General features: G+C 34.7%; 3 protein-coding genes across 3 annotated transcripts; 1 reads left to right on the forward strand and 2 right to left on the reverse strand.

The window, feature by feature from the left end:
* Positions 1 to 560: 560 nt before the first annotated feature.
* LOC117783661 (frequenin-1) lies at positions 561 to 37,276 on the reverse strand. The gene is made up of 8 exons (XM_034621179.1): positions 36,882 to 37,276; positions 13,228 to 13,432; positions 4,123 to 4,147; positions 3,231 to 3,279; positions 1,830 to 1,919; positions 1,693 to 1,771; positions 1,535 to 1,623; positions 561 to 1,031 (listed from the first exon to the last, which is right to left on the reverse strand). Exons 2-8 carry the CDS (start codon positions 13,289 to 13,291, stop codon positions 864 to 866), a joined length of 564 nt encoding a protein of 187 aa, XP_034477070.1. The 5' UTR covers positions 13,292 to 13,432; positions 36,882 to 37,276; the 3' UTR covers positions 561 to 863.
* LOC117783651 lies at positions 34,230 to 35,998 on the forward strand. The gene is made up of 2 exons (XM_034621166.1): positions 34,230 to 34,860; positions 35,560 to 35,998. Exons 1-2 carry the CDS (start codon positions 34,341 to 34,343, stop codon positions 35,667 to 35,669), a joined length of 630 nt encoding a protein of 209 aa, XP_034477057.1. The 5' UTR covers positions 34,230 to 34,340; the 3' UTR covers positions 35,670 to 35,998.
* A 9,464-nt stretch (positions 37,277 to 46,740) lies between the features above and the next one.
* Positions 46,741 to 66,091, reverse strand: LOC117783668 (frequenin-1). Its single transcript, XM_034621193.1, has 8 exons — positions 66,021 to 66,091; positions 58,882 to 59,173; positions 50,521 to 50,545; positions 50,387 to 50,435; positions 49,800 to 49,889; positions 48,052 to 48,130; positions 47,877 to 47,965; positions 46,741 to 47,197 (listed from the first exon to the last, which is right to left on the reverse strand). The coding sequence occupies exons 2-8, from the start codon at positions 58,943 to 58,945 to the stop codon at positions 47,030 to 47,032; spliced, it is 564 nt and encodes a 187-aa protein (XP_034477084.1). The 5' UTR covers positions 58,946 to 59,173; positions 66,021 to 66,091; the 3' UTR covers positions 46,741 to 47,029.
* Between the last annotated feature and the right edge of the window lie 5,998 nt (positions 66,092 to 72,089).

The raw sequence follows: 72,089 nt of genomic DNA on the forward strand, positions 1-72,089 counted from the left end.
AGATTTGCTATTGGCGCAATTTGCCTACAATATTTGCCGTTTATTTATGTAAGTAATTTATTAAAAAAAAAGTTCCAACTATAAATTTTATTTAGTTTTATGCTTTTGGGTGGTTTTCAATTTTCATTTCTATTCTTGTTTATTTTAATTGATTTTGTTTTGTTTTCCTTTTGCAAGCATTTCAATAAAAATGCTTTTACAATAGAACAAATGCCTAATGTATGTATATATATGTATATATATACACATATATATAGGGGTATATATATGTGTATATACATTTATGTTTATGGTTTATACCTATATATGCTTTGTTTATAACCAATATATCTGTATATATATATATATATATACATAGTTGTATATGTAAGTAATTTTAAAAAAGCGTTTCAATTATTTAAATTGGTGTTTTACGATTACGAAATCTGCGTAATATTTCTTAGCGGGTTGCAATATTATATTTAATTATATTTTCTGTATATGGTATTTTATTTTTTTAAATTTGCAATTAGTTGGAATTCAAGTTTTGTTTTTCTGTGTTCAATTGAGTGTTCGATATATTTTTGGCCGCGGTTTTGTGGCTAATAAGCTGCCACCAGGCAAATGGCATATATTACATATATTTATATAAATATATGCGTTTGTGTCTGTGTGTGTGTATTTGTGAGTGGGTACGTGTGTGGAAGTACATACTTTATGCAAATTTTCCTTAACGATATATATATATATATAAACATATATATATATATATATATATTAAACCATATTTGTATTTATTGTGCACGAATTCGTTGACTCTGCTTCTCGACATGGTTCCAACTCTTTGACAATCTCGAATTTCAGCGCAACTATTATTCTTGCGGCTAATCACCACCTAAACTTAACGCCTGAACTATACGTGGATCAGCTTTACTACCCTCACGAAATTCTTCTAAGGTCAAACGATCATCGTGATTCTTATCCATTTGATCAAAGATCTTGTCGACACGCTTCTGTGGTGTGTTCTCATCCTCCGTTTGTGGTTGTTGACCCTGCTCGTAAAATGTATAAAAAATGTTTTAAAACTGGCTTTAATATATGCAATTGTATGTACGAGTATATATAGGAATAAGTAGACAATGTATAAAACATGTGTATATATTTTTTCGATCCTTTTAAACCTTATAGTAGCTATTAGAATGAATTTAAGGACAATCTGATAGAAAGCTTAATTGAACTATGAGCTGCATCTGTTAAAAACGATTTGTAGAGATTATTAGCTCAAAATAAAAATGATGGTGAAACTACAAATTTAAACTAAATGGTTTAAAAGTTAATATTCCATAATCTTTCAATCACTACGTCTAGTCAACGAATAGACTGACTGATTGTCTATTCGTTGACTTATATTCATACAAAAATGAATAGTTAAATGTTGAGTGGTACTCTTAGTACAAAATGCATCTATAAAGCTTTCTAAATACTGTACATGTACTTGTTACTGTAGGTGAAATAACATTTGATACTTAAGCTGCATTTAAAGCCAGATACGTACCACCATCTGGTAAATGGCATCTACAATATTGTACATTTCCTCTCGCGTAATGTAGCCATCATTGTCCACATCGTACAGACGGAAGGCCCCTGTTAAGGAAAGTCAAAATACAATATGAATTTATTATTTATTTATGTATTTATAAAGGTCGAGCTTACAATGTAATTTCTCATCCAGATTGCCACGTGATGTTATGGAAAGTGCCCGAATGAATTCTTCAAATTCAATGGCTCCATCCTGTCGAAAATTATGACATTATAGTGAAGAAAATCTTTAAAATTAATACTATATTTACATTATTTTCATCGAATACACGAAATACCAAGGAGGCAAATTTACTGGGATCTCCATCCGGAAAAAATTGTTTATAAATTTTGATGAATCCCTGTGTTCAATAGCAATAGACAGATATTAGGTAAAAAATTCAGTGGACAGAGATAGAATCCCTGTGTGCAATGAAAATAGAAGCATTTTATTGCATAAAATCAGAAAAGAGAGATAGAATACCTTAATACACATATATGTATATCCAACAATCAGGTATTCACTTATTGGCATTATTACCAAACACCCGAGAATATATCATATCATGTCATATCATAAAAATTAATTTTAAAATACATTCAAATAATATTCTTAAAAAAGTTAAAGGATAATATATCTATGGGTAAAAATAAGTGCACGAGCAGTGAAATTTAAGTAATATTAGTTTAAAATGCGCGATTTGATTATTAATGAATATTTGACTGTAAATATTAAAAAAAATGTACACAATTTTGAATACAAAACAACAATAAGTTCAGTAGTCGACTTTGTCTTGACTAGATTATTTCAAATGAGAACTTATAGTACACTTGAACACTTATAAGATTTAAATGGAATAAAAGATACCCTCTTCCAATACAAAGTCTTTGTCACTGTGGCTGTGTTCTTAAAGATATTATAATACATGTATATTTAAATATGTTGCCTGAACAATTCCTAATAAATTCACATTTTTATGAGAACATATTGGTATCATTGGAAGGACAAACTCAAGGACCTTACTAGATTAACTGGACATGTAATTATTCACGTAATCAAAACCTATTATATTCTCAGTCACAATCTTTAGTTTACAGGGTATAAATAGTAAAAAACAGACGGACGGTATGATGACCATAAGGGATAGCATTAAATAAATACAGTAAACCACATTTGACATACCAGTAAAAAAGAAACAGGCAAATTTTAAATGGCAATGCCAGACAGGGCCAAAAACAAAGCCACAAAACGAAAGTACCATGAATGATGATGACCAATGAGACGATAAGATGAGTTGAGGGTGTGGAAGGCCAAACAAACATAAAACTCAAACATAAAATTACAAGTACATGCTATAAAAAAATAGTATGTAAATAAAAGATGGCTAAATAGTCTTGTTGTTTTGTGTTAAATACTTAAAATAGTCTAGGAAATGTTTAGTATTTGTTGTTGTTCGCTGTTCGCTGTTTACTTTGGTGAGGTTTGTGAAAATGGGAAATGGAAAATGGAAAATGAAAACAAACCGAATTCGTTATGGTTTTTTGGCTTCTGCTAATAGGATTCACTTGCGGTTAGTTAAGAATATGGTAAATGAAAATATCTCAACACGAAATAAATTGAAATGAATTTGCATAAAATCATATAAATAAAGTAAAGCTCAACATATACTTACTTGTTCAGTCAGCAAACCATTCGGGCAGTCTTTGAGAAAACCTTTGTGCCTTTTTTGTCGTAGAGTTTCGTAGAGTGTCAGAAGTCATTCAGAAGTCAAAGATCAAGACAGTTGAGTGAGGTAAACAGAACGAGTCAAACCAAACCAGAGCAAAAAAGAGACAGAGAGAGAGAGAGAGAAAGATATATATGGAGAGAGACAGAGAGAGAGAGGGTTGATTCAAGATTAACATAGATACGAATACGAATACGATTACGAATAATCAAAAGTTGTTGACAAAAAATAATAGATCTATAAATATATAGTATGTACGTGTATATGTTTTGAACTTAAAATATTATTATACACAGAAGTACACACATACATAAGTGGTAGATTTAATTATTAATAATATATATTTATGAATGTATATGAATTCAACCAGAGGTATTTGTGAATATATTTCGCTAGCGAAAATACAGCTGCATATGAATGAGAAAAATATACACAAGGGAGTATTGGTTAATTCATTATAATTATGATTTTAATTATAATTGGATGTCAACATTTTGGTGCATTATTTAATGCTAATTAAATTGTGCAGCTTTGCGTCCAGTGGAATTAAAAGAATTTTAACTTATTTACATGTTGTGGCGGCGCATCGAATCTCGTTGAATGCATTCATTACTCAAAATTATTCAGTTTGAAAGGACACTGAGTTGAAATTAATTTCGAAACGAATGCACACACAGCTCAAAATGCCAGCAAAATAATCACAATTTACACGTACTATAAGTAAAATTTAATTTAATTTCAAGTCATGTGTATAATACAACATTCGAGTATACTCATAAGTGATTCGATAACGATACGAGTAACAATAACAGTTTCAAACATCAAATGCAGTTCTTACCATTGTCGTATCTCCTTTTCGGTAACTGAAAGATAAGAAAACAAAGGGCATTAATGAAAATTTATGCTTGTAACCAAAATATAAACAAGAAGAAGGGGGTATCTAAGACAATTCATAAGTACAATCGCTTGTATATAAATAATAACTCATTTGTATATAGTTGACCACAGCAAACAATTTATTCTCCCCTGACAACTCGATGTAATTTAGCTTAGCCGTTGAGTTATGGCGGCTTAACTTGAATTCAGACTGGTTTAGGCCTTCAACTTGCCGCAAATATTGATGACATGCCATTGACAGGCTTAAGTGTCTAACGCTTCCACCCAAAACACACTCTACGTATACGTAATGGCTATTGTGAAGCGTGTGTGAGAGTGTGTGTAGCTGCATAAAGTGCACATCGTTTAATAAATCATTTAATTTATTACCAGGTAGCTTACACAGTCAAAGAAAGTCACACTCTCTCGTACACACACACACACACACACACACACACACACACACACACACACACACACACACACACACACACAGGCACTCACATCATTCAGCTAGAAATGCTTTAAACTCATGTACTTGCCAAATACATAGTATACTTTAAGGCGCGTGTGGTGCATGCACGTCTGCACTTAGAGGACGAACACAACGCGTCTTCTCTGTGTGCCACTTTACAAATGAAAAACATTAGAAAACAGGAAAAAACGCGACACACACGGCGCACAGTAAATAGAACATAACATCCCCATGGGACCCATAACATAGTTAGTACTTAAAAAGTGAATCATGTATGCAAAATTATATCATCACTTACAGAACTTACATCGAAAACACAATAAGTACTCAAAATGTAGTTTCTTTTTTCTCCTTATGTTTTTTATGAAAATACCAAATGCCAACTCAAGTCCAAAAAGTATTTTTCAATTACATGTAAAACTGTAATTTTGAGCATTTGCGTTGAACGAATCTAGATTTTCTGTAAAATAAATATACGCAGAACAATAATATTTATTGTCCCACACATTAATCTCATTAAAATTCAGTCACAGACCCAAAAATATAAGATATACGAATGTTGAATTCGTAACAAATCCCTTATTTTCCGAAAGTGGAGAATTTTGTCATATTTGTTAGTATAAGTAAATCTTTAAAATCAAATATATACAGAACAATAACAAATACTAAGAAGATTATGAAAAATATTTAAAAGTGGTTTTGGGAACACGACAATTCCAGTGAACTTTATTCTTCTTTATTATTATAATTTCTCTGTCGTTCTCCATCTCTCTCCATCTCTCTCTCTCTCTTTCTCTCTTTCAGTCTGCAATGGTATTAATGACCTAATCCTCAAAAAAGACAAAAAATTTCAGTTCTATCAGATTTAACTGCGTTTACTCAGTTGTGAATGTCTATGAATCATATATGAATCATCGTCGAGCCTGCTTCGAAATTCACATTCTCAATGGAAACCTAGCTATATTATGCGCTGATGAATGCTTTATTTAATATTGCAAAATGTTAAATAGCTAATGGAGAAATGGATTGAATAAACCAACTTAAGTAGTACTTGTTAAAATACGTCTGAGACATAACTCAAACAAAGGAAGCGCGTTTGACAGTAGGATACCCTGTGCTCAGGCTTTGATTGGTTAAGGTATTTAAAAAAAAAAAAAAAGTTTTTTATACTAAAACTTAATTTTCGACCGGTGTTTCCTATGTCAGCTTTATGATGTATTATGATACACTGACCGATTTGAACCAAAAATGGTCAGGATGTATAAGACCTGCTCAAATGCATATGCTGTCAGATTTGCTGAAATATCTCAAAAAACAAACAAGTTTTTTCTTACTTAAAATTGATTTTCGACCGATCGTTCCTATGGCAGCTATATGATGTAGTAGTTCGTTATCAGTGTTTGGTATCAGAAAACCAACATATCAAATTGCAGTCTCTAGCTTTTAAAGTCTTTGAGATCGACGCGTTCCAACAGGCAGACAACGCATCAGACAGACAGAGACAGACGACAGACGACAGACAGACAGCAGACGCACGACAGACGCACAGACGACACGACACAGCACGCAGCACGCACGACGCAGCACAGACAGCACGCACACGCACGCACGCACGCACGCACGCATCGCACGCACGCACGCACGCACGCACGCACGCACGGCGCACGCACGCGCACGCACGCACGCACGCACGCACACGCACGCACGACGCACGCGCACGCATCGCACGCACGACGCACGCACGCACGCACGCAACGGCACGCATCGCACGCACGCACGCACGCACGCACGCGCACGCACGCACGCACGCACGCACGCACGCACGCACGCGCACGCACGCACGCACGCACAGCACGCACGCATCGCGCACGCACAGACAGACAGACAGACAGACAGACAGACAGACAGACAGACAGCAGACAGACAGACAGACAGACAGACAGACAGACAGACAGACAGACAGACAGACAGACAGACAGACAGACAGACAGACAGACAGACAGACAGACAGACAGACAGACAGACAGACAGACAGACAGACAGACAGACAGACAGACAGACAGACAGACAGACAATTATGACTAAATCGAGCTAATCGGGGTCTGCCACGTCACATAATTCACTTTTTCGTGCCATTTTTAATGACCACAGAGTACGCTTAATTGTTTCTAAAGTACATTGGCCATTACTTGTAGTAAGTGGCCCAGGCATAAATTAGATTAGCTTTTAAATTGTATTTAAAGTAAGTTTTGTTAACTGTAAGCCAGTTTTTTCTAAATTAACTGACTTTGTGATTTAGAGTAAAGTTTGTATTAATTGGAAAATGAAATTCATGGACTGTTTGGACTGTAATGGCATTGAGTTCCAGTCGAGGTAACATCCTTTGCGTGTGCTGTTCGCAGCTCGCAACTCGCAATTGGCAAGTAACAACTTACAAGTTACAACTTGGGGCTGAGTCTTCGCACGCAATGCAAGTCAGTCGCAGCCATTGAGCTCAAATTGAAAAGCTCCCCAGTTGCCTGGCATCAAAATATAACTCATTATAAGCCCAGCCCCACAAGCAGCCCTCGACTGCCCTCTTAACCCCCTGTTCCCCTGTCCCATACCCCTTTTAACTCACACCACCAATGAGCCAATGGCGCCCTTTTAAAAGTCTACGCACGCCAACGCGTCGGCTAAGTTAGCTTTGGGGCATGTTGATGTCGACAGCGACGTCGGAGGATTTTTACTGCGGCTGCATGAATAATACATGTGTATGGGCATCTCTCTCTCTCTCTCTCTCTTTCTGTGTGTGTGTGTGTGTTGGTTCAACGCCGCCAGCAGTAAAGCAAATTAGTTCATAGCCAGTCGCATTGAGTGCGCTACTCAAAGATCCCCCCGCTCCTACTCCTGCTCCTGCTCCAACCATACCTGCGGCAACCTAAGTTAGCTCTTCCTGCCTCTACATGCCCCCTGAATCCTTAATGCTGCCATGAAAAAAAAAAAAGGAAAAAAAAATTATTTCGATTTAAATGTTTATTTACACAAGGCGTCATATTTTTTTTTGGTTATTTTTTTTCTTTGCGCGTATCTCTATTTTTCATTTTTTCCTTTTCCGGCAAAAGTTGTTTGTGGCCCGCAGTGTTTATTTAATCATTTTTGGGAATTTCTCTCGCTTTTTTCGCTGCCATCTTTTAGGCGCGAGCGTTAAAAGGCCAACGGGTCGCGTCATTTTGACTTTTGTTTATTTAATTTAATTTTAAACTGATTTAATTTAACGTTTTTTTTTCTTGCAAACACATTCAGCCATACATTTGTGCATGCACACACTGCGGCACACACATCAACGCACACACCTCGTAAGTAACGAGGACTCACCGCCTGGGAGTGGCCACATGCTAATTAATGAATGGCTGCCAAAGGCTTTGCCATCATCCACACATTCATTAAAAAAAATATTTAAAAAAAAATATCACAAAATATAAATGAAAAAAAAAACTCAGCTGAGACTTACATGCGGGCTTATGTGTGTTGGGAAACTTTTTGTAGCTGTGCGTGTATGTGTGAGAGCGAGTGTTCACTTTAAAGCTCATTAAGAATACCCTGTAAGCTAGTTGGGATTAAATATGTAGCAAGCACGCCAGCTCTCTATTGGATCAAACTCGCTATTTATCAGCTCTTAATTGCCATAAGGCAGGTGAAGTGGAAGAATGTCTATGGATAGATTCGCAAAACGACAAGCAAAGCCATCGATATAAGGATTAAGAAAACAGTACATAACAAAGCTGTTGACAGATGTTTATGTAAGTACTTCTAATGTTCAACAGTTTTGGTTTATTCAAAACTTTGAATAATCTTTAAAGCTTATTAATTTTCAGGTTAGTCAAATCAGTTGATATTAAAGTCAATTTAATTGAAGTTTTGTAAAAATTACCCTTATGAAAATTTATTTTATATTGATATTTATTTATTTGTTTATTTAGACAGCCAAAGATTATGAACTGAGTGAGGAAAACCCAAAAAAAAAACTGGAGAGTATAACTGGTAAAAGAAATACCTATTAATAAAAAAATATACAATATCAAAAGGACTGTTGATGGATAAATTAAAAATGTCTCTTTTAAATGAAATTGTAGGAGCACTATGTATTTCATTAAAAATTCCACAACGTGCTCAGATTCTACCACAGCCCACTCCATTCCAACATTGCATTGTTTATTTTGGCAGCATTTAACATTACAATAATTAACTAACCTTAAACAATGGTATGAAAAAATTTAAATTGTCTGAACGAATTTCATTAAATTTCTGTTTAAAGTTCGCCACAATTTTTTTAACATGAAACTAGAAGTAAAAACGTATGAGAAACTAAAGTGAAGCATAGAAAATGTCGGGCAAAGAAGAAGGAGATGAGGCATTTAGAAAGCATTTTATGGCTTTTATAGAATGAACATTGGCATTGATCATATCTGAAATTAGTTAAAAGGGACACACAGAAAGGGACTAAATAGAGAAGAGGACGGAAGCAGTAAAGGGAAAAGCAGGAAAGCAAGCAGGTCGTTATATTGCCGTCAATGTTTCTCAAGTTGCCATTTTCAGGAACAACGAGTGCTGTTGTTTTATTGTTGTGTTTTTGCTGCTCTTTTTGTTGTTGTTGCTCGTCTCGCTGATGTTGTTGTTGCTGTTGTTGTTCGAGAGTTTGCCATTATGCTAAAATATCGCTGGCAGTTAAAGTTGACTCAAAGCACATCATAATTTAACGTCAATTGGCAATTTTCTAATTTTGTTGTTCCTTTTGCTTGTCAATTTCAACCGTCTCCAATCTGCATAGCACTCTACCCCCCTCTCTTCCTATCTACTTGCCACTCTCCCTTCCATTTTGATTGCTCATTGTTGTTGCTTTTGCTTTATCAATTTGCCTGTACACGAGCCAAACATCGCAGACAGGCAAACCAATGCATTGAGCACCAGGCAGCCAAGGGAGTTGCACTGACTGACTGAATGACTAACGGGCAAATCGACTGCAAATATATGGCTCTCAAAAATTGTAAAACTGGAGAGCTTGTGAGCTTGAGAGCTGGATAACTGGATAGCTTGAAAGCGTGCCCAATAGTTGCTCCAATGGCGCCATTAGCAAATTATTTACAACATGTGCAGCATGTTTTTGGACCAGGATTGGGATTTGGATTGAAGCAAGGATAACGACAGCACATCACAGTGTCACTAGTCAACTAAAAACTCAATTCAATTACTTACTCTGTATGTGTATGTGTATGTTTGTGTGTGTGTAAAATTTAACCATGAATTGGACCCCCTTGCAGTGCGAATTTCGAAAAACGCCGTCTTATTGCACGATAAAATTTTTTCAGCTATGTTGTGCCCAAATTTCATCCTCCTACTCCTGAGCGTTTGGGTTCCACAAACATCAGTCAGTCAGTCAGGACAAACAGTTTTATATATATAGATAGTTATTCAATATAGAACAACTGAAAATAGACTGTTTGTTTTGTTTTTAACAATGAATCTCTCTACCAAAATTTTTTTATCATTTTTGCTGTTACCCTTAAGGATATCTCTAACAAATGGATCTGTTTACTAACAGAAGATACTAAGTAGGCAATTGTAATCTAGTCTTAGGTGACCAGATAGAACAAGTGACTTAATACAAACATTTTTTTTTGAATTTCTTAGCTTACTTTGTGAACCGTGAATTGTGAAAATATTTGTTGCGTGTTTTGCGGTAGTCGACCCACTGTGCAGTTGGCGGTGCCAATAATACTGGGGAACTTCAGCGGGTCCAGACGCTTGAGACATCATTGGCAGCAGATGCTCCATTGCGGCGGCAGGGGGTGTGGTGAGGCAGGGGTCGTGGCCTGGCCTGGGTGAGGGTGAGGGTGAGGGTGAGGGGCAAGGGGTGCAGATTGTTGTGTGTGTTTTTACTGCTTTGGTTGCTTGTTGCTTTTACACGTTTGATTTCCACTGTTAAATGCCAAACAAAATGTCACGAGGAGACAAGCTGAGTGCATATTCAAACACACACACACCCACACACACACACACACACACACATAAAGCGAGTAAAACACAACGTGACAATGAGGCAACCCTCGACGAGTTTTGAACACAAACACAAACACAACAAGTGCAATAATAATTTCTACATTGAATTGAATTTTGAGTGCCTCAACTGACTGGATGCCAACGCGTGCAAAATGAACTGGCAGACGACACACAGAGGGCAAAGGACACAGGACACAGGACATAGGATACGGATAGTGGGAAGTGGGAAGCGGGAAACGACAGACCCAAAGGGACTATCACTATTTTCCATATTCTGTGCTATAGTACATAGTATTTATATATATATATATATATATATATATATATATATATATATATATATATATATATATATATATATATATATATATATATATATATATATATGTACATGTATGTGTGTGTGTGTGTGTGTGTATGTGTGTGTTTGCATAGCAAAAAGCATGTGCCAAATGAATGCAGTTCAAATGGCAAGGCAATATGACATTGCGACGGGCAGTCAGCTCAGCTGTGACTCCAGAGTCTGTCTGTAGCTAACTGTATATGTATCTGTATCTGTATCCGTCTCTGGGTCTCGGGCTCTATCTCAGAGTCTGAGGCTGAGTCTGGCTCAGAGACTGGGTCTGGGTCTGGGTCTGGTTATGTGTCTAGTTGCTTGCTGACTGCATTTTAGTTTTATAAGCGATTTGCTTCGACTGTTTGTCGAAGCGTAACACAAACAGACATTGACATAAAAGCTACGCACACAAACAGAGATAGCGCCAGAGAGAGAGAGAGAGAGAGAGATACAGAGAGGAAGAGAAATACAAGTAGTGAAGCGTTGCACCAAAGGGAGCAACAGCGGCAAAAAGTAATCAAATGTTGGGCACATTTCAGCGTGTTTATCCTGTGGTGCACTCTAATGCGTCCTTATTGACTAAGGAAATAACTGGCTAAAACAATCGACTTGTTGTATGCGATCTACTTATACACTTACTTATAATCAACTCAATTTTCCAATATTTCACACAAATGTACTCAATCATTACTTTTTAAGCTGCTTATGAATAAGTTTCATATTTCATTTACACAGATAGGCAATTTTTAGTGTTTCAAAAATCAAGCTTTCAAATGTCGAAATATTTGTTGATTGAGTGATTTATTGATTTAGACTGAATGCGCTTTTAAATGCAATAAATTCAACAAAAATATAATTTATTTACTGTAAATAATATAGCAAGAATTAAAAGTTTTGTTAAATGTCGAATAAACTATTTAATTTTTGCATTTGTTGTGAAATCTCTGACATGTCAGAAACACCACATTTCATTCAGTTGTATTTGAAAAAAATTACTATCAACATCCCTAGAGATTTGTGGATTGTGATTGTCAAATTTTATTTGATAATAAAATATGTCACCTCTGTTTCATTCAGTTCAATAATCAATTCAATTTCAATAGCATTTTTAATTCAACAATTTGATTTAGATATCAAATCAACTGCATTTCACACGATATTTAATTGAGTCCTGTCAATTACTCACACGAAAGAAATTAACTCAATAGTTGAATGCTAATAAACTTCTCAAGTAATATTGGAAAAGACAGAAAGGAGTATATGCCTAGTTTTAAAGCCTAGCAGATGTAGAGTGTAGAGCAGAGTTAGAAGCCAACGATTGAGGCAATGAGTATTGCCAATAACATAACCACTTCGGGCCAGGAGCAATAAAGTATACTCCTAAAGCTCTTAAACTCATGAAGGCTGCACTTGCAATGGAAATGGAAATGGTAATGGAAGTGGAGGATTCATTCATGGTGGAAAAGAGGATGGGGCTACTGCACTCAAGAACTTTTGCCTTGTGCAACTGTTGGTAAGTGTATGTGTATAACAAAAATAGTAGATGAACTATGTATGCGGTCGTATAAACCTATTTGTGCTACAAAGCAAAATGACTCAAAGCTGCCAGCAAATAAAAAAAAAAAAAACCAAAAATAATAACAAGAAAAAAAAAATAGAAAAATATAAATAAAATATGACCTTCTTGCTGACATGTGATTGTGGACAAATAGCAATGACAACCAAAAAAAAAAAAACAAAAAAAAATCAATAAATAAATAAAGATAGTTGCATTTTTGGGAACATAAAATACTTTCAGGTCGTATTTATAAGCAAGAGCAACTGATTTAAGTCAAATAGTAAAAATAAAGTATGTTTGTCAGTTGATGAACTGCCTGTCAAGTGCTTGGATAGCCAAGCGCATAAGGAGGAGGAGGAGCTGAAGGTGGTGGAACGGAAAAAGTTCTAGCACTTAGGATACATGGCAGATATATAGTCGTTTATTATTGTATTTATCTGCTGAAACTTGCGCACGTTTGGTCTGCCAAACTGGCTTTCAAGTGGTTTTTAATGCTCGCCACAATAATTCATATGGAGTTCAAGGCTGGAACGCACTCAACGTGATTTCTGTGCTTAGAAGTGGAGTCACAGAATGAGCAGTAGGAGCAGGAGGAGCAGGAAGCGGAAAAAGAGGTGGCAGGCCTATAAATTAGAATGGTATTATATTTTATACTTACAGTATGTGTCGGTTGTCAGACGATCAATGGTGTCCTGCTTCAATTTGGAGTTCTTCTTGCCCATTGTATTGCCGAGGAGCTATGTGTGTGTGCGTGTGTATGAGTATACAAGTAGCCGCAGGCTCTGTGGGTCAGCAGGAACGAGCAGGAACGTTAACAGGTAATTGAAGGCGCGTGTCTTATCCCAATTCGCCTGTGGTTTGATCTGAAAGAACAAGTGACAAAAGATTTAAGATATGTACATATCAGCAACGAGCCAGGCACATTGTCAAGGCACAACGTCATCCATCATGCAGCAGACACAACCACACACCATGCACCTGTACCATGCCATGGTCAGACCACAGTAAGGCGCAATTTTTCACCCACTATCCCACCATCACACCACCCACCACCCACCACCCGTTGTCCTCTGTCGTCCGCTGCGGGCAACAGAGTCGCTGATGAATAGCAAAAGGTACTTTGATATTTAAGCATGTCAGCGATGGTTTTTGTGTGTTTCTCCCCAAGCCAAAAAAAACGACGACGACGACGACGACAGGGACGGCGACAACATCCAGGGACATCGCACAATGCCGAGACGCTGCCAAAAGGAGCTGCCGTCAGTCACTTACTCTCACAGTCACTCAGTCAGTCAGTCACTCAGTCAGTCAGTCACTCAGTCAGTCATTACGCTATTCCGTCAGCTTTTGTATTTTCACAGAACTTGCCTAGGCTACTATAATATTCTCTTCAAAATTGCAACGCAACGTAAGAGAAATATAAATAAATTTGCTTAAAGAGAACTGACAAAATCTCATGTCAAGTTGAAAAATTGCATTTCCCTTTTACATCCATTATTTTTTTTAAGATATGTTAAGCTGTACCATTTGGACAGTTGACCTCGCTGAACGAGTTATCTAAGCGTCCGAGTCATTGCAGATGAAATTGGAAAAATGTTAGGAATAAATATATTGGCAATTCTCTATTGTCGAAAGTGACATTCGTACGCAACTTAAGTGAAAAAAAAATATGGCCAGGGAATCAAACCGAAACAAATATAGGTTCGGTTTCCGTTCCGGTACGTCCCGAAATAACTATTTCGGTAAAAGGTTCTATTTCAGTTTTTTTCTTTCGGTTCCGGTATCAGTTTCGGTACGTAACAGTACAAGAAATCAATTTTGAAACATTTAAATTTTTTGAACGAATTTGAAAATATTTGAATGCAGAATGTATTTGGAGGCCAAATCATGATCAAAATGACATTCCGCTTGAGAATGGGTTCAGTTTTGATCAAGTTATGACAGTTTGAAGTTGGTCATACTGCGGATCTATCCACTTTACAAGTCCAAATTTTTGTTCAATTTCACATGATTTTTTACAAAAAAATGAAAGCTTTCAGAATCAAGTTTAAAGTGTTGTTTTATACTAATTACGATATAAGGAGTTGATTAAAAGTGAAAACTTGAGATTTAAAATTTTGATTTTTTGAAATTTCAAAGGGGGGACCCTTGGCATCGAAATCAATATCTAGTGAAATCTAGAGAAAAATATTTTTTTAAAAGAATTGAATAATATTTAAATGCAGAGTGAATTAAAATGCCAAATAATGATTAAAATGACATTCCGCTTGAGAATCGGTTCAGTTTTGATCATGTTATGTAAGGTTTGAAGTTGGTCATACTGCGGATCTATCCACTTTACAATTCCAAATTTTTGTTCAATTTCACATGATTTTTTACAAAAAAATGAAAGCTTTCAGAATCAAGTTAAAAGTGTTGTTTTATACTAATTACGATATAAAGAGTTGATTAAAAGTGAAAACTTGAGATTTAAAATTTTGATTTTTTGAAATTTCAAAGGGGGGACCCTTGGCATCGAAATCAATATCTAGTGAAATCTAGAGAAAAATATTTTTTTAAAAGAATTGAATAATATTTAAATGCAGAGTGAATTAAAATGCCAAATAATGATTAAAATGACATTCCGCTTGAGAATCGGTTCAGTTTTGATCATGTTATGACAGTTTGAAGTTGGTCATACTGCGGATCTATCCACTTTACAAGTCCAAATTTTTGTTCAATTTCACATGATTTTTTACAAAAAAATGAAAGCTTTCAGAATCAAGTTTAAAGTGTTGTTTTATACTAATTACGATATTAGGAGTTGATTAAAATTGAAATCTTGAGATATAAAATTTTGAATTTTCGAAATTTCAAAGGGGGGACCCTTAGCATCGAAATCAATATCTAGTGGAATCTAGAGAAAAATATTTTTTTAAAAGAATTTAATAAAATTTAAATGCAGAATGAATTAAAATGCCAAATAATTGTTAAAATGACATTCCGCTCAAAAATCGGTTCAGTTTTGGTCAAGTTATGACAGTTTGAAGTTGCTCATACTGCGGATCTATCCATTTTACAAGTCCAAATTTTTGTTCAATTTCACATGATTTTTTACAAAAAAATGAAAGCTTTCAGAATCAAGTTTAAAGTGTTGTTTTATACTAATTACGATATAAGGAGTTGATTAAAAGTGAAAACTTGAGATATAAAATTTTGAAATTTCAAAATTTCAAAGGGGGGACCCTTAGCATCGAAATCGAATCTTTTGTCTTCTTCCATTCAAATCGATGCACCCTTATGCTCATACCAACTAGTAAAATGCTGAAACAAGAACATAAAAAATGTTTCTGGAAGGAAATTTAACAAGATGTGAGTTTCTGGTCAATTTTAAGTTTCTGACTGCGACTGACATTTCTTTAGAATTTCTTATATGGTTATATACAGGTGTGTTCTACAAATTTATAACAGCAATAAAGCTTTGGGTTCCAATTGTTGGTGTTCTTGAAAAAAGAAACCATTGCTTTTAAATGTTTAAAAAATGTTGAGAGATTTGACAAAATTACATATTTATTACATTGAATTAAAATATCTTCAAATTGAATAAATGTGCAAAAAAAATATGTTCGAAATATTAAATCTCTGACATTTTAGGAACAGCAAAATAGCTGACAAAATGTTATATAATCGAGACTCGAATCAAAGAGCATTTGTCTAACGGTGTTGCTGAATATAGACTGGTATTCTCTGTTGATTACATTCTTTACCTTTGCGGCTTGAGGATGTTGATGACGCTGATGTCGAGGCTGGTATTGAGAGTGAGAATAAAGTGAAGGATGAGGAGAAGTCGACAAGTTTGCCCATAGAGTTTCGTAATTAAAATTTTAATAATTTGTCGAGCAAGATTTGCTATGCGCAAACTTTATGAGTACGTTGTTGCGAAATAGCGTGAGGCTTTAATTGACTTTCAATTGGCAATTGAAACTAAGTAGAACCCCGGAAGATAAGCAAATAAATATACACATACATACTCGTAATAATTAAGTGAAATTTAGTCATGATTCGTACTGGATGCAAGACTATAAAGAGTCAGCGTCAAGGTCAAGCATAATTAGGATAAATCACATTTCAATGAATGACAAATTAGACGAAACTTGCATAATGCAATCAAAGAATCTTCTCACTCATTGTCTAACCATTTGTATACTATTATTTTCTGTCTCTATTTCGTCGTCTGTCACTTTCATATTTCATTTCTCGTTGGACGCTCGCCATTTTACGAGTTGCGGACAAATTTGATGTCCATGTCGGATGTCGGTTGTCGGTGGAATAGTCTGAACAAGAGCAAGAAACGGCTTTTGATGAAATTTTCAGACGCGCACTGTCAACGTGTGGACATAACACGAACACCACACAGCAACGGCAATAGAAATAGCAACAACAACACCAACAGCATCAGCAACAACAACAACCAGAAGGACGACAGCAATTCTCAACGGATGTGGCCCAAAGTTAACTGCCGCCAGGGGGCGTTGCCTGTGGCTCAACTAAAATACTCGTAAAATAAGTTGACTTGTAAACAGCACCAACAACAACGAAATACTATATATACTAAATTATGTATATTGAAAAGCGATAAAATTAATGTTATCGGCATCGATCTAAGTCAATTTCTCTTCAATCCAAATTTAATTTTCTTCTTTCTAGTTTTAAAATAAATAAAATAAAAGAGTACAAAATTTATAGAAGTTGTACAAAATATTTAGCAATTTCTCGCTTAATTTAATTGAAAAAGTAAGGAAAAAAAATTGGTAAGCAAACATTTTTAATAGTGCGATATAGAAAATATTTAAAATTAAATTGATTTTATTTACAGCAAACTCAAATTGTTCTTTAAAATAATCGGAACAATTTAAATATTAATAAGCAAATGTTTTAAGCTTAAAAATATGTTTTTGAATGAATATCTAAATCATAATCATATTGTATAATCAATGCAAAGAACTTGCCATAAATCGAAGAAAAAGTGCATTTCATAATACTTCGTTTCAAGGATCATTAGATATGCATGTCTAATTTACTTTCTGCACTATCCGCGTATACATAAATGTTATATATTTCTATATATGACTGAGATATGTATTTTGCGGCAGTCATCACAGATAAAGCCGGTCGCTGGGTAGGTAAACAAAATGGACAAATGATGCGCAACTGAGAGACGGTCAGGACACATACAAATAAGAATATATCTACAATATATAGAGATTCAACGAAATGGTAGCTGGACTGAAGATGGACTCGGATATGGACTGAGGGGGGGAACGGAGCAGCGTCTGTGATGCAACTGCTAACGAGCTGGCGAAGCATCTCATCTCATCTTCCCTCATCTCCTCTCTTCGTTCTCAACTCATCGTTCACATTGACGACGGAAGTTGTTTGTGCCAAAAGGCACTGACGGGACTTCTGTGTCTGTCAGTCGGGGAAATTGAATGGAAAGAAAATTAAGCATACTTTAAGGCAGCCGTCAGAGCAATTGCAAATTGCAGGTGGACTCTATACCGGAAATTCTATGCCGGCCAGAATCACAAATTCCCCCTCCCTTGACCTTTTGGCAGAAAGACATTTTCAAAGGGGAGGGGGGGACATTACGCGATTTCCGGCTAACTCTAAATGCATTTCAACTTTTGCTGTTATAGTACGTGCGTCAAAATTATATAAAAGGGCCGTTGGCGTCGGCATTTAATTGAATAATTGCCAAACGACTTGTAAACAAGTTGTGCAAGAAGACAAGAATACAAGAACTTTGCCCAACAAGTGCTAATGCCAATTTGTTTTGGCCAGATAGTGAGCTGGAGAGAGACTGGGCCAAACAACGAACAACGTTGACGTGGTTGCTCAACTAATTGCCTTACCATATACATACACTCACACACACTCACACACACTCACACACACACACACAAGTGTACACTACCTGGTTTAGTTGTGGTAAAACTTGATCAAATATCTTAAATGCCAATTCAACATGGCCAAAATCATTTAGACTGTCTAACTGCTTACAAAGTTTGCAATTCGCAGCACAATTAAAAGAAGAAAAAAACTCACCCGAAATGGAAAACATCACAAATCCAAGCTAATGAACATTCGGATTGATAGGCATAAAATAACTAAACTACAAAAAAAAAAAATAACAAATGCTCACTAAAAATCCAACAACTGTCACTGTTAAATACACACAATTGAACAAAAAAAAAAAAAAAAACTCTGGGAAAAACAATCGAAAAGTAAGAACGAAGGTGTTTTTTTCCAGGAAAGATTTAATCTAATTGACTAGAATGCAATGATAATTATCCAAGAATAATTGGCAGATTGACAGCCCAAATTGGCGAATTGGCAATTAAAACTTTCAAATTTGCTGTAAATTTGCTTATTTAGCTGTAATTAATGACATTTTCAGTAATGGTCCAAAAGATCAATATGAAAAGTAGAGAAAAAGAAATACTCGAACATTTAAAGTGCTCAGTAAAAAACGTATAATATGCCAGTCTTTTTGGAATGTAAGCAATTAATATATAAACGTAATGAAATCTTACATTTTGGGAAAATAAATAATAATTAAATGTAAAAAAGTAATGAAATTTAGAATTTAACCTTAACATAAATTTTTTTACGCAATTTTTATTATTTTATTAATGGATATGAATAAATGTTAGTCCTAGTTGGAATTTTTAATAAATTTTTTAAAGTAATTTTTTTTTATTTAACTAAAGACTTTTAAAAAAACGCTTTCAATGTATGTATATGATTCTTATTACTGAAACAATCTAAAGGACAAACTGGGGAAAAAAGGGAAAAAATGAGAAATATAAAAGATAATAATGGAGATTTAATGAAGTGTTTTTCTCAGGGTGCAGGGTATAATATGTTTGAGCATACTCGACTTCTGTGCTGTCATTTGCCTGTCTTAAAAAGTATTGCAAAACAGAGACCAATCACTTCTTCACGAATTTACCTATGCACAAACAACAATCGTACTTAATACCCGTCCCAAACACCTTCTCCTCCCACTCCTCCCACAGCCAAAAGCACTTTTTGGGAGTCTCGTAAAGGGCTTTGGTAAAAGGCTTATAACGCTCGGCCATGGCCAAGAAAGAAGGCAAATGCCGTACTCGTATCCGTGTCTGGTTCTGTTTCGGGTTCGGTTTCGGTATTGGTTTCAGTTTCGGATTCGATTTCAATTGCAGCTTCTGCTGCTTCTTATGCCTCGACCTCTGCCCTTTCTTAGTTGTGTTTTTGATTGCAATTTTTCGCTGTGATTTCACTTTTAAGTTGTTTATTAAATTATTTATACTTCGCCTTGGACGTTTTGAAAATTCGCTGGAATCGTAAATTGCAATTCTTAACTTTGTTGAGAAAGTTTTGCATCTACCACTGATTGTGGCACATTGTCAGAGTGTGTTTTGTGGTGTGTGTGTGTGTGTGTGTTGTGTTGAATTTTGTATTTGTCTCTTGTTGTGGTGATATCAGCTGATTCAGCTAAACAACTCGAAAACTATGTTTTGTGGTAACCACTACATAAAACCCATACAAAATAAAGTCTACGTCAGAGCGAGTATTTTAAAGGCTTTGGCAAAAGTTTGTTCTACTGCCAAAGTTCAAACATTCCATGTGAAATTCCAAAACACATGCCCACAGACAAGCCCATAGATGAAAGCGAAACTCAAACCCGAGACCGAGCCATAGTCCGACATCCTTTTGCAAATACCCAAAGTTCCGCCCCAATAACATGGGCCCCAAATGTTTCAGCACATGTGTTTGGCTATTAACTTGCGCTGTAAATTATGCAAATTCCAGCAACAACAACTGGCTGGAAAAGCAAGGCAAACTCTAGGTTAGCTGCATATATGCTACATATACTATGCTATACACATAAGTTTGGACCAGAATAAGGATGAGGAGCCAGCGAGAGAGAGAAAACAGAGTTGAAAGTTGAAACCCGAATCACACGTGAGCCAACAAAAATTTTACATAACCTCCACTTTCATTCTGATTTGATAATATTCATTCAATTTCGTAAGCCACGCAACAGCAACAACTGAGACAAAGCCAGAAGAAGTGAAAGCAAAGGGTAAAGAGTAAAAGGTTTCGCTACAGCTTCTACACCTTTTCGGTATGAAAAACGAAGAAGAAAGTAAGAAAAAACTGAATATATTATTCACACTTTACGTGTGTGTGTGTGTGTGTGTGTGTGTGTGTGTGTGTGTGTGTGTGTGTTTGGAGTACCCTTTTCTAGCCTGGTCGGACAGTCTATTAGGCTGTCTCTTTACTCTACTCATTCAGCATAACCCCTATCAAATATTCTCTCTCTATCTCTTTCACACTCACACACACACACTCTCTCACTGTCTATCTCTCACACTCTTTATTGCTGCTGCCGTGTCACCCACTCGTTATATTTGGGCAATGTTATTTTGTGTTGTCGTACCTCTCTATTTGACTAAGTAAGTCGTTAAGTTGTCAGACTCGTTTTTCAGTGCGGTCTCCCTACGGTTGTCCGTCTCTCTCTGTCCCTCTGTCCCTGTGTCCTTTTGATTCCATCTCTGTATCTGTATGTGTGTGTTTGTGTTTGGGTGTGTGTATTTTTGTGAATATTTATCCAAGTGTGTGTGGCTTTATCAATAAAGCAGCCGCGGTCTTTGACTGACATCGCCTGACGTCTGCATTTTTTGCTCACACACTCGACTTGACTTGACTTGACTGGACTTGACTGACCAAACTTTTGCACATGTCACCAGAAAAAAATAGGAAAACAACAAGCGTATTGTATGGCATAACCAACAACGACCAACAAGCAACAAACAAACTACAACAATAACAATTGCAATCGCTTGATAAAAATACCTTTTTCGTTAGATGTAATCGAGCAGGACGACGCGCCTAACACACACACACACACAATTACAATTAGAATTGACAATTGACAATAGTAATATATGTTTTGGATGAAAAAATGGTTGTTTTGGAATTAAGAAACACGCTGCATGCTATTTGGATGCTCGCTCTTGACTCCGGCAATCGCTGCACTCGTGTTCCGTACGTGGCACGGTCTGAAAATCAACTGAAAAGCTTCGGTGCGCAATCAACAGTAGGTCGAATGTCCTTGTTGATACCACCGACGAGTACGACAAGCGACGAGGAAGCTCAACACTCACACACACACACACAGACACACACACACACACTCGCAGTGAAGTTGAAGAGTCGAGGCGAGGCGAGTCGGACATGCTCCTGGAGCGAGCTTTCAAACGACTTGCTAAAAAAGCCTGCCTTACCAGGCTCGGGGCACAGCAGCTGCCATCGCAGTCAGCGTCGCAGTCAGCGTCGCAGTCGACGTAGTGGACGTGTTAGCTAAACCAACACTGATATCGCCAGAATAGTTTAAATAAATAAATAAATGCACGTGTTATTTTTACGGCCCAGCCCAAAAGTATGCTATGCAAATTGAAACCTACATCATGGAGTCTGTCACAATTGCCGCCCCGCAGACACGCCCACACGCCCATCATCTGCTTCGCACGGAGAAGATATGAACTCTGGTTCCATAGAGATTCCCCAACATATCAACAGTTTTGAAGCACTTTTTTAATATGTGTGCTTAAATACTCTTTACACATATGTTACGTATTTAATTTTTAAAAATTTGATTACATTTTACAATTGGAAATTTATTTACTTGGAAAGCACTGTTGCATTTCAGACATTATTCTAAAATAATCTCCACAACAAGGCATACACAATTTTTTTAATATAAATCATATTTTTGTATTATTTATTACAGTTAAGCATATTAATTAAACAACAATTTGTAAGGGTTAACTAATGCTTTAAAAGATGGTTTAATTGTGTCGAATAAACATTAGTAAAACAGTGTCAACAATTTGTATTCTCTTTCTGTAAAACTATGTCAAAGTCAATGATATAACAAAATTATTAAGTGAATTAAATAAAAAATAATAATGAGATAAAAGTTCACAATAGTAAAGGGTTTTTAATATATTTTCATATTTTAGGTGATATTTTGTTGCCGTTCCACTTTTATTTCTTCTATCAAAACAATGATATTTATATTTAAATTTGTTGTCATTTTGCATCATCGTTTAACTAACATAAATTTAAAATAATGCTAAAAGTTTTCCATTTATTTTCGTAGAATTAAGTGGAAAGTGTAAGCTGGAATGGGCAATTTCGATTATATGGCAAATAATACATATTTAATAATTGATTTGATATTTACACAAAAACTTAAAAGGCACTTTGAAGTAATACTGCTGATTAGGTATACTAAAAGCAGCCTTTTGCAAAAGTGTCCGACTAAAAAAGGTCGGATTTGATAGCTCGATATGCCCAAGGCTGTAAGCAAATGAAGCAACCTTGGGCAAGATGTGTTCTAATAAATGAGAAGTAGTCCCATCGGGTTAAACAAGAGTGGTTGGAACTTACCAAATGGTAAGTGCAGTCGAATTGCGACCACATTTAGCCAAGTTTTATTCCTGGCTGCTCTGCGAGTGGTTAGCAAGTTTTTATTTTTTCTCTGGGTGGAGATGGGCAACCCCCAATAGTTTCATATGAAAATGTGAAAATGGAAATGAAATTTGTCCGCTCTTTGGATATTTGCGGGCAGCAGTTGGACATTTGCATTGAAATATTATGCACAGCTGTTGTCACCCCTTAGCGTATTGCTTTAATATTCCGTCATTAATTTCAATGCATTTAATTAAGAGTTATTTGAAATTATAACAACCCGCTCTTCAAGCAACGTGCAAGATGAACATTACATTTTAATTATGTTATGCAATTTGTTATCTTCATTAATCATTTTTATTAATTTAACTTTTCTACCTGACCTAAAAAAAAACCGAGTGAAAAATATAAACCAACAGCCCATGCTGCGTATGCGTAATATTATCGCATTTATATGTGCACATGGGTAAGAGAGTGTTTGTAACCGTGTCTCTGTGCATGTGAACGTGTCCTTTTGTCTGGGATGCGAACGCTAAGAAAAGGCACAGGCTTAAAAATATTGCACACAGACTTAGAACACAACCAATTGACATTACGAGCGTTAACTCCCACGCGAGTGAGCAACCCCATCTCCATTCGCATCCCCCTGCTGTCAGTGGAGAGACAGCCGCCCTTCTCACAGCTTTTACGCTCTCTTGCTCTCTTGCTCTCTTGCTCTCTTGCTCTCTTTGCGCTTTACTCACCACAAGCTTTCGTTGAGTGGAGAGCTTTAAGCTCTTGTCCGCAAGCGACATTTTTGGCGCCTGCCCGCAGCTAAAAACACACACAAATCTCGTCTAATCTAATCGCGTCAAATCAGCAACACTCATTCTCATTGTCATTTCCATTCCCATTCCCATTCCCAATCCCATTCTCATTCCCTGGACCCAAACTTGGCTCTGACATTCAATGGTTGTTATTCTTAACCAGGCAGAAAAACATTGGCAATAACAACAGCATTGCGTTGTTCAAGCAGCTGACAAAATATTTATCATACGCAGCGTGGGAAAATTGAGCGCTTATTGACACCGTTGATCGAGTTTCGAAATGACAATCGATTGAAATTTTAATTCACATGACATTGGATCAATTAAAAAAAACAATTTAATTCAGAAACTGGAAATGTAGAATAAAGAAATAATAAAAATCATAATAAAGTCTAATTCAAACTGTAATAACTGTAATTTTATTAAATTAACAATAAGTGTTAGTTTTGAAATGCATTGAACATTTTATGTAGGTAACTTTTAAATACAATTTGCAATTTAAATCTTATTTAAAAATTTGTTAATAAAAGTTTTAATTAGAAAATAATTGTTATTTAGTATTTATTGTTTTAAAACTTACAACAGTTAAGGAAGCTAAGTTTATTTTTAAAAATCTAGTTAAATTTGATCTAAGAGATATTTTTAAATGTATGCATTTTAAGTCAAAAAATCTTTTAAATAGTTATCTAACTCCTTAACTAGACATTAAAAAATATGTCATCCCCTGTTCCTGACTAAAAGTTTATTATTATGGGACTTTAATTAATATTTATGTAGTGACAATGACATACATAATTATATAATATTAAGCCCAAAGTTGAAGGACGAATAGGTCAAAAACAGCCCAATAAATTGTCCTTACAAGTGCCTCCTCTGTCCAAATGACCTTTCTACAAGCACTCAGGTTAGCTCATATATATATGAACATATAGGTATATATACGTTCCAGTCACAATTGTAACGCACTATTATTATATCTATTTCACTTTCCTAAGTCATATAAATAAATAAAGATGCAATCAATAGGGCAAAGGACATCAAACAAAGCTAGTTAATTATATAGTTTATAATACTTTTATGCAATTTTATTTCATTATATATTCACAGCATTAACTAATTGATATTAATTATTTCGTGGAGCAAAATTATACCTTACGACTGGCTGTGTTTATAAATCATTTAAGAAAATATGCATTCTCTATAAACTTATTGTCAAAGTAAAGCAGCAACACTTTGATATACTGTGTAATCAGCAAACAACAGCTCTAAGAATATTGGATAATGGACAAATTAAGAACATGTGAGTAGATTCTGAATTCATAGTCTCTCTTACTTTCTCTACGTATTTTCAATTTTTATCACAAATCAGTCAATAGGAAACAAAGTTAATTGTTTTCATATTTCAAAATAAAGTTTAAATTGATATCTTATTAAGCTGAGACTCAAATCAGTTGCATGAGAAACCTGTTGAGTTCGCGTAACTCAGTAACTACAAGAGTATTGTTTTTAGAGGCACATACCCACACAAACATAGAGAAACACACTAAAATATGTAATATCCCAGCAGCTCCAGACCTCAAGAAAAAGTTGTGGAGTCCATATGGATTTGTCCCTAATCGATAGGGAAACCTTGTGGACATTGTATAAAAAACGTTGTGGACATTGTGAGTTTCTAGGAACGAGGACAGAGGAAGCTTCCCTAGGTATTCCCTAAGGTTTTCCTCACACAAAACATTAGGGACTCCTCGTGGAACTCCGTCAAGAAATCCCTAAGCAATAAAGTGAAAAAAAATATATATATACAATTTGTTGCTTATTTTTATATTGCTTTTTTCGGTTTATTATTTTTTATTTTAGAATTTAATACTACATGTATAATACTTTGACGACGGTCGTATATTTATTTAATTCTTTTTTTCGCCTTACAATAATGTACCAATTGACTTAAATTTTCACGACAGCACATTTGGCACATTCGACGCCATTTGCATCATTCGGCCCGAATGTGGACTTCATTTCAGTACAAAATCCGAATGATCATTTTGGCTCATTCATAACGAATGTTAAGATTTTTTGCCTTTCACCCCGGCGAATTTCAGTATTTTTTTTTTATCGAACACGCGCTGTTTATCGATAAACTTGTGTAAAAAAAGCAATTAACACTTTAACCAGCTGTTTTGTTCAATAAATAAGTTAGCATAAAATTTCCGTGAGTTATAATTGCAAAATAAAAATGGAAATGTTCTTATTTTCAGCTTTTTATAATTTTTGCATATAAATCGAACTGCTGATTTATTTCGGGTGAATGAAAAATGTTGTAACACTTTCACATTTGGTCGTGGAAAGCCAAAAATCTGACACATTCAAATGTGAAAAAATGTGGCAAATGTGAAAAAATGTGGCAAATGTGAGTGGTTGTGGAAATAGCCTATAAGCTGTTAAGTTATTGAAATAAGTAAGGGAACGCAACTTTTTTTGGTAAATTTTAATGTTTAAAGACGGACATGGCTATATTCACTTGGCTGCTGATACTGATCAAGAATATATATACTTAACAATAACGGGTTCACAAATAGGTTGGTGAATATAAACTCAACTTAACTGAGTATCCAATTTTGAGAATCTTGAGCAATCTTTTTATTTGGAAAGCATAAATAAGTTGCACTAAAAGAAGACTATGTTAAATAGTTTATATATATTTTCCTTTAAAAATATTGCACTTTGCCACTCAGTCCACCCTCGTATATATGTTTAAATAGTTGCAGGTGCATTGGTCTTTGGTCTCTGGTTTTTGGTATTTGGGTATTTGGATTCTGGCCATGTTTGGCGCTCTATGCACCCTATACTGTAGTCGTGGAGGGTCTGCCTGGTCGCTGGGGCGCCGTATCGTTTAGCTGCCTCAAAGCCATTGTTAATTAGTGCACCGACCTTGTCGTAATTAGTGCGCACATTGCAAACTGCACATGGCTCACAGCCCCCTCCCCTCATCCCCCTCCTACCCTTTACTCTTCTCCCTTCGCACTCAAATAAACACACCCCCCCTCAAACAGCCCCCATCAAGTGCTCGGCAAAAAACCCGCAAAATTTCCGTTGAGTTTATGGTAAAGCCCGTCGGCGATGACGATGGGACAGCACAATGGTGAAATGGTGATGGGAATGATGTTGATGTTACTGGTTACTGGCTACTGGTTACTGGTGGTAATGGTCCTGGGCTCAGCTCGTAAGCCCGCAAATTCGCATAATAAGTTTTGCATTAAGCGCAGACGAGCAGCTTAGACGAAGGCAATGCAATTTTAGTTTTAGTCTGGCTAATGTGAAAGAGAATGTTGGCCAATGTGCAGGAGCAGTCCAAACACACCACACACAAGTGCGGACAGTAGTTAAATGGTCTAATGAGCAGAGACATAGCAACACCAACAAAACCAACAACAACAACAAGCTGGCAACTGAAGTGGCAGCAAAAGTAATACGACCAAGCTGGCATTTAAGACTCTTCAAACTGCAAGTTGCGAGCATCGAGAGGCGCTAATGGGACTGTGGGCGTGGCTAATTAAATTGCCCAAGCACACATCCATTGGGTGCAAGGTAAGTCCCGGATGGGCTCCCGAATTTGATAATCCTTCGATAGACGCACTCGAGCAATTGATTGACACATGAGTGTGGTCGATCCCACTTAGAAGTTGTTATTCGAGTATGTACCTCAAGTGTCAACTCTAGGGTCAAGATAACTACTGTAGACCATATTCTTGATAATCTGCCAGTTTGAGTGTAGTTATTGTATAAATAAATAACTTAATTGGCCTTTATTCAGTTCAACGTCTTCTACAACATTAATTAATTCAATTCTTGAATCCTTTTGAATGATCAGAAATTGATTTTTTTCTTTTATATAGTATATAAATATTGATGCTGACTGGAAATACTTTTATTGTAATATTGTAGAGGTTATACTAACACATCTAATTTTTAGATGAACCAACTGTGACAACTGATATTTTAAATTCAACTATAGACCAACGGCAACAACGTACACATACTCCAGACAGAATACTTCTAATTTCCCAATTGGCCGAAGTGTAAACTTGATACCAACATATTGTAGTCGTATTCATTCAGTCGATGCACTCTCAAATGCTCAAGTTTCTTCAATTCTATGATATTCCCAATGCAAAGCAATCAAACAAGTTATAAAGCGCAAATAATGATCAAAAAATGACAGAAATAATAATGCCCAACGGAGAGGTAATAGACAAAGCAACTAGATGGCTAATACGAAGTGCAAATGGTGAATGAAATTGTGGTAAAAGTGTAATTAACATTATATTGCAATGTTATGCATATGTGCAAGTGTGTATTAACATTCATTATGAACATTTTCTGTTTTAGACATTCTCAATGTTTAGCAGAAACATCAATTTGGCCACTAGAGGGTTAAATGGATTTCAACGATTTGCTACACAAAATATCTCTATCTCTCCCTCTCTTTCACTCTATCACTTACTCTCTCTCTGCACAATTACTGGCAATTAATCCTGTAGAGCATTAACTGCCCGAACAGCTGTCTGTCTGTTTATCTGACATTTGGAATATTCTGAAATTCAAATTAAAAACCAATTAAAGATTTTCAACGAAATGCAACGATCTCTGCCAAAATTAACTGCACGTTAAAAATTACGCACGGCTAATTATTTAATTGAATGTGGGCAGCATGGGGAATTATTTGGCAAAAGACAAAACCTAACATAATTATTGAGATGTGCACGGGAAATGGAAATTAATGGATAGTCGCGCGATAAAGTGGCTTCAAATTTAGATAACACACACACAAACAATCAGACAATCAGACAATCAAATGCTTCATGTGAGCTGTGTTCGAATCAGCAACTGAGAGCTAAAGTGTAGCCTGGAAGAGAGGAGAGGAGGAGAGGAGAGGAGTTCAAGTGTCCAATGACCGGGTGCTTGACTCAGCTATCCCGAAGGCAAAAGCTCAGACAGACACTTGGCATTTGTCGGCGCCACCACATGGAGCACTTTAATGGCAGAGACTCGAGCGTTAAGCATGGCGTATGCGTAATATACGAGAGCAATCGGACTCCGCCATTTGCCAGCCCCATCTTTCTTTACACTCAAATCCTTTCAATTGTCACGCTGCCAATTGCAGTGACCCTTCAACCGTGCAACATTTCAACTCGTATTTTTTCATTTTACACTGAAGTGACCTTTGTCTACCATTTGACTGATGGGAAAACAACTGACCAAACGTTAAATGTATAGCAATTTGATTTGCATTCAAGCAAGGATGAGCAAACTTTGACATGGTCAACGTTCTTTGTGATAAGCACAATATAATTTTTATGCAAGAAAATTTTGAAAAAATATTAAATAAGGTGAACTAAATATTTATATATACTTTTCAATCATCATATATTTATTATATAATTACTAAATTATATATTGATAATTTAATATAATAATAATTTATAATAACAATAATATTTAATTTTATTCATGATTTTTCTAAATTTGTTCTGCTACTTTTTTATACTATTGTAATAATTACTCTTAAATAACAATGTATCTTTATAGCTAGAGCACCAAAGAACTGTTTATTAATTAACTTTATAACATAAATGTCTGCATTTAAATATCTCTTATTTTTTATATAACACTTTAAACTGGATATGAGAATCGCTTTAGTAAATACATATTCAAGAATAAAAATTAATTGCGTGTTATTGAATATTATGTTTAATACATTTTTAGAGTTGATTGTGCATTAATTATTCACTTGATATTTGCGCCGAGGCATCATTAAGCTTTTCTTATTTTCCTAGAATTTCATATTCCACTCTAATTACTTTTGCTTGAACTACTTTTTAGTTTCGACCTTCTTGCAGTTGTTAATGCTGTTGTTGTTGTTGTTGTTGTTGTTGTTGAATCTCATCATTTAGTTCGTGCATAAACATTCCAAGCACTTTACTTTATAAATTTTGCATGCGTCTTGTGGCCTTTAAATGACCACATGCCCCAAGTAACCCATCTGACGCACCTAACCCACCTGATCCACACGACCCAGTCAATTGGGGAAGTAATCAGGCTACTTATTTAAAGCAGCGCATCATGGCGCGTAAATGATGCAAGAAAAACAACAACAACAACAACAAATTCTATATAAGTACATATTTATAAATATGTGTATGCATGTGTTCGTTTATTTTACATACCAGAGTGTGTGTGTGTGTGTGTGTGTGTGTGTGTACACACATGCTGCTGGGCATAACATAATGTGCCGTCAGCGAGAGTCAGTTAACAGCCTGTGAGTCAAGTGGCCTAAACAAAGATGGTGATGGTGTCTGTGTGTGTGTGTGTGTGTGGGTGAAGGGGGGAATCTGAGGAAGCTCTGGAAGGTGTCTTCTGGCAGCAGACTCTCTCCTCAACACACCCCAACCCCCAATCCCCAACCGACACATGCCATACCCTCTCCTCATTCGGTCACCCGACTACCCGACATCTCGAGTCGCCGTGTCGCCCTTTTGCCGTCTCGCCGTCGCATCCAATCCCTATTGCTCGCTGCCCTTGGCTGCCCTCCGTGCTGTTCGCTGGGTAGCTCCAAGTAAACAGCATTCGAGTGTAGTGTAAACAACCATTGACCTCGTTCATATTTCTCGGGGCACTCGCACATTTGCCTTTGGCCTCAGCAAATGATGGCGGCAAAGATGACGATGACGGCGACGGCGACGACGACGGCGAGCATGACGAGGAGGGGGCATTTTTGCCTTAGACCGGGCACAATTAAAAAATGTTGTTTAGTTAAGTTGCCATGTCCACAAGTTGCCTCTTGGCCAACATCATTGACAGTTTGCAGTGGGAAATCAATTAGTCCTGGCAACAACAGCAAAACGGGACATTGGGCAGTTTGTAAGCCCGTGTATTACAGCCATGAAATGCCAATGAGTTTGCCGCTTGCCCTTTGGCAAATGATGATGAGAACAAGAACGAGAACAAGAACGAGAACGAGAACGAGTACAGCACAAAGCAGTCAGGTCAAAGGCCAAAAGAAATGAACAAAAAGCACAAAAAGCACAAAAATGAGCAAAATCACGATAGTCTAACCCAAAAGAAAAAAAAATAAAAGAAGAGAAAAAAATAAAAGAAAAAATGTAATGAAAAGAAAAGAAAAGAAGAGCTGAAGAAATGTTGAGCGGCTTGCTTGCAGCTGCCTCATATCCTCATATCGAAGCAGGCAATCAAGGATAACTCGCATTATCCAGCGTCCTATCCTCACACACTCACACACACGAGGAGTGGGGCACACACACACACATATGAGTTGGGTGCTTGCGTCGTTGCGACGCCAGCATAGCGCTGGTTTAGCATTTTTATGTGCCCCAACCACCAATACACCCCGTCCTCGCCTACAGAGACATTATGTAGTTGGCTTTATCGCAAACGATTTGCCAAACACAATATGACGACGAACAGAACCAAGACCAAGACCAAGACCAAGACCAAGAACAGGGCCACTAACAGAACCCCAACCAGCTTCGACATTTGAATCAGAACCAGGACCAATGCCAATGGTCCAAAGCGACCGCAAAGGACTCGCTTATCAACTGATAGTTAACAGGCGACAAACACGTCAATTTCAGTATAATCACGAGCTGCAAACCGCTTCTGAACCAAACTCTTGTTATTAAATATTTCGTAAACTCGAACCAGAACCAAACCATTTTCTCAATTAAAAGGTTCACTTAAAAAATAAAATAATTCCATTAATTTAAAGTTTTTTTAATATTACTCAACTATTTGAGATTTGGCGTAAAAATGTGACGTACTTAAATCTCCAAACAACTTTAGATTATTATCAAAATTCTAATTTTTTTTAATAAACAGTTCAATTGCCTTAAAAACAACTATATTTTTTTGTATTAAATTTAACAAAAGTTCGAACCCACAGCTAAGCTTTGCACTATGGTTCGAATCGCCGAATAGTTGCAGCCTTGATTTCGAGTATTATCGAAAATCGTAGTTGATTGCAATTTACCAAATATTACTATATCACTGTGTTGGTGACGTTAGTGCCGAAAGCATCACGAAGGGTGCGAAAATTGGCATTCGGCACTGCGCAAAAAGTAATTTTTATGTACAAAAAAGCTCACCCTTTTTACTCACAGTGCACAACGCCAATTTTCGCTTTTTTTTTAATTTATATTATTATTTAAAATTTTTAGATTAAACTGAATTTTGTTCGTCACAAAATTGGATATCAGAAATTTTAGGGCTAGAAATTGCTTTCGTCACTAGGCTTTTACCTCGTGTAGAGGTTTTTTTTGTGGGTCAATAGATTTCTATGGAAACAATTTTATAACTATACGTTAAAAGTTTGTTGGTATATTTATTTGTACGTTATTTAAAATAGGCTCCTTATGAATTATACATAGTACATCCAAAAAGATTAAAGAAAGTTCATTTAAACCTATTACACAAATCAGCTTATTATTGATATTAATCGTCATTTTAAGCCACATCTATTTTTATAAAATTCTACAGAATATGAATTTTAATTTCAAAAAATATTCGTTGAAATATTTTAAAATATCTGATAAAAACTTTACTAAATTGTTTGGTGTTGAATATTTAATATTAATAAAATAAAACAATATTTAAGGAAAGATTATGATTCCTGATTTTCGTTCTATTCACTTTTGTGTGGTGCACCATCAATTTGAGTGGCTCGAGCAGCCGTCGACGAAAACATTCTTTTTGTAGTTGGTGGCAGCTTTGTTTACTTGACGCCGGTGACTTTTAGGTCTACCGTTTATATGGGGCATAAAATGAGCAACAACAAAATGAACAAATACAATAATAACAAGAGTAACAACTACTGCTACCACTTCTACAAGAACAAGCAGTCAAAAAGTCAAAGTCAAGTCTGAAAATATACGAGTAGTTTCCTCTTTAGGAGATGGGCATTTGGATTTTTTTTTTCTGCACCTCCTCCATCCCTTTCTCCACGGCACAATGAGCATGTGTAATGACAGCATTGCCTGGCACATTTTGTAAAAGTTGGAGCTGGCAATTTGGGCTCCCCTATTCTAACTGTCTGCCGATTTTGCTGAGAAATTGATTTCATAGCTAGTTCTGGTCGTTCTGGGGCACGTGCGTGCTAAATTCATGTGTAATATTTCAAATGGATTTTCCTTTTTCTCTCTTCAATCCGGTGACCATTAAAGGACAAAGTGACTGGCTGAAAATTTTATAAATTTAAATTCGACAGAGTATTAATGACATCCTCTGCTTAGAAACACATAAAGCTTGCTCTACCAAATCAGATATCCTGCAGAATTTAACATATACATTTTATCGGTCTGTTTGTTCTGCTTTAATAGAACTAAGTATATACGTGTATAACACCAAGAGATGCTCGTTAGCAGTGGACCACGTACAATAATATATCAATGCAATTATATATAATTGAATTTTAGAAAAAGCTTTTGGGTATGCTTTATTATAAATACATTGTTTAGTTAAAATGGAATTTATAATTGGGCAACTGTGGCAAAAAAAGGGAAATCAAAGGGTGGAGAAAATGGTTTGGTACAAAAAATTGATTTAATTGTGATATTTATGAAGGACAGGAGTCGGTAAGTTATATTTTAAATGCATAATTATTTTGAATAGTAAATAAATAAAGATTGAAATTTATTGAATGTAATTCCAAATCGTAATTGATAACAAAATAAAACTTTTCTCTTCTGATTTTGAATATATGTATAAGTGCTTTAGATACTTTCATAACAAATTTTAAATTTAACCATGAACTCGATTCTGAAACCCTTTATATTTCTTCTGCAAAGTTAAAGTACGTTTTTCTGCATGTCAAAAATTGTTTCCCATCATAAAACAAAATGTACATTTTAATTCTTATACAATACCTATCAAATGTTAAAAAAAAAAAAAAAATATGTTACAACGCAGAATAAAGTACATAAACATTGAATTTTAAAGCTTATTTAATAAATTTACTGATTTTAAACATTTAGTGCTTTTGCTGTATTTATTTTTGAAGCAAAACCTTATTTTTTTTATTTAAATATTTCTAAGCCAATTTCTATTTAATTTTTTTTTAGGAATCGTATATTTTTATAAACTAAATATCTTTTGTTATTACTTATCTAATTTTAACAACTTATGTATACAGAATAGTTTTGAATTTTGAAAACATTTTTAAATATTTTTTTTTAGTGTAGGACTAGCTTTGTAGGATCTGTCAGGCTTATATTAAAGTCAATTCCAATATCTCACTTCTACATTTGCGTACAGTATGCACAAATAAGAATAGATTAATACAATTAAAATAAAATCACGGAGAACTTTCGACATTCCTAAGATATTTACAAATCATTTTTTTTATTCTTTTCCAAATTCTACGGATATTGGGTATAATCGGGACCATTTGGTAGTCATGAGTCAGTTACGCTTGCGCAAGATGCAGATACGAGCCGCGGAGCTGGTGCGTGACTTCTATGAGTCACTGTTGATGCTGACACTGGGTGTTATGATGCAGTGGAATCAATGGCATGTTATGCGAATGCTGAATGCCGACAAGCTGCCCGAAGGAGTCTCCGAGCCTCAACCTCTTAACTGGTCATCTGTATTCTTCACCAGCGGTCTACTCTTAACCCTATTACAGTATCGACCCGAGTATATTAAACGGCGCACAGCATCGTTGCGAAAGCTTTTACTCTTACTGGAGGTGTTTATTGTGCTCTTTCTGGTGGACTATGTGCTGCTCTCGATGTGGCAGCCACTGTTCAATATATTCGATCAGGTCTTGCATGCACTTGGCCATGCCAAATGGACCTGGGCAAGAATCCTATTCCGCTATTGTCCCGGACTTTCATCTTGGCTAATTAATGATGCATTTTACTTTATGCGCTTTATGGCCTCATTGTCGTGGTTTCTGTTAGCCATCGAGATGTCAGGTATGCTACACACACACACACACACTGAAAAAAAGGCAAACTTCTAAAATCAAGAACATGCTTCTTAAATATTTTGTTATTAAAATAAGACCATATTACTAATTTTAAGAATATTAATCTAAAAAATCAAAGTTCTTAAAATCCCACTCGTAACAAATTAAAATAACATTAATAAAAGTACCAAGACAGAATAAAATGTATAAAAGTCAAATTAAAAAAAAAATTATAAATTTAAAAAAACCATGTTTAGTCTTTTTATTTTTTGATTTTAATTTTAAAAACATTAATTCTTAAAATATGAACTTGGTCTTATTTAAAATGTTCTCAAAACCAAAATGTGTTTTCCTAATCTAAGAAATATATGTTCTCGACGTATTTTTTAGACAATAAAAAATTAATTATACATTTTAATCAAAACTAAAAAAAAAAATTATAAATTCAAAAATTGTTTTTAATTTTTTTATTTTCTGATTTAAATGTCAAGAAATAATTTCTTGAAATAAGAACTTGGTCTTACTTTAAATCTGCTTAAAACCAGGATTTGTTTTCTTAATTTAAAAATATTTATGTTCTCGACGCATTTTTAAGACCAAAATTCTTAACTTTGAGACCAAATTCTTGATTTTAGAACATTTTTTCTATCAGTGCACACACACACACAACAAGTTTTAGACTCAATTAAATTGACTCACAATGCAGCTCCCAAGTGGCGTCTGGCCATTGACTTTCTGGTGCTGGGCCAACTGCCGGATGTGTTGCCACGTCATCGCCGCAAAAGACAACCGTCTCAGTCACAGTCACAGTGTTAGACTCAATCTCTGTCTCGGTCTCGGTTAATTCCAAAATTAACGTTTAATATCTAATCACCACTCTCAAGAACTAAACTGGCCCAGTTACTTAACCTAATCAATTAATGCACTGCGTTCAATCAGGCTTCATATTTTTCAGGAATATTACAATATTCTTGGCACCACGATATTGGCTTATTTATCGGAATTGACTTTAATACATGTTCATTGAACAATACAATATAATTAATTATTTAGCTGAGAACTGAAAAAATATATTTACAGGCGAAGATTTTATGAAAATACTATATGCAAATTCACAATTAACAGTCAGTTATACAAATGAAAAATATATATTTTAATAATTAATATTTATTTTGTAGTTTTATTGCTATTTCCGTTAGCCAAAACATTTTTATATTCTGTGCAATTTCTTTGTTAATAGTAACAAAAGAGCAATACGTTTAAAAAGAAAATAATAAACTCTTCCGTTGAAAACTAAAATGTTGTAAATAAACGATTTTAATTTAATTGCGAAAGATTTCGTACAATTAATCGTCAGTTCCCGAAATAAAACAAATACATATTAACTAGATTATAGACAAAGAAATGCATTTGAGGATAATCTCGAACAATACGATACTTTGTATGTATTTTTTCTACCCCTTTTTTTACATATGGCTTTATTTGTAGATGACTAAGCAGATATTAAATTTTTAAATCGTTAAATTCTCCAAATAATAGGAACAAATTTCACGAAATCAACAAAACATTTGTCAAAATACAAAATGAGTATAAAACTGAACGGATGTATATCACAAAAGTTTTTCATCAGCGATTTATTTCTGCAGCAGATGGATTATTCCAAAATCCGGCGTACACTTGCGTCATATATGTAAACTAATATAAGAATTGACCATCGATAATTATTAATCGATTACTCGATCTATCAGCACACTAATTATGTTAATAGATAATTATGATTCATATTTTTGGGCTTCCTGTTACACAAACATTTTCCGCTTTTCCTAATGTTGTATCGGAATTTGTGTAATTTCGGCTGCAGTTGCAATTATGATATCATATTATAAAAATCGATATATTATACAATTGGAATGCCATCATTAAAATATCAAAGGGTGTCATTCCTGACACGTACACACGCTCAATGTGTTGTATATGGAAAGAAGGAGGTGAAGATATGCTTAATTATGAGGGTAAATATTAACATACCTGTATGCACTTGTGGTTACGCCCACAGTCAAATACAGGTGTATTTGTGTGTGTGTGTGTTCAACCGCGATCAACTTTGGTGGTTGTTTCTAATACAATTGTTGTTGTTGGTTTGCTGGATCGTTGTTTGTTTGATTGTGTTTGTTGCTTGTTTGTTGTTGTAATCGCTTGTGGCTTACAGCTGTACACAGTTGAATATGAAACAATAATAACTGATTAAACTTAAGTAATTATAATTATGGGTCAATCGCCAACACACACACACATTCAAACCGCACACCAAATTCAAATTCAAAGTTCAGCCAGCACAGTCGTGGCTTAAACAAACTGACATAACCATTTAACGCATTAGCGCGTACATTTAATTAGAGAGGCCACAAGGCACAGAATAACTAAACGAACCAACGTGAATTTTGCACGGCACCACACACAATAAAAAAAAATAAAATAAAAACATAATAGAAAAAGTAATGAGAAATAAAAAATAAAAAAAAACAAAGTTTAAACACACTGGATGCAAATGAAATAATGAAAAACAACAACAGAAAATAAAATAAAAGAAAAATTTTACTTTAAAATATGCACAACGCACGCGAGCCGAAAATAAAATAACAATGAGAAGAGCAGCAAAAAAAAAAAAAAAAACAAATAAATATATGAAAAGTAAGAAAAACAGCGAAAGGCAACCAGAGACGAGCCCAACATGCAACTTGTGCGAATGGCAAACGGCAACCGAGTGGCCCACAATTCGCCAAGTCCGCCCAGTGGCAGCCACCAGCGGCAACATCGGCGTCGACAGCAGTAACAACAACAACAACACCAGAGGCAGCAGCGGCGCGGCAGCAGCAGCGGCAGCAGCGGAAAGACTGCGACGCGACGTCGACGTAGGCGGAACTACAATAAGAAATTGTAGATTGAGTATTGAGAATGGGAAATGGGCAATGGGCAATGGGGAATTGGGAATTGGGAGTGGGGTACAAAAATTTACTTTGCATTTTTGTGCAGGTGCCGACAGTTGTTGTTGTTGTTGTTGTTTTAATTCTAATTGTAATTGTAGCTGTAGTTGTTGTTGCTGTTGCTGTTGCCGTTGCTATGACTAATTGTTATAATCCAACAGCAGCCAAATTGGTATTTGTACTTGTTTTGCAGCATCGTGAGTTTAAATCGAGCCGTGAGCTCGCTGCCTAAATATAGTAAATAATTAAAACAGTACGAATCGCCCATCGTCAAAGTATAGCAACACAAAAGGCGTTCACACAACAACAACAGCAACAACAACAACATGAACAGCAAATAAACGATAAAGCGCAACAGATACGGCAAAGCGCAAATTTGTTTGCCATAATCCCCGACCAACCCCCAACACCCCCTCTGCCACCCACTGTGGCACTCGACGCGAACAGCAACGACTTATGCATACGCTACGCCACTATGGGACAACTGACCAGTTTTTGTGGCAATAATTAAAAGGTCGCAAACTACGCAAAATATTTTAATGCGGCTTTTTTCCTAATATAGATAACCCTTAGAAGTATTTTGGAAAAGTGGAAGTGGCAACATCACCGCCCAAATTTTTTTACATTTTTATTTTTGGTAAGATTTTGGTAGGAAAAGTGAACTATTTCTGTAGTAAATAACAATTTCTGACAATTTATATTATACGCATTTAAAAAAAAGCAGATTACTGTTACGTTTTAAATATCCTATTACATATAACTACTCAATATAATTACTTGAAGCATGTTTATTTTTATAATGAATTCCAAAAAAATTATAAAATTTTATTACTTTCATATACATATTAGTATTTAGAGTTTTATTAATAACACAAATGTAGTGGAATCAATACCATTGTGAAAATATTTTAAACAATGTAATATTTGTAATCTAAATGCTAATTTCTTTTCTTAACGTCATTTTCAATTAAAACAGTTTTAAAAATATAAAATTTTAATGGCTTTCGACAATTATAATACTAATTATCTATATGTGGTTTTGATTAATAAAAATAGTACTTAGAGCTCTCAAATATAGATATTTAATTCCACAGCTCAACAGTCTACGAAGAAGTTTTAATAATCTGAATTCTCGTTCCTTTTTTAAGGAGCTTACAAAGATTTTCTCAAATATAATTTACAAAGAAAAATTTTGCTGTAGCAATAACTAAGTTCCTCACTGTACTTATTAGATTGTTTTAAAAATAAGAAATTACTTATTTGGAGAATATTAAAAATTAATTTAATAATATAAACGTGTAGCCACCTTCCGCAAGGCTTAATTTTTTTATCCATTTGTTCACATTCTAATTTATATACCTTATGACAAGCCAGAATGAAATGTGAAACTGTAAATTTAAAAACAAAAAAAAAACTCAACTTTTGACCTTTCGATTTTTTTACATGCAACAAATTTACCTTATTTTAGAATATATAATTAAAAGACAGCTGAAATCAATAACTTATATCAACTTTCTTTACACATTAGTCCTATATTTCGAAGTATGCATAATTTTTTTGAATTGTTGATTTTTCAAAATGTCAACAGTCGACCGATTGACAAACCTTTACTACTAACACTACTACACTGAATTTATTGAAATATTCATAGCGCCGCACAGTGGGGCCATTTCTCATTTCGCTTTAAAATGACAGCCCACACAGGGTGATTGGCACAATGGGTGACTCAGGCTTTTCCGTCAAAGTTGAAAAATATTTTGTGCGCATATTTTGCATGTAAAATTAAAAAAATTAATCTATTTTTTTTGTGCAAAATATACATTTTAATCTTTTTTCGTCTCTTAAACAACATTGTTAAATATTTAAAATAGTTTTAGTACGCTAATTACTACAAAATTTAGTATTTTTTTAAAAATCTTGTATGATGTTTGGCGAAGGGAAAACGTATGTACTTGCACTGTGCTCTTCCTCTTCTACCAACATTGTATGGCGAGGTTGCATCAGTTTTTGTACTATAAATATGCTTAGGCGCGCCTTGATGCAGACAAAACCGGGGTAATTTTGTTAGAGAATTAAATACCGAAGCGTCCTGTAGAAACTAGTGGGATAGTGGCGGTCGGAGGTGGAAACTAGTTGTCTTCCAACAAAGTTAAAAAATAGCCAAATTTTAGTGTTTTTTTTTGTTCATTTCTGGTAAAATAAAAAAATAAGTTAAGAAACAATTATTTTTTGAGTATTTCATTCAAAATGAACATACTTTTCAGATGAAATCATAAGCAAAAAGATCAGTCGCATAACTTTTCTACACTTCAGCTGAAAATTCTGTATTTTTTGTAAAATTTGTGTCAGCTGCAAGAGGCTGTCAAGCCCTCAATTTTTAGCCGATTTCAATAAATTTTTGGATTCGTAATCTTTGAAGATTTTTCTTTCGTCCAAATTTTTGATTTTTGCCATGCTTTTCGGCCTGCTGTCCCAGTGTGCGGTGCCAAAATTCGTACGCGCAAAGAATAATTTCGGAATTGCGAACGTAAGAGGCGCATTTAATGGGCAGCAAAAGTAATCGACGCACCTAAGCGGACGCGGACGCGGATGCGGACTTGGTCGCTGGCTAACGTGCCAGTTGGTGGTCAGAGTTAGCGCGTCATTGACGTTGACGTCGACGTCGACGTCAGCAGCGGCAGTGGCAGCGGCAGTGGCAGACGCGTCGCGGTGGCAATAAACGGAACGCATAAACGAAATGTTGAGGAATTGAGCGCAGCCAATTATTGTTTATTTGTTTTAGTTGAACTGATCGGAGGAGTTCAGGGATTGTTCGATAGTGGGGGGGCGGTGGAGGTGATGCGGGGTTGACTGGAATGAGGTGCTTTGCAAGCAATACGGGAAATTTTAGGCTGTAAAATTGTTAATTCGAATTTTGTTCATCCAGAGAAATTTGAAATTCATGTACGAGGCATTGTTTTGCATTGTAGCAACATTTATCAGTTGCGTTGATTCGTTGATTCGTCGATTCGTTGATTCGTTGTTTCGTTTATTTGTTTGCTTATTTGCTCGATGCTGGCGGCAGCCTGGCAGCGCTGTCGCCGTCTCTGCTGGCAGAGCCAATTTTATAGATACAAATACAACAAAAGATACAAATGCTATTTTCGTTTTTATTTGGCAGCCTGTTCATTATAAATAGTTGGGCTGCCTAGATAAACAGACGCCGAATGCTGCTGTGCTGCCCGTAGAACTACACACACATACACACACACACACACACACACACTTAATCAGATACTTAGTAAGTATCTATCAGATACTTTTGTTGCCGTGCATTAGTTAATTATGCACGTGGTATTGGCCACGCTGGTGCATGCAAAATGTCACCACCGCAATGCCAAAGCTCCGTTCCGTTCCCTTGCGTTCCGTTCCGTTCCCTTTAGTCTGCTTTCGTTTCGTTTCGTTTCGTTTCAATTATTTTTCCATGTTCAATTTGGTTGCCTAAAATACGAAACCACTAAAGCTAAAGGTAATTAAATTCCCACTCCACAGACAAGTCGACCACAGCAAAATGTCAACAGTTAGTCCAATCGCACTCCCACAGACAGACACAGAGCGACTCAAGTTCACTCTGCAAATGAAACACAAACCTCAACCACAAAATGTGTTGTAGAAATTACTAAAAAAAAAAAATAAAAAAAAAATTAAAGCATTATCAAATCAACTGCAAAACCAGAAATGAACTAAACTTAGCTCAAGTGATTACATTGAAGGGAAGGAATGAATAAAATCAACCTCTTAACTGACACTGACACTGACCACAAACGACAAAAGAACAATGTGCGGCTGTCCTAAAATTTCCTTTGCTGGCACAAAACTACCACATAATGTGAGAAATTAATGAGCTTATAGCATTTAATGGCAAAAGAGCCTTGGGTTTAAGACGATGCCACAGATTGTACTGTTCAATTTATGACTACCAAATATTGTTGAAGTCTATAGATACTATATAGATGCATATAAAATTGAATGCGTCTCTGGCTGTAGTTTGAGTAAGTATAAATGTTCATTGTAGACTGAGCTAAGCTGCTGGAAAGAGCATTATGATTCCTTTTGGAACTGGAATTCAGAGAAGAGCGAAAACTGATTGAGATAATCGTCTTTGTGAACTTTGAAGTCGCAAGCAACATACGTGTCTTTGAGAATACGGCAATGCAGTTGCCATGGCAAGATTATGGCTGTAAGATAGTCTTAGTGTAAACGGAGATGATGCTAAATTTAAGAGGATACTCAATAACTTGTTGTAACATGCACTTATATGTTTATTCCTTTCATTTCTTAAGTGGAAACTTGAGATTTTACAAGAAAAAGCTCAACTTTATATATCTACGTAGATTGCTTATATTTTGTTATATTTTATTTTTATGCTCTAATCGACTTTTACAATTGCAGCTTACAATGCATTCTAAATTACAATGAGACCCTGTCAATAATAATAATTCATTTATAAATTGTCAGTTTTCGACAATCAAATAATATTACAATTCTGTATAGGCTTTCCCTAACTGCTATTTGAGGTACTTACCAGTAATGCTCTATTATTTATGTAAGCATATTGTTGTTGATTTTATTATCGGCAATCTTTGCAATTCTAACTGTAATTAACTAAAATTGCTCATACGCAATGTGAGCGTTTGTATTTTATTACACGTAATGGTCGTTAAACAAAACGAAGAGCCTCACGAACCGAGCTTTGAGTTTGTTTGCACTTGTGTCAGGTCCTCATAATTACCTAAATACACTGAACTACACACACAACGAGGTCGAGTCAAGTGGCCCCAAAACAGCTGTTTAGTTCGCATAGGTCCGTTGTGGCACGGGTATTTATAGTCGTACTCGTAAATACAATACGGGGTGAGAGGGGCAGAATAGTTTACTTACTTACCTGTTGTGGTTGAGAATAAGTTAGTTGGGGAGGTGATAGTTCAGTTAATTCATAGTACACAGCAATTGGCCAAATCGTTTTAAAATTTTTATTTGAAGTAAGTAATATTTCTGACAGTAACAAGATAAATTTCCCTTTTCCATTTCGTTTCGTTTCGTTTAGTTTTTTTTTTTTTTTTTTTTTTGGTTGTTTTTATTACTTTAAAAAAAATATGGTAAAAGAATTTGCATTTTATCTCTTTGTTGTTGTGGTTTATAAGTAAGTATAAGTATATAAGTATGTGTATACATAATAATCATCATCATAATAATAAATAACAGTAAATAGTTATAAAAATCAAATCAAGAACAAAAGGGAAATCGTTTTTACTATTTGTTTTCGATTTAGAATTAAATTTCTAGTTTTCGTTTCGTTTTGTTTCTTAGCAAAGAAATCAGATTCGAGTTTTTCTAAAGAGTATCACTAAAAATGTATGGTATTTTCTTATATGGTTTTCACTATAAATGTATACACACATATATATATATATTTTTTTAAATTAATTTCATTGTTTATATATAAGTATGTGTGTATAAATTATATTATTATTACGGTTTAATGTAAATGTTGCGTTGCTCAGACATTGCACATAAAATAATTATTACAATATTTGATTTGTTTTACCAATTGTCAAGTTGTTATATTATTCAATATGCATGTCATGTATATATTTATATTTATATATATATATATAGCTATATGCATTTTTCACATGTAGTTATATATTTATATATATATATATGTTTGTATAATTTATGTAAAATATTGCTTGTGAAACGTTTAACTTGACATTCGTGTGTTGTTAACGACGGCTGAAATTTCATGCCAATCATTGCAAATCATATTATATTTAGTTTTTTCTTTTGTTTTCTATTGTATTTGCTTTTTATTTTGTTATGGTAACTATATTTGCTCATTCTTTGTATTACAATTGACTTAATAATGCCTTGCTTGATGCCAATTCGGTTAGCTGCATGGCGAGACAAAAAAACATGTTACTTATGTACTTACTGTTTACTTAAGACCCGTCATATTTGGTGTTAACAAACTTATTCTTTAGTTCTGGGCGGGGCCTCGGCTTAGCCTCAGTTTAAACATGTATTTATTTAGCTGTATGTGGTAGTGAGAGTGTGACTGTATAAGTGATGCTCTTAAGTGTTATTTACAGCTTCTTTTTATACTTTTATGCGTCTTTGGTTTTCAAAAAAAAAATTTTATATAATCGAAAATATTTTTATTTTCTCATATATATACTTTTTTTGAATACATTATTGTTTTTTTTTTTAATATATATTTTATTTTTTGTTACGTTTAGCTACTAAACTACAGACACATTTCTTTTTGTCAGCTATATCACTTTCGAATTATTTATTTATTGATTAGTTTTATCATTTATTTTTGTTGTTAATTAATATACTCTTGTATTCGTATTGTGTATGGTATTTATTTATATGTTAGTTTATAAGTATATAATATTTTTCGTTCTTGCTTTTCGAAGAATTTCAGTGAGGTTCTTAGAAGCGTTTGAATTTTTTTTTTTTTTTTTTTTTTTTTGTTAGTTGTAGTTGTTGTTGTTAGAATTTCTTCAGATTGTAGTGCTTACTTTAAGTATATTTAAGTAAGTTAGTATAGGTATATAGCTATATGCATATATATATGTGTATATGTAAATCTATGCCGATTTCTTTATTCGTTTTTATATATATTTTTTTTTTATTTTCTTTTTTTGGTTTGATTCTTTAGCTTTTTTTGAGTTTAGGCGACAGTTTTTTATCATTAGTTGCTGTTAAATTTTTTCTTGGTGTGCGCTTAGTAAGTCAAAAAGAAATAAATATAAATAAAATTATATAAGAAACTATTGCAGAAACTGCATAGAAAAGATTATTAAGGCGTATTCCAAACTGCACTTCCCCTTCAATTAAGCCAAAATGGCAGAAGAAACGCAAATACTTAAGCTTGCTTTTTTTGTAGTTTTGTTTTTTGCTCTTAATTTGTGTGCAAAAGTAAAGCGAATGTATAGCTCGGAATAGACCTGTTGTCGTATGTGTATTTTTAAATTTGGTTTATAGGCATTGTAAGAATGTAGTTATAAAGGTATTTGTATATATACTCGTTTGTATGTATAGCCAATATTCAATGCTGGGTGCCGATGAAATTCGATAATCGAAGCGATTGGACAATTTGACTTAAGGCCACGCATTAAAGTAGACAAAGTAGCAAAATCAAAATCAAAAATCCAGAAATCAAAGTGTGTGTGTGTCCATATGGTTGGTATGGTATGAAAATGAGTGTGAATATGAGAAGGGCAAGGGGATAGTATAGAAGATAAGCATGTTTATTTTATGCAGTATATATTTAATTATATTAATATTGGGTAAGTCATATAGAGTATGGTGTGGTATGCTATGGTATGGATGTGATTCTTGTGGTTTTACTGTCCAAGTGCATGATTAGCCATATTCATAAGAAGTAGCAAATATGTAATAAAGTTTATATAATATATATATATATATGTATATAGATAGATTGTAATAAATTATTAACTGGGTTAGTAAATCAATGCAATAATAAAGCTGAACCGCATATAGAATAGAAATTAAATCGTATGATGGGTTTGTTTTGGACTCTCGCTCGGGGCTTTTAGTCTCATAGAAAGGTGAGAGAGAGCTGGGCTATTGTTGCTGTTGTTGTTCTTGCTGCTATTGTTGTTGTTGTTGTTCTTGTTGCTGAAACTGGTAATGTGGTGGTTGTTGTTGTTGTTGTTTCTCTTTTGTAGCTTAGTAAACATTTTTCGAGAGCATTAAACATTTCTTGTTGTTTGCTTGTTTTTTTTTTTTTTTTTTTGTTTTTTTTTTTTTTTGTATGTTGTTGCAGTGCGTTGTTTTATGCGTTTTGTTCATAAAAAACAATTGTATTTTATTTAAAGGCTATTGTCAATTTGTTGTCCACTTAACGTTAATAATTGCGCAAAATAAAACCAATTTGAAAAATCAAAAACAAATAAGAATTTACGCTCGCATTTTGTGAAATGCTGCGCTTTTTTCTGCGCTCTCATCGAAGCACATGTGTGTGTGTGAGTGTGTGTGTAAGTCTGTGTGTATGTGAGTGTGTAAATGTGGGTGGTGTGTGTGTGTGTGTGTGTAAGTGCCTAATTGCAAATATTGCGTTAAGTTTGCGCGGCTTTTGCACTTGTCATTGATTAATGCCTGTTTGTTAATTAATTATGTTGGCTGTTTATTGCTGTTGTTGTTCTTGTAGTTTGAAGTTCTTGTTGTCGCCGCACATATTCCATACAAGGTGTATATATTGTATATATATATATATATGTATATATAAGTATATATGGTATATTATTTTGCTTTCGTATATCAACAATGCTTAGGTGTTACCTTTTAATTGTATTTATCATTATTATTATTAATTTAAATTTTTAGAAATATCTCGAAGGCTGCACTCGATAAATTTTTTTTTATCCTCTTTTTTTATTTTTTTGTTTTGTTTTTTTTTTATATATATATATTTATTCAAATATGCAATGGATTTTTTTAATTTGTATTTTGTTTTATGTATTTCTTTACTAATAATTGGTGTATGCTCAAAAATTGATTTACGCTTCTCGCATTTTCATGTTAATCAATCAATTAATTAATTAATCTCAGTTTGTAATATAATTAATTATCGCTATGAACTGCGTTCTGACTACGCCACGATTTAGATTATAGCCATATCTTGTATGTATAAGTATGCCTACACATACATATGTATATATATATATATAAATTGTTCATACATATTTATGTATATATTTATATTAAATTTGAATTTTGTCTTTCCTTCATCATATTCGTATATATCAAAAAATTATTATCATTTTGAATGTTAATCGACGCGCGAAATCGGGGAAAAAAATGTTTTTATTTTGTATTATTACTATTATTTGTTGTTTAATATTGAAACTTTTTTGTTATTGGCGATTCTGATTTCTGATTGCTTTAACGGTTTTTTTTTTTTTTTCTCTTTTAATCTTCTGTGTAGGAGAGTGTAAAATGTTAGCCAAAAACCAAAAGCATTTTATCTATGGTTTGTTTTTTTTTTCTCTTTTGTAGCGTTTTATAGTTTTGCTGTGTTTTATTAACGTTCTGTTTTTGGTTTGTATGGTTGTTGTTGTTGTTGTTGTCGCTGTTGTTGTTGTTACAATAAATAGTTGTTGCGCGTATCTATAGATTTGTTTAACCACCACCTAAACTTAACGCCTGAACTATACGTGGATCAGCTTTACTACCCTCACGAAATTCTTCTAATGTTAATTTGCCATCATGATTCTTATCCATTTGATCGAATATCTTATCCACACGCTTCTGCGGCGTATTCTCATCCTCCGACTGCGGTTGTTGTCCCTAAATAGACAAAAAATACCAAATCAAATTGCTCAATAATGCCACAAAACAATAGCAGATACACTGAAAAAAAAGACCAAGTTCTAAAATCAAGAACATTCATCTTAAATATTTTGTTCTTAAAATAAGATTATTTTAAGACCAAATTACTAAAACTAAGATTATTAATCTAAAAAATCTTAAAATCTTAATATAAGAATAAAAATCCAAAATTGTTAGAAAAGTATAAATAGGTACTATTTCGTATCAAACAAATGATGGCACCGTGGCGCTCTGGTTAGAGAGGCCGCTTCAGTTGTGAAGCAGTAGGCGGCGGCTCGAATCCCCCTCGTAACAAATTAAAATAACATTTATAAAAATAATAAAACAGAATAAAATATAAATAAATCCAAATTTAAAAATATAAATATAAAAAATAATTTTCATTTATTTTATTTTTTGATTTTAATTTTAAGAACATTTATTCTTAAAATAAGAACTTGGTCTTATTTAAAATGTTCTTAAAATCAAGATGTGTTCTCTTAATTCAAGAATTTGATGTTCTCGGCGCATTTTTTAGACCAAAAATCTTAGTTCTGACACCAAAATCTTGATTTTAGAACATTTTTTTTATCAGTGTAGACAAGGCGGATATGTGTATTTATTTACGAGGACTCATGAGATGAGAATGTTTACTTACCACCATCTGATAGATTGCATCCACAATATTGTACATCTCTTCGCGCGTTATGTAACCATCATTGTCGACATCGTAAAGACGGAAGGCCCCTGTAATATAATTGTAATTGGAGATGGAGCCATCGCTTGAAATTATTGGTCCCATGAATTATTATCGAAGGGATAAACAAACTTACATTGCAGTTTCTCGTCCAGGTTGCCCTTCGATGTGACGGATAAGGCGCGTATGAACTCTTCGAACTCGATTGACCCATCCTGGTGGAGCACAAATAAAGCAAACGCAACAACAACAACACAAAAAAAAAAACAAAACAAAAATAGCAAAAAGCAAGAAAGAGAAACAATGGCGAGACAAATCAGTGCAGAAACCCAGACATCGAACAGGTTTTGGGGATGCCATCACAATCGCTGAGTCCACAATCACCAGCACCACCAGATCCACCAGATCCACTGACATTGCAACCACCATAAGCCATAAATAATACAATGAGCACAATTTTATGGGTCTCCAGAGGGGTTATTCTCCAGAAAGGTCATTATAACTTGCTAATGAATTCAGCAGGAGCGTTTACTCAACACTCGTTTGAAGCCTTGACTGACAGCTCCGGATAATCAATGCGAACTCGAATTTCCATCGCAATCAAGCTGACTTAATTCAATAACAAAGTACAGTCAAACTTCCCTAACACGAGAACTCTATTTAATCAACAGCTAATTGAATGTCAATGACAATTCGATTTTCACAATTAAATTAACTCAAACATAAAGATGTTACTCATATTTCAACTTGGGTATTTATTGCTTTATTAAAACAAAACAAAACAAAAATGAGAAACTTCATATCTGGATTTTCTATCTAAAATGAATTTCCCAAAACTTAAATATATTCCATTAGAGTATGCTAAATAATACTTGTCTGAACTCCAAAAATCATTCCAAAAATTATTTGGCCAGAACACAATTGATTTAAGAGAATTCCAACTTTATTTCTATAAGTCATACTTTGCTATTTGATTCAGATAATTATTGAAGAAGATGTAATTGGCATTTAATCTGCAAAATTGTGAATAAGATTGGATTATTCATCAAAGAATAAGCAAAATCGAACTCGATTATTAACAACTTTAACTAGATAATATTTTTGACTAATAATCGAGTTACATAAAACGATTTTCCTGAATTCTCATTTAATATATCACATTTTATATATACTTTACGCTTAATGCTTTTTCGAATACCGTGAGGAATGTTAATTTTATTACAATTTGGTCTCTTATTTAATTCTGGATTAAAATAGAAAAAAATTAATTATGTTCACCACTGTTTATTTATTCCATACTTTGCCTTTGACACTTTTCAAAAATAAGTGTTTTGGGAAAACTAGATATTTGTAACTGAATGTATTATTATCGATTCTTTTTTATTTCGATTTCAAACTCGTTTTACAGTTCGGATTTACATAAATAGTTGGTAGCAAAGCATAAGTTAGAGTATTTACAGTATTTGGCCCTTTTTTTTTCAATTTGTGTACCTAAATTATTCAGAAGAAAACAAATTTTCTAACAACTCACATAACATACAATTAATTGATTTAATTAAATTCAATGGGATTATTAAACTAATGTAATTACATGCTCATAAGCTGTTTGGCAGAGTATACGCACTTTGGCCAAATGCTTGGGCAACTCAGTCTATTACAGAATTTTGGCTAATTGGCCGAAATCGTCAACTTTTGCGCTCGAGTTGCGTACAAATTCATCAATGTCAATGAGGCAGATTGGCAAGTAACTGCCTGGCTGTGGCAAGTGGTGGCAACTGGTGGCAACTGGTGGCGGGAAGGTTGGCGTAAAGTGGGTGAAAGCGGTTAAGGATACGGGGGAAGGGGACGGCGACAAGGACACGAGCTGTTGGCCTTAATACTCACATTGTTCTCATCGAAGACACGAAACACAAGCGATGCAAATTTACTAGGATCGCCTTGTGGAAAGAATTGTTTGTAGATTTTGATAAAACCCTGGCAAGAGATGCAAAAAACAATTAGGGCGTTGCGGGCGTGGCATTCGCTATCTTCTGTCTGTCTGTCTGTGTTTATAAGTGTGTCTATGTGTGTGAGTGAGTGAGTGAGTGAGTAAGTGTTTCAAGTTGTGTTCCAATAAGGCACGCATTAATAAATTTCATTATCAACAGCAGTCGACAGCAGCCACAACAGCAGTCGTTGCCGTCAACACGTTTGAAATGGGCTGCTATTCATTTTGGAGGATGTACTGTACTGTACTTCGTCCTGGGCAGGAGATGGGCGTATACATTTTGAAGCAACTGTTGTTGTCGTTGCTCAACTGCTGTTGCTTGAAATTAGTGCTCACATATTGCGAAGATTAACTTAATTAACTGTATGACTTGAATGAATTGGAGCCGCTTAAATTGTGCCTCACACTCATGACTGTATATATATATATATATGTGTGCGTGTGTGTATGTATGTGTGTGCTTGTGTTTGTGTGTGCTACGTACTTGCTCTGTGAGTAAACCATTCGGACAGTCTTTTAGAAATCCTTTGTGCCTGTTTGTATATTTTTCGAAAATACATATATATTACCATTAAGAGCGATTTATTTATAAATTTCCTTTGCAATTTCCACACTCACCATTGACGTATTTCTTTTTCTGTAACTGCAAATGAACAGAACAAGATAAATGTCTATTAATATTGCATGAATTTTTATTTTAATTATAGAAATACTCAAATTAATTGTTTTTTGCAATCTAGAATGCACATGTATACATGTACAAATGAAAATAAATAAATATATGTGGTCAAAATACGAATTTTGTATAATCATTTTGTGTTAAAATAGTTGCGGACTATTTCAAATATACAATTGAGAATTGCATATTTGGTAAAAAGAATTGTAAACAACAAATTCATATTAATTATAGCAGTTCGTTCATTTTGATTAAAGTCAGAATTATATTGTTCTAAAAGCCTGGCTTATAAAGAAATATGATAATTTATACGATAAAAATATTAAGAAATATGAAAATTATAACAATAAAAATTAATAAAAAAAATATATATTTAAATAAATTAAATTTTTTTAATACCAGTTATTTTTAAAGCTATGAAACAGAAAAATACTTTATATTGGATTCTACTTATAAGTGTAAGCCATTTAGAATACATTACAAAACCACTTGATCCGCTGCCTTCTGACAGTTTAAAAATGTATAAAATAACACGAAGTTTAAGTTGTGCACACCTGTTTTATCAATATTTCATAGAAAGTATTTAAATCAATGACACGAGTCATATAGTATATATACTCAACTTTAAGTTTATTTCAAATAGTAATGGGGCTATAAAAAACATATCATTAGATAATATAATATGCACACCTTATTTAAATACACAACACTTGTGCATTGTATATAAATAATTCAAGAAATTTACTTTTTTTCAACACATCTTTCATTCATAAACAATTGAAAATAGACCGGACAAGGTGGGCATGGGGAAGGTTGCGAATGTGGATGAGGTCACAATTTGCCCCCTAACACTAAAGACCAAATCGGTTGCAGCTTCTGTAAAATTCTATTTTTTTTTTATTTACAACTTTCTCATTGTCTGAACAGACCACGCCCAGGGCAAACAGATTTCCCCAAATGTATTACAATTTCAGTATTCTGTTCTTTCGTTGTTTTTTTTTATTTTTATTATAAGTACGTGTATATATATTATTATTATTATTTTTGGTCATGGTTTGCCATTGCCTTGGCCTAATGGCCGTTTACAAAACGTTTAAGAAACGGGTCTCCCGATCCCTGGCCGATGCCGGCTACTCCCATTGTGACCGTTGTGGGCGTGTGAATGGCGCACATGTTACGGGTTCCGCCCACAAGTTCTGCGGCGGGGCAGTGGTCAGACGGACGGTGAGATGGTGGTCAGATATATGTAGGTGGTTGGCTGGATATTTTTGGGCAACTAAGTTAAAGACCAAAACATAAATTCACGCTAAATTACACACATTGGAATTGTTATTAAGCGCCGGAAAAAGGCCACTGTCGGTTTCCCATGGGACACCAGCAGCAGCCGCAGAAATATCGCCATCATCAGCAGAGTCTTATGTTCTTATTGACTGCCCAAAAGCTGACCACATTCATTAGACTCTGTATTTAAAGAGTACAAAGGGTGCATTAAGTATGTTTAACAAGCAGAAGAACCACATAAAGTGTGTATATAAACACCTAGATCTCTAAAATGATAAGAGCTAGAGGCACCAAATTTGGTATATACCTTCCTGTATATCCAAAGCAGAGCAAGTTGTGTATTTTAATAAAAAAAAAACTAAAAGCAATGACAATTTAAAAGATCGGATAATAAACACCGAAAATATATAACAGAACATTTGGCTCAATGTGGAGTTCCTTACCCGAATTTCTAATATTTTTTTTTTATTTTTTATAGGGTCAGTAGCAATGTCTACATGTTTTTATACAGTTATTCTGAAAATCTTCTCAGCTGCTAATTTCTCTTAGTTCTTCATTGTCGACGTATCATTTTCCATTTTGATTAGCTTCACATCGCATCAATAGATGCATCAGATTGCATCACAATTCTATATTTGTATTTTAATTAGTATTCTATGGTCCTTTGTGAAACCATTTAGTCTCCGTCTATCGCCCATGGGCAACGTAAACTCAATAAAGTCAACAATTGCCAAAGTCGGTACTGAATTGATTGGTAATCGATAGCGAGTCGTGTAGTCAGACAGACAGACGGACAGACGGACAGAGAGACAGACGGACAAAAGGACAAACAGACAGAGAGAGGCAGATAGAGAAATTGAATGGGAGGTGGAAAGTGGAAAGTGGAAAGTGGAATAAGTCACCCGCAACTCGTTCACGTTTATCCCCAACAGCTTTTATGTCCGCTTGTGTTGCATTGTACTTATTATTGACGTGTGGCATGTAAAAATATAACGGCATTTACTGGCCCAACGTGAGTGTTGTATGTTGTATGGATTGTAAATAAAGCGCATATTGCTCATACGACTTGTTGCCACTGCTGCCTGAATGCCTGAATGCCTGAATGGCTGTCAGTCACAGCTGTCGCTGCTGTGGACATTGCCTGTAACGTTACCACCATCATTCCCGACTGTTCCCATCATTATTCGTACACTTCCCCCATGCATTCTTCTGCCCTTTACATCATGCTGAGCTGTGTGACGATAATTTCATACTCATATCTGTTATTCAAGCCCTAAGCTCTTATGTTAAACACCTCAATTACTAGACCCCGTACTAAAAAAAAATAAAGGGGTCTATGAAGTTAGTTTTAAGCATTATGTGCGTATTAGGCAGAAGGAGGCGTGGCAGACCCTATAAAGTATATATATTCTGGATCAGCATCAAAAGCCGAGTCGATATTGTAAAGTCCATCTGTCCGTCCGTCTGTCCGTCCGTCTGTCCGTCCGTCTGTCCGTCCATCTGTCCGTCCGTCTGTCCGTCCGTCTGTCCGTCCGTCTGCCCGTCCGTCTGTCCGTCCGTCTGTCCGTCCGTCTGTCCGTCCGTCTGTCCGTCCGTCTGTATGAACACCTAGATCTCAGAGACTATTAGTGCTAGTGACACCAAACTTGGAATGTAGGTTTCTTTATATTGCAGGCAGATCAAGTTTGTTTCTTTTTTAGATTGGACCACTATATCATATAGCTTCCATATGAACAATCCGGCGAAAATCAAGTCTTAGTAAGAAAAACTTTTTGTTTTATGAGATAACGTAAGCAAACTGACAAAATATGCTAAAAAAGTTGGATTTATACATTCTAACCAGTTCAAATCGGTTTACTTTATCATGTATCAGCCATTGAGCAAAATATTTTTGAATTTGTAACAGTCTTTGCTTTTCCATAGTAAGTAAGGGGTCTCCGACAGTCGAGTATGCTCCCTATGTTTTAATTTATATATTTCATTATTACTATTCCAATTCTCTCTTTCTACTTTTACTTTAATGTCTGTCATCCACTTTGTACCTTAAATATCAACTTGTCTTTTTATATTCAAGTATTCACACAACGTCTATTATTTAGAGCTCGTCAAACTGTTCATTATTGTTTACAATACTGACGGTTGAACTTTGCTTAATTATTCCAAAGTATTACATTTTCGATTGTGTTGGTTTTAAAATTTATGAAATTTTTAATGGTCTTTTTCTTAGGAAGTGTAAAGATGCTTTGAGAAATTACTGAAGTAAATATTTGGATTCTACATTTTTTATCTATAAATAAAATGACAACAGTTTTAAGAGTTCGAACATTATTTTCATGAAGAATTGCGCAAATTTACAGACTAAAAGAATTCGGTTTCAGGAACAATGAAATCATATTATATAACGATATATGTATATATATATTAAACTGTGTCTTTTTTTACTGCAGTTCATGTTAAAGAAATGGGTCTAATAAATTGAAATCCATAGATGGTAATAAATTAATATCTATTAGGTTAGTTGGTTAAACTCCGATTATATTCGTTTGAATTTAAAGAAATTAAAAATATTCATTGTACAGTAAAACTCAACTCAATTTGATTTTCTCATGCATAGAGTATTACTCGAATTTTAGTAGTACAATGAATATAAGAACCTCGTTTGACCATGCGACAAGTAGTTGAATAACTCCTTCAATTGATAGTCATGCATAATTTCTGATTCGTAGACCTCAAATTTTAGCACACTCTGCCATCTCCTTCCCCTTCTGCATAGCCACCAAACTGACCCGGCCTGACCCATCCATCCTGTCTGCTACATTCTGTATACTCGATGGAGCATTGAAAATTCGTGGCAATTGTTGCTGGCATTCGAATGGAACCTCGCTCCATGCGAAACTGTGAACCACGCTGCATTTCTGATTTGCATGCTCTGTATTATACAAATGCACTCACTCACACTCACTCACACTCACACACAGTTGTGGCATGTTTCATGTACGGACTCTCTCCGGTTCTGCCACCGGGCAACATGAAATATTTGTGTAATCGCTGCCATCAATATGTGTGTTTACAACGCGCTTTTAATTGCATTTTGTATGCTCTGAAACTGTGCGAAGGAGACGCGAAACGTTTCCTATTCGGTTTCGGTTTTGATTCTGCTTCTGCCTCTGCTTTTCATTTTCTCCCATTTCCATTTTCCGATCAGCAACATTTGTTTTTTGGGGCATATCGAAAGATATGGGCAGGTAAACATTTTACCCGGTCCGTGAAGTGGAACTTGTAATATTCTCGTACTCATCTGTGTGCACAACGCGTTTTAAAGCCAAACAAAAACTCAAACTCAAAGTACATACACAACATTATTGTTCCGATAGGTTTTTTTTATACCCGTTACTTAAAAAATAAGTAAAAGGGTATATTGTGTTCGTTGAAATGTATGTAAAAGGGAAAAGGAGGCATCTCCGAGCCTATAAGTATATATATATTTTTGATCAGCATCAACAGCCGAGTCGATATATGTCCGTCTGTCCGTCCGTCCGTCTGTCCGTCGGGATGAGCGCCGAGATCTCAGAGACTATAAGAGATAGAGATACCGAACCACCTTACCCACAGTTCGTAAGATAGTACAGTTTTTATCGTAATTGGCGTTGTATATTAATATTTTCTATAATATCACTTAACCGCAGCGAGATCGGACAAGGAGAACGGGAGTAATAGCTAACCAATGTTTTAATAAACTTATTATTCCAATACAATCAAATAAAGTTTGCAGTAGTTTTTATTAGGTAGTAATTTCTTTTAAGTACTTTTATATGCATTAAAATAAGTAACGGGTATCCTAAGGCCAGGATCTCGACTATAGCCTTTCCCACTTGTTTTTTCTTTTAATTCAACATGTACACAGAAAAAATATTGAATTTTAAAATGCATTTTTCTTCTGTATCTCACTGAACTGTATGTACCGAAATTTAATTGAGCCATAAAACCTAAAACAAACTTCAATTGGTTGAAAAAATGCATATACAATAAGGTTTTTCAACCGAGCATAGCGTTAAAATATTCAAAAACTTTTGCGACCTCCATTTTAAAAGTAACTGAACTGAAGTAAAACTAGTTAATTTAGTTACGGGTATTTCAACGGACGTTTAGCATCTAAAACAAACTGCCAATGGGTCGAAAATTGTATTCACAATAATTGCCTTTACCTTCGGGATTTTAAATGTAGATGAATTTTATTCTTTTAGTAGGTTGAATTAAATATTCCAAACGCAAGACATATACAAACTTAGCTCAATTCCGAAATTTTATTTAACAAGAATTTAATAATAATAAAATTAGTTGGAGGTATAAAGTAAATATAATCTCCAATTCGAAAATTGCAAAATGAAGAAGACAGGTTCGAAATTAGTTTTAGGCTCAAATAACTAGCTGAAGTAAAATTAATTCATAAATTTGAAAATGTCTTTCCGTAAAAATAAAGTTTATTTCACATATTGGATGACAGATTTATTTGGATCAGATTTTTGCCAATCCGTGCTGGAATTATTCGATCAACTAACTTTTTTTTTATGTTTTGAGTTTTAAATTAAAATGTTATATGTATTAATATATCAGTTAAAGTCTTAATTTTAAATACAGTCGAGGGTGTTGCAGAATTCTAATTCCACATAGGAGTATTGTGACCAACTTTGCGTTCTTATAGTCTCTGAGATCCTACGGATGTACAGAAAATGTCACAAAACCAAAAGTCTATGTACCTTTTGGTACATTTGTTTTGCATTGTAATCCCGTGGGATAACATGACTATCTGGCCCTCAATCTACATTAAACTTCAATCACAAGTAGGCAATGGCAATCATTTTGCGTAATGCCCGTTCACTTAATTCTGCTAATGACCATGTTGTTTTATGGCTTGACAAATTGGACACATCTGTATACAGGCCATATGTATGTGTGTGTGTGTGTGTGTGTGTGTTACACAATGGGTTAAACAATTTTAAAATCAATTAAACTTGCCCATTTAACTGGTTGCAAAAGACGGGCGTAGGCAAACACCTGTGGACCGAGACACGCACAACACGTACACCCAATACCCAACACAAATATTCAATTTATATATACACACACACACACACAGTACACACATTTAAAGCCTCGTTTATTTATTGAAGATTGTGGCTACCGATGACCTATGGATGACCCACCGATAGCTGTCCGATCCTGCCCCTAGACCGTAATTTGTATCTATTTTATACACAGTTTGGGATTTGCATTTTATGGCTATGGTCATTCGATTTTCGAACCCATCCGAAACTAATCAAATTTCTAGCTATTTATTTATTCATTCATTCATTTGAATGACAGAGACGGCAACAGCGACAGCGACAGCGCCTGTTTTAACCAATTGCACAGTGGGACTGCAACAAAGATATGCAGATATAAATAGTGATTGGGAGGGGATGGAGGGTATTTATGGAAGTAATTTCCAATTGATTGCCCTGTAACAGCATAAATATCGAGTTGGAAATGTGGCAGAGAGAATGAGAGAAGGTGTTCCAGATTACAACTTTCCATATTGCGCATACGACCCGTTGTCCCCTTTCTCATTTTCTCATTCTAGAGCTGCTCGTAAATTGAATTCCAGCTCATTTGCTCGCCGAAATAAATAAAGTTGAATTCAATGTTGTTGTTGCTGCTGTGTTTGCTGCTATCAGGTGCAGGCAGTAATTTCAAACTTGAAATTTGGAATGACGGCTTTTTCGGCCAAAACTTTGGCATTGTGAACTTTAAGCCAAGCACGCGGCCAGCTTATGACAAAGTTATGACTCAAGAAATTTTGGACCAAAATTCGCAGACTGCAGAAAATTGCATTTGCCTTCTTCGACTTGGAGACGACAAAAGCAGTTAAAAGAACCGAGAGTATCAACGCAAACAAGAAACAAAGTAGCACGTAATTAGGATATACTCGTATAATCCTACGTCAAAAGATGTACAAAGATATATATATATAGCCATTTGTATTCGTTTAGATGGAGCGCAGTCACATCAGGTGGATTATATAGGTGCATAGCAAAGCGTAAAATGAATTTCAACAAAATTCTCTTGTTATTTTCTCTATATATATTTATCGCAGCTCGAGCAGGAGATGGAGATGGAGATGGAGCGAACGACCCAAGGAACGGAAGACAAATTGCTCGGACCAAGACATTAAGAACTGGCAACTTGGCAGCAATCTGTCAACACTTTGGCGTAGCGTCCCCGTCGCATACAACCTCCCCTTTAGAACCAGGTGCTTAGAATACCCCCCAGCGGCGTAATTATTTATATTCCCTTCTATCGCCTATCCTCGTCTCGTCTCGTTACGTTTCGTTACGACCGCAAAGGGCACAAACTGAGTGAAAAGGGCAAAAATACTTTAAAAAGCAATTAGTCAACAAAGTTTTTGGGCGCAAAGTTGGCGACTTGCATTTTTAAGCAGGCCACAAAAATAAAATTGAAAAAGAAAAAGAAAAATAAAAATAAATATAAAAACAAGGTCTATGGGCTAAGTAAATGTAAGACTTGGCCTACACTCTTGCATAAGCATCAACAACAGTTGGCTTCGGATTACGGACAAAACGGAAAGAAGGACAGAAAGAACAACTGTAGTATTTGGCAACTGCTTTAACCAATTGGGAATTGTAAGCATATGCACTGAAAGTAATTGACTGGCGAGTTGCCTTTAATTGACACATGTAATGTGACAGGCAATAACTTTAATATTATTGTTTGGTTATCAGAACCAAAGTCGAACATTTATTCAAGTCAAATCAATTTCCTTTTGGTTCCCACAGTTCGAAAAGTTTTTGGAGAATTTGTTATTGTATTATTCAAGTTGTTCAGTTTTGATTGATGCGAGCTATAAATTTCAAGCAAATAAAGAGGCCAATCAAATAATTATAATCTAGACCGAAAATGCCACATATATTTTTATATTAGATTATTATTGATGATGGATGATGGATGGATGGATTGATACTCACAATATGTGTCAGTTGTCAAACGATCGATGGTATCCTGTTTCAACTTCGAGCTCTTTTTTCCCATGTTGTCCTTTCTCTTTCTGTTGCTCGAGTTGTTGTTGTTGTTGTTCTTGTTCTTGTTACTCCTGTTGTTGGTGTTGTTGGTGTTGTTGTTGTTGTTACTGGAGCTTCACCTTTGGCTACACTTGACTGCTATTGCTTTTTAGTGCCAAACTTTTTTGTTGAGCAAGTTTATTTTTTTTAATATATTTTTCAAAACTTTTCCATAAGTATTTTAATATGCTTTATAATACTTTCAGAAAAAAAAAAATGTTACAACAAAAACAATTACAAGAAGGGAAAAATTGATGCACCGCTCACAACACAATTGATTTTATTAAATATATTTTTAATGTTCAGTTTGCACAATTTGATCAAGTTGTCAGTTATTGAGTGAGTTCTTTGTCGACTTTTGAATTTCAGCAATGCCTACTCTAACTTCGAGTACTCCAAACATTTTCAAAGTTATCAAACTTCTCGTCTTGTGTTGAAGGAGTAATTTACTGACTGATTGATTGAAAATCAACGCTTTAGTCCTAGACATAAGAGTTACATAACTTTTAAGTGGAACAATTTTAGTATTAAGTCGAAGATTTCGAAATATTCTATCTGCAATGTAGGAAAGCAGTCAGCCTATTAGATTATATCCCCCGGGAGTGACATATTTTATTGCAATTGCTTACTCCGTTTAATTAATAGATCAGATTTTAAATAATTATTATAATAGATAGATCTATGGTAATTTATCAATGTTTCGCCATTATCAGAATATGCAACACTTTCAGAGGTAAAATATTTTCTTAATACATTTTAACTTATAGTACTTCCAATTGTCCAAAAATTTTCAAATCAAATATTATTGACTGACTGATCATTGTGGAGCCAAAACAGTCAGAGCTACGACGCTTTACTTTTTAAGCAACATAGCTAAGACAGTTTAATCGTTTTTTTATGATTGTTTTAAATGTTGTAAAAAAAAAAATTAAGATGTTTTTATTTTATTAGATATAATGAATACATATATCTTGACTTATATATATATAGATATACATGTGCATATACCTATTTGTGAGCGATGAAAATGCTAAGAAGTTGTGGAATTTGCATGCTATCAAAATTGTATGCCAGCAAGAGACATTTTGATGACTGTGGCAACTCTAGATAAGAACATATCTGGTGGGCATGGTATGCTTCATGTTCAATTTGAGAATCAGCTTTGTCGTAGCTGACAACGAAAACAGGGAATAATAATGAATACAACAGAGAACACACACATGCACAGACACACACACACGCACACACACACACTTATATGGCGGGTAGCGTTTAGTGAAGCTCACACTTTTCACTTTTCAGGTCAACTCTAGACTGGAACTTTTCATGACAGTTGTCAACGACAACGACAAAGACAACAACCAAAAATAGTCAGAGCGGGAAGCTGCTAACAAAAGCGCATAAAAAACTTAACTCTGATCATGTGGGTAGCATACAATGATGAAAGGGGAGAGGGAGAGGGAGAAGGACAAGGGCGGAAAGTGAAGGCAGTTGCTGCTGCCTCTGTTATATCTGCGACTGACATGCATAGCATAAAAATAAGTTGCCTTTGTTTACCGAGCCACAGACACGAGTGGCGATGACGATGTCGCCCCAATGAAGCGCATAAAAATGCAATGAAATAAATGCTGTTAATTTCAGACGCAGACAACAACTACTTACATATATTATAGTATAACTTGTACACCGACAACAGCAGAAACTACGAGTATTTCACAAGGCTGCCACTGAGTTGTGTTGAATGCATGCAAAATGGCCGTAAAAGTGAAACAAAAGTGTCAAGTACGGGCCAGCAGCCAAAATCAGAACCACACATTCTCCACCACAAAAGAATGCAACATTTTCTTTTAACGATTCAAAGTGCCATTGTTCGCTTATACTACAAAACATATTTCTGATCCTTAAACCTAGCCCTCAAATTTCTTTATAGTTTATAAAATAGATTTATAGATTTTTAAGTTCAACTCATGCATAGTAAATGCTTAAATTTAAGAACTACACGTATTGCCCACTAGTAAATTGTTTATTTTTCAATATAATGTCGATGATTAAAAAAAACGATCTAAATTTTAATTAAACTTTTCACTTACTTATTTTAGATTATAGACGTTTATAGTAAATCAATATTTTCACTGTCGTACACAAATAAAGAAAATTTGCATAATTACAAATTTAAAATATAATTGCTTTACGATTTCTATCTCATTTCATTTTTAATTGAATTAGAAATTTGCTCACATTAAAATGAAAAATTATATTTCTATGTGATTCGAAGGTGAATTGATAAACTAAATAGCTATTTATAAACAGATCAGAAATATGCATTTTCATTGGAATTTGAGTTTGAGAAGAGTTAACATAATAGAAACAATGGAAATTTACAATTAAAATAAATAAATTTAAGTTAATTAGTCAATTTCAATATGAGTCTTATAATATTTATTTTTATTTAAATTCAACAATCTGCAAAGATTCAATCCAAGATCTCAGAAATTTATTTTCTACAATGCATTGTGATTTAGTAATTACTCTAAATAACATGTATAGCATATTTTTGAGCGCAGAATACAATTTAGAATGAATTCAAGACAATCCGAAAATTATGCTCTGAATACATTTGCTGAATTGATTTGAAAGCAAAATTTAAAAGTGCACAGCTAAAATCCAGTTGAAATTATGAAAATTAAACGTAGAAAACCGTTCTTACTTTTCTTCCATCTCAAACTCAAGAATTATTAACGGTATTATGGAAACAAAAGGCATTACAAATTCGATATGTTAAAATTGCATTCCGTGGCTATTATTTTTATAGTCTCTTCGCCTTTGTTTGTTTAGAAAACTGACAGAAACGTATACTAGCTACCCACACACTAACACACCCAACACACACACTAATACACACGCACACTCACACTTTCTAGCTTTTTTTTTGGCACATAAACTATTGGCATTTTCTAACTAAACACGACTCATCTGTGTATATGTGTAAGTGAACAAATGTATATATATATATATATATGTGTGTGTGTGTGCGTGACTGTCCGTTATCTTGTCAGGTGCTCTTGTGTGTGTGTGTGTGTGTGTGTGTGAGTGTCTGTGTGCGTTCGTGTGTAATGCCAAGCGAAAAGTTTTCACAGTGTTTCAGTTTTGCTTCTCGCTTTTGCGAAATTGTTCACACTAAAAATATTTTTACGTTTATTTCGTTCACAGCTGGCTGCTAATGCAATGCCAGACAGAGATGGCAATACATTCAACGTCCCTTCTTCCCCCTCTGTCCTTCTCCATTCTCTTGCAACCCAGGTCTCCGCTCTTCGCTCTCCGCTCTCCGCTCTCCACAACATGCTAACTTGTAGGTGTTGCTCGACTCTTTTCATCTGAATGAATGTCTCTCTAACTTCCCTTGTGTGTGTGTGTGTTACATTTGTTGTTGCCTTGAAGCATTTATTTCTCATGCTGTTGCAGGTTTATTGCTGCATTTTTGTGTTCATCTTTTAGTTTGCTTTCGGGTCACGGCGGCAACTGCCTTTTAAAAGGCGCAGCCTGCGCGTATGCTACACTTTTTTTCCTTCTTCATATTTTCATTTCATTTCTGTACACATACACACACACACACACACACATGCATACAGAGATATCTAGTACACTAGCCAACAAATCTGTAGCACTGGCAACTTTGTCGCAATGACGTTGTCATCTCCAGGCCCATAATCCAGCAAGTTATTCGAATTAAATGGATTGTAAATTATATTTCTGCAGCATTCGCATAGCAGGCCAGTCATCACACATATACGAGTATGATTCTGAATGCGAATATGAGTGTATTCAAGTACTTGCCATTGCCACATTAAATATTTTATATCTATTTAACTGCCGACAGCGTTGATGTATTACACATAACGACTGTAACGATCTTTGAGCAGATTGTAAACGCAACAAATTTACAGAGATTCGTTTGCAAAATTGATTTTGTTGCAGCTTGACAACTTTGAAATGGTTTCATATGATTTTCATACAACTGACAACTCACTAAAAAAAATTAAAAAAAAAAACCTAATCAAAAAAGATAATATTTTCATTTAATAAAAAATATTTGTGTATATTTACTTTGAATGTTTATAGTATAAATGTTGAGAATGTGGAATAATTTGTGAGATGAAACTCACACCAGTCAAATTTATATTTACTAAATTCTAATGCTATAAATATAAATGTTGAGCAAATTTGAAAATTATTAAATTAAATTCACAGAAATATAAATACAATTGTGACTCGCAGATGGAAATTCCTTAATATCTTGAAGCATTGCAAATACCTGGAATGGGTATATTAATCGTCAAGTAAAACATTTTTTTTGTTAATTTTTTCCAAGAGTCACAAAACTCGATTTGGCAGAAAACGAATAATTCTTTCAATTCTCACAAAAAGACTATATAGAATATATGAATATAATAAATATATCTGCATCGTTATTCAGCTAAACAAAACTTTAAATAATATATATTTTCATTAAAAATGTATTTATTACAGATGACGACTTTGAATAAACGTCATAATATAATTTTGTGATTTACTTTAATGTCAAACTTTGATTTGACCTACATGTAGGGTATCTGACTGTCGAGCCCGCTTAACTAGAGCACGCTTAACTGTTTTATTAATGCCTGGATGACTTTAATCTCTGTGATTTTCTACCTGTGCTGCCGAGCTGACAACTGAGGAAGGTATCACAATGATAATTCAAGGAAATACTTTTTGCATTTTCGGTAGATTAAGCGTGTTCGTCTGAATGAGGAAACTTCTTCTGTGCCAAAAGTTGAATCACAAAGTTCCAACGAATTACGAAATTTACATTTAATCGCATAAGCTTTCTAATTAAATTTAGTTGCTGTCGTTCAGAGTCAGGAGGAGGGGTGTTTAAGGATTTGCTAGGAATTCCAATTAGTTGCTGGCCAAAAGAAAATTCTTGGCCGGCAGCGAATAAAAAAATAAAAAATATGTCGCATTTTGTACGCTAATGAAAAAAGATTTCTTACATGCGCCAATTATCAAATAATTGGTGTAAATTAAAAAGCACTTTATCGCATTATTACCCTGGTTGTTGTGGTTTTTTTTTTGTCTGATTGTTGTTATTGTCACTTTCAGCCAGAATGGGAATCAGAATCAACAGCACTCGATTGTGCGAAGATTGGCACTTTGCACGCAAGCTAAAATGGAATTCAACATCACATTGAGTTGCATTAGGACACCAACAGACCCCTCACTCCCCTTTTTCTTTTAAACTACCAACCAATCAAAGCAGCTCTTACACTCATCAAAAAAATGTTCTCAAATCAAGATTTTGGTCTCAAAACTAAGAATTTTGGTCTAAAAATGAGTTGAAAACATAAAATTCATAAATTAAGAGCATTTCAAATAAGACCAAGTTCTTAATTTAAGAACGTTTCAAATAAGACCAAGCTTTTAATTTAAGAATAAGTGTTCTTAAAATTGTAATCAAAAAATAAAAATAAAATAAAAATTATATTTTATATATTTTTCTTTTTTTTTTAATTTTGATTTATATACATTTTATATTCTGTCTTAATCAGTTGGGTTCCAGAAATCTCTAGAGATTTTGAATAGAAATGTTTTTGCAAACAACCGTTAGTGTTTTTTAAATATCAGAGATTTAAACTTTTCCAACATTTTTTTTTTGTATCTTAAATCAATTTTAAAGATATTTTACTTCAATTTAATAAATAATTAATTTTGTCAAATCACTCAAAATTCTCTTAGACATTTAATAGCAATGTTTTCTTTTTTTCGGGACACCAACAATTGCTTTTGGTTTGTTTTAGCGCTGATATAAAACTGTAGAACACACCTGAATAATAATTTTATAAATGTTATTTTACTTTGTTACGAGTGGCAGTTTCTCTAACCAGAGCGCCACGGGTATTAGTATTATGGTCTTAAAATGTTTTTATTTTAAGAATAAAATATTTAAGTTGACTGTTCTTGATTTTAGAAGTTGGTCCTTTTTTTTTTTGAGTGTACCTCTTCCACCTATTTTTTTGTATATTTTGTGTTGTATTTATTATGATTGCATGGCATTTGTGTGGGTGATTGCACCTATTGAGGTAGCAAGCGATAGAAGAGGTCCAAGAAAAGGCATCTCATCAGTGTGACAGACTGACAGAATGACAGAATGACAGACTGACAGGCAACAGCAGCTGCGACTACGACTGCGACAGCGACTGCGATGTCTGCGTGGGAGCGAATCAACTTATTTTTGTTTACATAATCCTTGCACGTTGTCTCCTTGTCCTATGTCTATGTCTGTCTTTCTCTCTACATCTGTGTGTGTCTGTGTCTGTGTGTGTGTGTGTGTGTGTGTGTATAAGTGTACTCGTATGCAAGTCAAATCGCAGCTTCCACCTGCAGCCAGCCAGCACGAAGCTGCTTTTCAAAAGCGGCAACTGCTGGACCGCAAAACGTAAATTTGGGTCAAGTTTTGTAAGCGCTACGACAGTTCCCCACACGCTCCCCCAACCCCACCCCCGCCCCTTGTCCCTACCATTACACTCCCCCAACATACCCTACAGCTATGTGCATATGCATATAGACTAGCTCAACTGTTTGGGGTCGCCTTCTTCTATTATTTTATTTTACATATGTATGTATATATATATATTTTTTTTTTTGTATAAATTAATCTCTTTCGGTTTGTGACAGAACAAAAGTATGCAACACACACACACATAGCACAAGCAAAGAACAACAACAACCAGCACGCATATATAAACACTTGATGTTCAGTTGTTCTATGTCCTTTGTTTCAACTCTCAGCTTTATCATTGCCTGCTTGGCTTTAGTGTTCAACTGTTGTTCAACTGTGTTGTTGTTGTTGTTGCTGGAATTGTTACTGTTATTGTTATTATGCTAATGGCAGAATGGCTTCCTTTATGCTTTTTATGTTTTCATTTACAATTTGTATTTTTGTTTGCATTTATTTCAAATATTAATGAAATTTCTTTTTCAAACATGTATTATATGAAATACTTTACACTTGCTGCTGCAGATTTGATTGCGTTTTTTGTGTTTTTTGGTTTTTTATTATTTAAGGCATTTGTTGTTCAAAAATTTTAAAAAAAAAAATTTCAAAAAAAATGTATATATTTGTATTAAATATAATTTGATTTTTTTATTTTATTTTTTATTTTTTTTTTTGGTGTTTGGCTTTGTTTTCTATTATTGTTGTTATTGATGTTGGTTTAGTGTGCGATTGCTGCGCTTGCTGCTCCTGTTGTTTTTGTACGTTGTCGAAGCACGCGCGTTTTGCGTTGCGTTTGTTTGGCGGTCAAATCAACGACTGAAAGCGTTGCCACGTTCCACGAGCGAACCAACCGACAAACATTTAATGGTGTGCCACCAGATGAGAGCCGTGTCCCTCTGTGTGTCTCTGTGTGTGTCTCTGTGTGTGTGTGCGTGTGTGTGTGTGTGATGTTGACTATAAGCAGGCAAGCGTTTGTATGAATGACTGCACGATACTGCCAACTCGTCGCATGGTGAGTAATTGTGACTGTGCCTCTGTCGTTGCGTGTGTCACATGTGGAGCAGCGGGTTGCGGTTCATAACGGACTTATATAACGCACACTAGCGCAGACAAGCGCGACAAACTCACCACTCACCACACTACACCAGACGAAAAGCTTTTCACCACACACAGACCCACACACACACACACACATAGACGCGCTGAGAGCAATGGCATTGGTGTGCGTGTTAGACGCATTTGTATGCGTGTTAAAAGCTGCAAAACGACAAGAACTTACACCAGAAAACCATCAGCAATAACAGCAACAACAACAACAGAAACAACAACAACCAACAATATTAAGAAAGTCACCCAAAAATAAAATTAACATTGCCTATTGCAAGGCGTTTAAAATTCTTTAAATATAAATTTGTCTTTATTTTTTTTTTCTTTAAAAAAAAAACTATAAATTGTACTTTTTCAATGGGTTAATTAAATGTATTCATTGATTATTTAATGCAACAGTTTATTAAACTGAACAAAAAAAATACTACCATAAATAAATCCAAGCAATAACAATGAATGTTATGTGCAATTTATTGAATGAATTTCGTGTGCGTCAAGAATGAAATATGGAGTACAGAACATTTGGCTGACGTCTACGCACTGCTGTCAGTCAAACAATCAAACAAGCAACCATTCAAACACACAAAAAAACACAACACAACACAACAAACAACACACACATCATAATAATGAAAACAATCGCCTTTTGCCGAGTTGCGTGTCTTTAAATGACGTAACCACTAGTACCACCAATACCAACTCATACACACACACACACACCTAGAGAGAGAGGAAGAGAGAGAGAGAGAGAGAGAGAGCACTAAACGGACCATAGAACCGTTGAACGGAATGCCCACGTGGGTGGCACCCGTACACTGATAAAAAAAGTGTTCTAAAATCAAGTCTTTTGGTCTAAAAATGCATCAAGAACATGAAATTCGTAAATTAAGAAAACACTTCTTGGTTTTAAGAACATTTCAAATAAGACCACGTTCTTTTTTTAGGATTAAATGTTCTTAAAACTAAAAACAAAAAATGAAAAAAATTAAAAATTATTTTTTTTTTGTTTTTTTATTTAACTTTGACTTTTATTACATTTTATTTTGTCTTGGCAATTTTATAAATGTTATATTAATTTTTTATGAAAATAGTACATATTTATACTTTCCGAACAATTTAAGATTTTTATTCTTGCATTAAGAACTTTGATTTTTTAGATTAATGTGCTTAAAATTAGTCATATAGGCTTAAAATGTTCTTATTTAAAGAACAAAATATTTAAGATGCATGTTCTTGATTTTAGAAGTTGGTCTTTTTTTCAGTGTAGAGCTTGAGGGTCCTATCATCATTCGGGAGTTCGCCCAGTTAAGAATTTACATTTACGTGTACATTTACATTTCTGATGTGGCTGTTGTTGTTCTTGTTTTTGTTGTTTCTGGAGTTGTTTTTGCTACGCTTGTTAATTGCTCAGTGGCCACGGCGTCAGTTTTTATAGCTCCGGAGCCCAAGCAGCCATGAGGTGTTAATTTGAAGGAGACTGACTGACAAGTCACAGAAATAGACAAACAGACAGACAGACAGACAGTCGGATAGCAAAGAAAACAGCTCAAATGACTCAGATAAGTTAACAATAATGAACAACAACCATTTGGAAAAAATCAAAAGAGCTTAAAACCAACCTTGACAGAGATAAAAAAAGCGAATAAGACAAATTCACTTGACGTAAAACCAGAAAACTTTTTAGAACTAGCAAAACAAATGAAACTATTTTCAGTGTTGCCAGCTATCTACAGTGACTCCTGAAAGCATTTACGTAAATGCATACAATTGAAATTTAATTTTTTTTTAAATATTTTAAAATATGTAGTATAAAAATTATACATTTCTATTTAATGTTGCTTGATCTTTGTCTACGAATAATTTGTTCAAAGATAAGCTTTAATAATTCAGTCTAAGACTTGCTCATTTTATAAAAAAAAAATAGTTTAAATTTCATTAAATACACTTATATTTTGCAAGAAATAAAAACATTTTTCATTACCAATTTTGCTGTTGTGCTCTCTTTTGATTTGCTGCTGTTTATTTTGCATTTATGTTTACCCAGGAAATTGATTACAATTTATCAAATTTTAATTTAAGACAGTTTACTAGCAATTTGGTAAAATTACTCACAAAATTGTATGCCTGGATGTATTTTTGTTGATTTCTCTTTTTAGACTTTAAGGCCATCTGAAGAACAACTAATGAAAAGAACATATCCCAAAATGATGGAGGTGTTAATGCTTAGGCATAAAAATAGTCGAAAGATCAGATAATTTATTGTTCTTTTTTACTACTAATCGTATATCATGTTATCAAAATAAACATTTTTTAGTTAAGCATTCCATTGCTGTCAATCGAAATGGCTGGAAAACTCAGCAACGAACTGCGATGATTAGGTGGGAACATCAACATTAAATAGCTATTCATTATCCAGAATGATCGACTAGAACTTATCCTGCAAATAGTAAGTTTATATGTATATTCATGATGAGCATTATTATGTATAAGCAAGACAAGTCATATCTTCAGTTTGAGCATACCCATTAATATGATTTTATAACTATAAGATATATCAAATTATACAGTGCGAAGCTTACGAATTCACAGACCAATTTATATATGCATATGAAACAAAGCAAAATTTAATATTGAAACTGGAAAAAATAGATTTTATTGGATTTTAATTTCTTGAGTATGCAAATTATTTGTAATTAAAGTTAGAAAAATCTTCACAGCAACAATAAAAAGTAAATAAACACTTAGTTAATTAAAACAAAACAATATCAATGTAAAGTTTAAAACGGAATTTAAAAAGTGTATATAATTATTCAAGCTATATGTATTCCTAAAAAAAGATATAAAAAACCAAATATTTGAATCAGCGAATAACTCAAACTCTGCTCATTTTTTCTACTTTTCAATTTTTTGTGTACATTTTATGGTGAAAAATATGTTTTTTTTTTTCATTTAACGATTCATAAACAAATATTCGAGTAGGTTAATCTTTGCTTATTTTTATTATTTTATTATATTTATTATAAAATATATGTGACAGTTTACATTCGAATGGGGCAATATCAATTGGCAGACAGTCTCTACTTTAGCTCCTTAATAACACTATGAATGACAATGACTAGTAAAAAGTCACTTGTTACCTTCTTTTTCTCCATTAAGATAAATCTATATATTGTTAAAGAAGATGTAAATATTTTATTCTCATAAAGCTAAAGATGAAGTTTACAAATTCACAGGCCACTCTGCTAACTTGGCATAAGAAAACATTAACATTTCTAGAGTAGGATAAGAAAATCCAAAGCAGGCAATTTAACTTATTGTCAACTGACATCAACGCTGACAGAAACATGGGAAAAACGTGCCCAAGTGTATAACCCGTTTTAGCCAAAACAAAAAACTTATATGTGCAAGTGCGAGTTGTGAGTGTGAGTGTGAGTATAAGTGTGAGTGTGAGTATAAGTAAAAGTACAAGTGTGAGTTTGGAAAATAGTCGACAAGACAGTACAAACATAGTTAAGAACTCTTACATTCAATACTTGTACTCGTATATTAAGTAATGTAGAGAACAAGATTGCGTCATTCGGATAGAGAAGGCTTTAAAGTTTTCATTTTCGATAGCTGCGACCCATTTCCAGAGCCATCATAGATAAGAAACAGTCCTCGTTGCCTCCATTTCACAAGCGAAGAAAAAAGCGTTAACATTTTCGTTGAGGGTCGCAAAAAGGAACCAAAAACGCGAAATGAAATGAAAATAAGAAGACGTTGTAGAGTCGTCGTAAGCGCTGACTAATCAGCGTCATTATCAAAAAAGCCACAAAAGCACCAACAACAACTAAACAAGCGCAAAAACAATAACAACAGCTGTGAACGGGGGGGAGGTTGGGTAGGGAAGAAAATGAGAGGGGAGTGTTTTGTGTTTCATGGTATGCGGTGTTTAGGAACGCAGGCAGCGTTTGGCGATTATCATTCCAGTTCCCAGTTCCCAGTTCCAGGCGAAAGTGCTTTTTAATGTCTGTGAGCATTTTAAATAATTAGCTTATGTGGGCGGCATGGGGGGGCGTGTCTGCCGTAATTAGCTCAGCGGCGTCCAAAGGGAGACATTTGTTAATGTTGCAACCGATGTTGTTGCTCTTATTGCTGTCTTTTTGCGTAAACAAAGAGTTAGAGCCAATAACAGTCTGTAGTTGCGTTTATGAACGGAAATTTTAAAGCATTTCAATCGTAACTCTGTTAAGAACTTGGCCTGAGCATGTGACAATCAAATTGCAATTCAAGTTTATTGAAACATCGTTAAATTGTGGATGAAAGTAATGCAACACTTCTGACTTAAGTACAGGCACACACACACACACACACACACACACACACACACACACACACACACACACACACACACACACACACACACACACACACACACACACACACACACACACACATATGTATAAATACATGTACATGTGTATGTATTTCATGGCCGATAAGGCGGCTCACATGGCGTATGCGCATTGTTTGCCGCATTTTGGCTTTTACGGCTTACTTTTTTTTTTGTTTTTTGATTTTTTTTCTCGGGTGCTACACACAAAATTAATTTTCAGCATTCTAGGGATGAGGAGAGGCCAAGACGGTGAGAGTGAGAAAGAGAGAGGAAGGGGACTGATGAGTTGGGGGGAAGCGGAACGCTAAAAGTGGTTATGGAAGTGGCAGGAGCACCATAAAAACGTAACAGGACGACGAGGACGAAAAAATGAAACAATAATAAATAAATTCATTAACATAAAACACAACGGGTAGCCAGGCAAGAGCAGCAGCAAAATGAAGATGGAGTGGAAAGGGAAAAGGAAATGGAAGGGAAAGGGGAAGGGGAAGAGGAAGTGAATGAGGAGGGGCAACTGGAGTTGGAAGTTGGTTGTAGCTTCGTAGGTGCGTGACAGAGACTTGGGCTGGCTCGTTACCTGCCTTAGATTATCATCAGTGAATTGTTGTTTTTAGAGGATTTGCATTGTTTTGCTTTTGTTTTGTGGCAGCCACAACGGCGACAACGACGGCGACAACGACGTCGACGTCGACGCTGGCTCGTTAGCAGATCCTCAACTGCGGATTTCTAAAGGAATTTCAGCCCGAACTGTTGATATTTACATAATTTTTACACAATTTCGAAGCGTTTCACTTTCACTTTCTCTCTCTGTCTCTCTCTTCACGTTTCAGTTTGAGTTGAGTGCCTCATCAATGGGGCAATGTAATCAAATATCAAGCAATTTTTTAAGAATGACCATTTGTGGCGCCCCCTGGCGACGATTACACGCTCCACAAACGCCATTTACATTAAGGTGTACCACACCGGGGTTATTGTGTTAAGGGTTAAGCTCTTTTACGCCTCATCAACGCACTTTCCGCTTGCTGCGGTCGTAAACTTTATTAATTGAGTTTGTATGATGTGAAAAGCATTTCAGTCCAAGTACATACATACACATAC

This window comes from Drosophila innubila, chromosome X (genome assembly GCF_004354385.1).
Source record: "Drosophila innubila isolate TH190305 chromosome X, UK_Dinn_1.0, whole genome shotgun sequence".
In the NCBI taxonomy this organism is placed as follows: Eukaryota; Metazoa; Arthropoda; class Insecta; order Diptera; family Drosophilidae; genus Drosophila; species Drosophila innubila.

What these genes read in the sequence shown, in the direction of transcription:
- LOC117783661 (XM_034621179.1), bottom strand. Translation starts at nt 13,291, where the DNA reads ATGGGCAAGAAGAACTCCAAATTGAAGCAGGACACCATTGATCGTCTG. An exon ending in TCTGACAACCGACACATACT is followed by an intron (nt 4,148 to 13,227) that starts GTAAGTATAAAA and finishes CTTATCTTTCAG; the next exon opens with TTACCGAAAAGGAGATACGA. An exon ending in ATGCCATTTACCAGATGGTG is followed by an intron (nt 1,032 to 1,534) that starts GTACGTATCTGG and finishes TTTTACGAGCAG; the next exon opens with GGTCAACAACCACAAACGGA.
- LOC117783651 (XM_034621166.1), top strand. Translation starts at nt 34,341, where the DNA reads ATGAGTCAGTTACGCTTGCGCAAGATGCAGATACGAGCCGCGGAGCTG. An exon ending in GTTAGCCATCGAGATGTCAG is followed by an intron (nt 34,861 to 35,559) that starts GTATGCTACACA and finishes CTCACAATGCAG; the next exon opens with CTCCCAAGTGGCGTCTGGCC.
- LOC117783668 (XM_034621193.1), bottom strand. Translation starts at nt 58,945, where the DNA reads ATGGGAAAAAAGAGCTCGAAGTTGAAACAGGATACCATCGATCGTTTG. An exon ending in GAAAAAGAAATACGTCAATG is followed by an intron (nt 50,436 to 50,520) that starts GTGAGTGTGGAA and finishes ATATACAAACAG; the next exon opens with GCACAAAGGATTTCTAAAAG. An exon ending in GTGTCTTCGATGAGAACAAT is followed by an intron (nt 48,131 to 49,799) that starts GTGAGTATTAAG and finishes GTGCTCCACCAG; the next exon opens with GATGGGTCAATCGAGTTCGA.